The 72,089-nt window shown below is 43.3% G+C and overlaps 2 protein-coding genes across 2 annotated transcripts; both read right to left on the bottom strand.

Annotated features, from left to right (window-relative positions):
• Positions 1-819: 819 nt before the first annotated feature.
• eda (ectodysplasin A) lies at positions 820-32,421 on the bottom strand (the record flags this gene model as incomplete). Its single annotated transcript, XM_084449554.1, has 7 exons — positions 820-1,080; positions 1,741-1,871; positions 2,231-2,322; positions 3,064-3,253; positions 3,804-3,836; positions 12,963-13,039; positions 32,075-32,421. The coding sequence occupies 7 exons, from the start codon at positions 32,419-32,421 to the stop codon at positions 820-822; spliced, it is 1,131 nt and encodes a 376-aa protein (XP_084305680.1).
• A 7,180-nt stretch (positions 32,422-39,601) lies between these two features.
• nalf2 (NALCN channel auxiliary factor 2) lies at positions 39,602-58,170 on the bottom strand (the record flags this gene model as incomplete). Its single annotated transcript, XM_084450004.1, has 3 exons — positions 39,602-39,891; positions 40,263-40,434; positions 57,451-58,170. 3 exons carry the CDS (start codon positions 58,168-58,170, stop codon positions 39,602-39,604), a joined length of 1,182 nt encoding a protein of 393 aa, XP_084306130.1.
• Positions 58,171-72,089: the final 13,919 nt, after the last annotated feature.

Raw genomic sequence — 72,089 nt, 5'->3', positions numbered from 1 at the left:
ACTGACAAGCAACTTCATTTCAAACAGTAAACATTCATATTGACCTTATTCAAGAAATAAAGAGGGTGAGATAGAGAGAGAAAGATCCATATCTAATCAGTGCACACTTAACTGAGAAGTGCTTCAATGTTTTGTGTTCATTTCATCACAGAAAAGCAACATCTTGTGTATTTGTCTCAATAAATCCAAAAGCATTTAAGTATGTGCCCATGTTTTCACAATGATGTACGTACATGAACCAGTCACGTTCATGACCACAAATACAGTTTTGTGGCTAAAACAAGCATTCTACACAACAGCTGATAGCAAGGGCCTCAGTGACATCGGACATGAGACAGACGATTCTTTGAACGGAGACATGACAGACTCCTGTCAACCTTGCTTTCCATATATGCACTATTCTAAGAGTAAAGACTAGCATTCTATTTTCTTTATTAAAACAATCAAGACCAATGACGCCTATCATCTTGGATGCAAAAGCCATACTTACTGTCCACTGTCACCACAGTCATGCTTAAACGGCAGAAAGCATTTTCCTCTCAGAGTTAAAAGGTAGTGGTTAACACCAGGTCTTCCTTCCAAATACTTTGTGGGTTAGGGTAGAGAGAGAGTGGCAGGGCGAGCTGAGTGATCTGTGGGAATTGTCAGCTCAGTAGTGGTTTGTGGGCAGGGACTAGGACTGGCTATGGGGGTTGGCTAGATACTCAATGAAGTATTGTCTTAAAGGCTGGCAGGCGTCCTCATCACTTGGAACAGCATTACGTATGACGGTGACGCCAGCGGGGGTGTGGCTTGGGGGGGATGTGTGGGCCTGTCTGCTCATGAGTGATTGGCAGGAGGAGCCTCTCCCAGGCGGATGCTTCCTAGGAAGGTGGTGTGATTGGTCATGCTAATGGACGTATCCTCGTACACCATCCTGATGGAGATCTTCTGGCGAGCGCGCAGTAGACACACCCCTGCAGTGTAGCAGGTGTTGAACTTGCGCTGGCCCGTCTCAATGCTTCGCGTGCAGCGCAAAAATGGCGTCTTGTCCACCATGACCTCATAGCTAGCAATGTCAGTGAAGTTGAGGTAGTAAACCTGACAGAAAGGTTGCGTTGAGAGGGGAAAAACGAGACGTAGGTTGGATTAGGAGGGGCATAGCAAACACAAACACAAAATATCAAAACCCAGGATGATCTGGCAAAAAGCAACACTGCAATAATAGTTCAATTTGTACCATGCAATTACTTTTGAATGACATGCAATACATTCCCTTCACCCATCCAGACATTTCCCTCTGCAGTTACGAACACTGGAAGAAGTAAAGAACTTTCCCAGATTCATATATTTCGACAACATAAGATACTAATGAAATTAAGGATTGCTGGATATTTGGATAATGTAATGAGAATGTGTACCAAATAATTTAATTTGAATACATATATAGGGATATAAAGGGAAAATCGTATCTCAATTTCAGCATTGAACAAAGGACTCGATCAGTTCTTAGTTTAGCACATCTGGTAGCTACTACAAAACGTAGCCACATCTCTTTGTCCTTCGCCTCACGCTAAGGAATCACGAGATAGGCTCCTCCCCTATGGGCCACTAGGCTGGAAAACCATTGGTTCTCAGGGCTACTTCTTCTTCTCTTTGACCTTGCTGACCTATGAGTAAGCATTAGCCACTGGAACTGCAGGGAGAAAGAATGAGTGACATGCAGGCTATAGAAAGAGTTAGGCCCAAGACCGTACTCACTTCTACCTGACTATAGATGAAGTAGGTGCCATCAACCAGCACCTCCAGCTCTCCAGAGCGGGAGTGCATCTTGAACACCTTGTGGTGAATGGATATCATTTTCCAGTTTCTTAATACGCCTTCTGAAAGATCTCAGCGTGAGAAAAGGGCAGTCACTCAACATCCGTAATTGCCACAAAATTAGACATGGTATAACAATCTGCTGTAGCATTGACAAATTGCAAAGTACAAAGTGATCAATCATGTGTCCATTGTTCTCCCGACACAAGACTTGATAGTTTCATCATTCAATGAGAGTTACCTTTCAATATTTGACAAATGTTAATAAGATGTATTGTAACACAAATGAATGAAGACTTGGAGTTGGAACACAGCAAAACAATACCCCTGAATGTGTTTTATCATGACAACGATTGGAGCTGTAGGTCTGGGACAGGTTTCTGCTGGGCTTGATGGACTGCAGATAGAGTAGGGAGGAGCAGACGCTTACCTTCCTTCACCTGTATTGTTGTTTCCTGGCCTTGAAGATGAACCACAGCAGGCTGGAACACAATAAGAAAGAATGAAGAATTACTCTTGGGACTGTTTGATAGATTTATTCAGAACGTACTGTTTTTCTCTTCATGATACTGTAGATACTCAGAAATGACATTTAAGCCGCTACAAAATGAACTTATTGATTCTTTTTTTTTTATTGACATAGCTTGTTTCGTCAAACTTCACAGCCACTATTTTCTTGAAAAAACTATACATTTGCTTGTCACCTTTAAACACACCATCAGCAGCCGACAGTACAAGGCAATTCATGCACACAACGTCCTCAGACTGGACACATACCTGAATGTCTCTGTGTCTGACTTTGTCCACACCTCCTGTGCAGGTTACACAAGAATTCATATGTCAGTTTGATAATGTTATACAGATCACAAGAGCCTAACAACACAACACCCCCCTTAGTGCTCTGACTTCAAAAGACTGCTATACAGACATTCAAATGGGTTCTAAAAGATATCAGAGACATCAGTTCAAGCGGGAAAACTGCCCGCAAAAGTAAAAAAAAAAAGACTCATCTGATGAAACCCACGCTGGGCGGAATGTTATATGTTTGATGGGTGAATGAAGTACGGGACAGCAGGACACTGTGTGCGGACGTTTCCTTTATTTAATTCTTTAAAAAGACTCAATAATTTGAGTCTTTTTTTGGGCCCAGCACCAGTTCTTCGGGGGATGTGCATATACCTTGTCTTTTCTAGGACTTAGCAGAACCTCATCTTCTCAATGGTGTGTGAAGATTATTGAGTCAAAGTGAATCAAAGTTTTGAGGCACCTGCAGGACCTTGAGGGCCAGGAGGTCCCTGTGGGCCGGGGGGGCCGGCTGGCCCTGGAGGGCCCGGGGGTCCTGAGGGGCCCATGGCGTTACTCCCGGGGATGCCAGGGATCCCAGGGATTCCAGGTGGGCCCTGGGGCCCTGGGGGTCCGGGGGGGCCTGGAGCACCAGGAGGACCTTTCTTCCCTAAAAATGAGGACCAGGAAAACTGCATGAGCCTTTCACACATACGCAAGATAGGCCTACTCAAGCTGGTACTGTATGTCTTAAGTTGTGCAATATCCACACACAGGGTAGATCAGCCTGATCTTTCGAGCTCACATTCGGATTCAATTTATGAAGCATCCTGCACCTATTCACATGTGTTTGCCCTCAGAGATTCCACGTGTGGACCAATCAGTGTGCTCTGATATGCTATGGGTGTAGTCTACAAATGTGTAGCCCTACAGGTATGTTGAAGTACTGCACGGGGTACATGAGACGTTAAAAATATGAATGTATATTATACTATACATGACTGAGAACCTCTACATGTTACAAGGATTCAATGATGTGTTTTTGTCAATTACATGCTCATATAATTTGCTGTTCAGTTGAAGGTTGGTCCCTGAGGTTGAGGTCAGGTTTACCTAACGTCCCTCTATACACACGTTCTAAAACAGAGAACGTCCCTCTATACACACGTTGTAAAACAGAGAACGTCCCTCTATACACACGTTCTAAAACAGAGCTTTACCTTTCTTCTTTTCTTTTCTTCTTCCGGTTGATTCTGAGAAAGAGAAACGATAGTGAGATCATGTGACGACCGTCGTCTGCACACACAACCGTTGGCTAAAAATGTGTCCGGTGAAGCAGTTTGATATCGTTCAGTTGTGTCACAACACAAGAGGATTTACCTGCCATTCACCAAATGCTTGTTTCAAATAAGCACAGTGAAGAGTGATAGAACCACACATACTTAAAAGCCATAAAAGCTGAAGCACACATAGCTGAAAGCCATGAAAGCTGAATGAAATGACTAACATGCCAATCGTTTGAGAGCATGTGTGGTTTCCGATCAGACACTTGCAAGGGTACAGAGATCGCACAGCCGAAACACAAGTTAGAACCCAAGAGTGACCTGCCTCTCAGCAGCCCCACCACAGGATCAGACGTCCATCTCCATCCTTACCACTTCCAGACTCCTCTTCCCCCTACTCTACTGTAATTGCAAACATTAAGATAACCCATGAGTCATACAATAAGGATTCCGAGTAGCAGCATGTGGAGCTAATGATTGAGTTTTGCTCGAGGGTCCCTTCCCAAATGATATGAAACAAAGTATGCTATTGCCCTGTATTAAAATAAACTCGCCAGTGTGCCAAGAATAGTCTGTCCATGAAATTAGAGGGCTAAGTTGGTGATGACATGTCTCTATTTCTTGTAAATGCATCAAGGTAATGGTTCCAGATCAAGATAGAGTTTCTCTTGGAGGGATTAGCACATGATTGTTTTCCCTTAATGAGTGATATCAAATCTGGAATGCGTTAGTGAAAGATGTGAAACTCCTTAGTGATTTTTGAAGAAAAGCCTTTGTCTGTGTATCATGGGCGAGAGGAAGGTGGTCTGGGAGTAATTATCGTTTAAGGACGCAGGAATTTTACCGATTTGAGGAAATGCCTCTATAGGTGGTTTTTGTTGTTTATGGCTGTATGTTGCAGTAGCATTTGCTAAGTAAAACATCACAAAGGGAGACCTTACCATCCATTGAGGGGATTTATGCCATGGAATCACATCACACTAATATGTGGTGAGCAGTATTTCAAACGTAGAAAGAAAAAGTATTATAGATAAATTCTTCTCAAAGATCTGGACAGACTGTTTAGACAAGAGGGTTTTTCTGTACCCCAAGACCCCCTTGTGGGGCAATAAGCTTATTCCTATCCTGTATAAGAACAGACAATTTGAGTCTTGGCCCAACAAAGGTATCACCCTCTTGGAACATTACTATGCAGATGGCACGTTTATGTCTTTCCAGCAATTTAAACAGTACTACCATCTGTCTGCTAAAGATTTTTTTTAATACCTACAGCTGAGAAGGGTCAATCTTCAAGGACAGTGGAATTTGCTCGAGTTATCACCTATTGAAGTTATTTTCCATGATGCTCAGCCAATGACTAGAACTATCTCTAAGGTTTATGAAGCCCTACACCCTTCTTGTCAATCCGGGAACCAGAAAGATCAAGACTTAGATGGGAGAGAGATCTAGGGATAGAGATAGATCCTGAATTATGGAGGGGTTTGTATAGTGATGGTGTCACATGTACATTGAATGCAAGGTATAGATTGATTCAATTTAACTTCTTACATCAGATTTATTTAACCTCCTCCAAATTACATGGGTATAACTCTAGTCTTTCACCACTTTGTTTTAGATGTGGCCTAGTCGAAGGCACTTTTCTTCATTCCACTTGGCAGTGTAGCAAACTACAGAATTTCTGGCAAATGGTCTGTGATACTATATCACAAATTCACAGAGTTGTCTTTCCAATGGACCCTGAGATATGACTTTTGGGTAATCTCTCAAATTCTAAACTTGCTAATAGTTATTCCATTAAACTTACGGAAATCTTACTGACCATTGCCAAGAAATGTGTTGCAGTTAAATGGAAGTCTGATCTCCCTGTTGTCAGAAGTGAATGCCTGCTTGCCCTTGGAAAAGATAACCTATTCATTAAGGAACAAAACACAATATTGGCAGCCTTGTATTGCTTACATGGAAAATCTCCCATGATTGAATAATCACTTGTATGACCTGTACACTCACCACACAAGGAGTTTGAATAATCACTTGTATGACCTGTACTCTCACCACACAAGGAGTTTGAAAAGATGACTGTGATAGCTCTTGATCTTTATTCTTTTTGTCTGTTATATTTGATTTATAAACTTTGTTATTATTATTTTATGTATAATTTAAGTTGATGCACTGCCATTGCTTTTGTATTGTTGTGTGTATTTGTATGTTTCACTTAATGTTTGAAAACTTTGAAAATATATATATTTTATATATATTTTTTAAAGATCTGGACAGACACCCTACTGTGCATTCTAAAAATTGCAGGAATACTTCAGTGTGACCATGGCCACAAAGAGCTGAAACACTATTGATGAGTTCATATTGAGGGACGTTGGGGCATTGACTGCGCCCAGTTCTCTGTGGTCTATTTGGATCCATTTCTTCATATGAAGTAAACAGTGTTAGCCTTTCGCCGAAAACAACATCCTCACCCATAGCTCTTGATACTGCCAGGTACTGCATCAGACTGGCTGAACAGAATGTAAATACCTCAGGGGTGTGGATAACAACAACACTTCAATGTCACTGGGCCCAAATCACAGTCTTGGACGGACATTGGAAACAAAATTGCCTGTAATGAGTGTGTGTTGTTTCTTGTCATTGAATTGCATCAATGGATCCAAGTGCTGCTCCAAAGTGCTGCTCATCGACTACTGGAGGGGGATATGCTCAGCTATCCTGTCCATTGTAACAAGTAACATCTGTGCACCAACTGTCAAACGCCAAAGATGGTTGTCAATCACACTGTGACCTGTGATTCTCTGCTGCTGTTTGTATTGGCTTGTAAGTTGTTTTCTCAACAAATGTCATCATTTTGCCGTTTTAATTACCATTGTTTCTTAAGGTTGTCTGTTTGGCTTCTCACGCAATCTATCTATTTTTCTCAAAACATAGAAGATCAAAAGTAAGATGAACAATTTGCTTAAGACTCATGCTTCAATTTTGTATTTATTCCAGATGACTTTCATTCCCAACGAGTGCAATAGTTTCTTTGATGAGAAAAAGTAAACATGTATTGCATGGCTAACTATGCACCAGTATAATGATCAACGCTGCAGTGAGGATGGGTATGTGAGTGTCAACAAGCAACACACAAGTCAACATACGACACACATGGTTCTTTTTCAGACTTTCCCTCAGCTCATTTTTTACATTGAGCTGTGCTAAAATGGGAAACAATTCAGAGAATAACACCTTTATAGACAAAATGAACTTGTTCTTCGTAAACAAGACAAACGTGTCCATCTATGACACACCACCCTCAAGTCAATCTGTCCAATGTCTTCTCCAAAACAACACAATCTGTCAAGGCAATCTTAGCCCAAAGGGAGCATCACTCACGAGACCACTCACTTATCTGTTCAATCATACTTTTCAATTTGTTTTCTTTGGCAGCAGTAAATATGTTTTACTGGAAGACTATGCACATTTAGTTTCAGAGACTAATACTGCAAGTAAAGCCTGTAGCAAACCCTGAACATACTGAGGGTTTAAGTATATTTTTACATAAGAAGCGATGTGTCTCATAGCACTGATTATTAGTGTTTTATTTGATCCCATTGTGTTCGCATGATAAAGATCCACAGAAATAATTCCCTTTTCCCTTTACTGACAGCCTGATGAGGAATCATCATTTCACTGATCAGTTGTGTACAGTATAAGAATGAGTTAACACTCCTCGGGTTTCTTTGGCTGCGAAACAAGCAATAGTTGGACAGTGAGACAGACCTATTGATGCAAAGTCTCCTTTTCTCTCTGTCCTGGACTTGGCTCAATAAACACTTGTCTCAGATTGTTATGATGAAATTGCACCTTGAACAAATCCAGTCTGACAGGAGATTAGAATGGATATAACAAACACTTAAAGCACAATTTCCTCTTCATGCCAACTATGTCTGCTTTCTCTCATGGCCTTACTGACAGCTCATCCATCAGGACAGTTGTAACAATCTCTTCTACAGTGTATGTTTTATGTTCAGCATGTCAGTTTCATTGAAAATCAGGCCAGTTTAATTCCCAAACTCTGCACCCCCCACCCACAGAAATATTTAAGAATAGGATTACTATATCAATACTGTAAATGGCATACAATCTCTAAAGTCTTTTCAAAGATGCGAGTGAGGAAAAAAGTCAAGCAAACACTAGGCCCATTTCGAACGCAAAGTTCAAGCCATAGTGCTACTGCGCTGAAACTAAAGATAGCCTATGTCCAGATGAGTATGTCTGCCTTGCCGGCCCTTAGCTGCTCTTCAGCAGGTGTCCCTACTTATCCCCGGCCTGAACGCAGGTCCCAGAGGGAGGGACAAGGGCCATAAATACTGATCAATGTGTTATGAAGCGGGGAAAACACAAGAAAACAACAAAGAGAGAGAGAGAGCAGGCCGTCGTGTGTGTGTGTGTATGTATGTGTGTGTGTGTGTGTGTGTGTGTGTATGTGACACAGCTCTAATGGCTGTACACTCACCAGAATTGATTTCTTAAAAGAATCCTCCTGTTCCATCTGTAAACAGATTGTGACTAAAAAGTGGTAAAATGCTTTAATGAATGGAACAAATTAGCATCAAAGAACGCCCAGACATTGAAAACACATTTTCACAACACGTACTACAAAAACACATCTGCTGTGAAACGGCTTGCGAAGGCAAACTGCATATTTATGAAGGCAAAGTGCATCTGACATGAAAGAGGAATTATTATTTTGGCAAAGGCTTCAGTGCCAGCTCCTTTGGTCTGATAACTCAGGCAGCTCTTTTAAGTCCTCTCCCAGGACTCGCTGATTGACTTCCATCATTAACACTTCCAGAGAGGGCTGAACAGCTGAGCTCTGGGGTGGATCCAGCAGCAGTGTGTTAACTGTTAACATTTGAAAGATGCAGATGGCTGGTCTACCATTTGGCAATCGACAGAATAACTTTGCACAGCGGGGGGTAACCGCTTGCGTTTTTCGCCATGTGACATCTCTAGAGCACTTTGCAGTCATCCGCATCTCAGACATGTTACACACACGCTCAGACACATTTCAAACACGCTCAGACACATCTCAAACAAACACTTTGCACAGTTGCATACATCTGCCAACAACTTACAATGATGCTATATGCTGCTATAGAGATACTGTATATCTATACAGTATAATGGAGGAATCAAATGGGTTACATTATGAATTAGACCTCCTGCTCATGTTGTAGTCTCATTTTAACCTGTCAGCTGTCCCTATTAAGACGTTTTTTTTTTCTTTTCTTTTTTTTCTTTACCTCAGGTAAGTACAGTGTGACTGACGATCCTGGGCAGGTCCTTGTGTCAGAAGAACATGAAGAAGATTCACAGATTCATGTGTTATAGATTTCTGAGCTTGTCTGCCAACCCAAAGCAAGGTTGCACTCTCAATCTCATGTATAGAAAAGAATCTTCAGACATATTTCAGTTTCATGTTCCCTCTGTACTAAAATTCATACTACCACATGGCAATATGCCTTTCCCCCAAAAATTCAAATTAAAGACCCAGAGTAAACCTTGGCATGGCACAAAAATCTCACCGACTGCCAAGAAGCCCTCATCCGTTGTCCAAATGGAATTGGATCTGCTGTGTGTAATCTCATACCGCATAGATCTCTCAGAGTGCAGCTCTTTTCACTCTTGTGACTGTGATTTGCGGCAGTGTATTCTAATACAGACTTTGTTCTTACAATGCTTATAAAAAGGAAGGTAAACCTGCCAGGAAGCAGGTGGTGGAAATTGTTAACATGCGTTCCTTAGCCCTGGGATGGTCGCTTGTTGCTTTAAAAGATCAATCTTAATTGAATAAACTTGCCACATATAATTAAATACAAGTCACATAAATGTACCAATGCAATTGTTCTAAGTGTATTCAATTAAATAATCTGCCTTGTGTCCTCATTTGGACAGACTTTTAAACCTGTGCTGCTGCTTCTTAAAAAGTCATGTAAAAGAGATTAAATGGATAATAAGTTTAAATCGAATTGAATTATGAAAACAAATGGATGTTATACAAGACAATGAGTCAGCCAATGGTCAAGTCTAGAAATTAGGTCTAATATCCCTGTGCTCCACACTAGGGGAAAAACAGCATTATCTAATGCAGCGCACTGCGCTCCCAGCCCTGTCAAAATCCTTGTCATGGAACTATGTCTGTGTAAGCCCTGGAGAACTTAACACACACGCTGAGACGAGGAGGAACAACACAGACCCGGGCCAATCGGCCAATCTATCATCTCTCTTCCTAATTTGATTTAAGAAGAGCAGAGTTAGCCAGCGGTTTCACTGTTGGACAAGTCTCACAGTAGGAGGCCTGATTGGTTGCAAACCATTACACAGTGGTATTCAAACGCTGGGAGATGAAAAATTACATTACGTATCTTCATCGTGTTTTTCGCCTGTCCTTAGTCGTTGAAAACTCTACTTGGTAAGTTTTGTCTCCATAATTCACCTTGCTAGATTTGTGAGGTAGTATATGTTCGCCATAATATACAGAGCACACAGAGTAGGCCCTGGGCTGCAGTTGTTGGCAGCTGAGCTATAGGGGTTCTGTGTTGAAGAACCATGATATATATGAGTATGATAGGACATTGGCCAAAATAGCATGAGATTTATTTGACATAATGGCCCTTTGATTTAATAGTCCTGCTGACTTTACCCTTAGATGGGTGCAACTTCGTACACCGTCTGTTTAAAGATCCTCTATAAAACCGCAGAGCGTAAATGTCTATAAATCTATACTTTGCAGGGTAGTGAAGTCTGAGTTCACACGGAATGTACACAGAAAGTTCAGGTACAGTATCTCATTCTGACAGCCCCCCTGTGGAGCAGCTCCACCTCCACCTGGCCTGGATCACACAAGGACACCAGGCCTTCAGGACTCATTTCAATCTATTTCCATTGAAAACACAACCCTATACTAGGCTACATACTGTAAGGAATGAATAAGTACATTCTGTCTTCATTCAGCCTTGATTACAGCTTCCTTTATCCATTGAGAAAGTTTGACTGAAGTGAAGACAGATGGGTTTTGCGGTTTCAGCAAATCTTTTCAGAGCGAGCTCAGTGACACATGTAGGTGATGATAATGAGGAGGAGCTACATGACAGGTGAACATTAAGCCCTTCCTTGCGAGTGCCCCAGGGATCTCTGTCGGAGCACGTCTCAAAGGGATCCCGGATCTGCTGTGACCCCCAGCCTTTGACGAACAGGTGAAAATCACAACCATTTTGTACCTTGCAAAGATGAATGCTGCCTTCAATACAGGGCTTAAGCTCCCCGAGGAGAAAACACACAGGGTTTTGGGTTCCCCTCTCTTCCTCTTGCATTGTCTCTTAAACCAAGGGTGGTAAAGATCAGGTGTCACAGGGAGTTCGTTAACACACGAACATCTCATCTGTGGAAGTGGCCAGAGCCGAGCGGCGCATGTGTGATCCCACACCCAGTCGGTGTCGTTTCCAGTCAGGTCTTCCAGCTTAAACTAAATTGATCCTTGTTAAAACACTTTCCAGGAACATAACAATGTTGGCCTTCACAAGTTCATCACAGTTCATTGACGTGATTATGTCGGGATTCTGCCTGGGAAAACTACCACAGATGTTTACGGACGGCACGTTGTTTATGAGAGTGCGAGGAAATCATACCGCCTTCTGATGTGATGCGTTCACAATGTGGGCTTGGCCCCATTGTCTTGCCTCTATTCCTCAATATGTTCCCAACATAAGTCTCATGGTAGTCTGCAGTTGTTCAAGCTTCATCTATATTTTACACATACTTTTAGGAAATACTCCCACGGTTGCTATCTCTCCCAGGTATTTTTCCATGGCTGTCTGTCGAGCCATTCCTCCGTGCACATCTTGGGAATGTGAGTAACTCAAGGCCAGACAGGCCTTGCAGTAGCAGCCAAAGACCTGGCACCTCTGGTGCGTGCCAACACCTTTCTAGCATTCTCTAGTTTGGCACACTCCACATGCAGTAAACCCTCTTGTGCATTTGGGCTTGCATGTGTCTTTATAACCGGAGGAAAACTTTTCTGGCAGCTGTTTTAAACATACTAAATTAATTCCCTAATGTGCAATATCCTATTCCCTAAATGTACTTGGCGACTGACATATCATCACTAAACATATCTATCTACATATCAAGGGATATTCTCAGTGTGGGCCAAGAGAACAGCAAGATATGATCCCATCTGGAAATCTCAGCACCAGTTGTCCTCAGCTACAGTATCTCCCTAGAAAAAAAATAGACCCGCTCCATATTTACATGTAAATAAATCCTCCATCCGGGAAGCAAATACCTTCAAAACACACGCCAATCACCCCCCCCCCCCTCCTCTAGTGTTTGGAGGTAATCAGAGGAAAGGAAGAATACTGCAGTGGTGGCTGACAGGATCATTCCAGCCTTATTGTGAGTGAAGCTGAGGTATGCACAACCCTTCAACTGATACCTAGGTAGAGGCCCCTGAATGGAATAAGAGGGAGGAGAGCGAGGGAGAGAGACAGAGGGGGGGGAGGGGGAGAGAGAGTGAGAGTGTGAAAGAGAGAGTGAGAGAGAGAGAAAGAGAGAGAGTGAGAGTGCGAAAGAGTGAGAGAGAGAAAGAGAGAGAGAGTGAGAAAGAGAGAGAGAGAGAGAGAGAGAGAGAGAGAGAGAGAGAGAGAGTGTGTGTGTGTTCAGGCTAATGACAGAGCACCCAAACAAATCACTGCATTGTAAATGTACACATGCAATGCATCTCAGGCTCTGAACTAAACACCACATCAAAAAGTCCTGTGTTCACCCCTGTCAAACCAAGAAAGGAGGATGGCCGCAAAAATGTAATTAAGTTCTGGTTTCTTACCAAGTTCATAGAAGTGGGGAAAAATTCCCTCCCAATGTGCACAGACTCAACCTCTGTAAACACAGCACAGCATAGCTAGCTAACATTACAAAACAAACTCCCACCATCTCCTAGTCCTTCTGATTCCTGCTCCTTGAGTTATGCTTTATAATAAATCCATGTAACCTAGCAAAGAAGAGCAACATTTTAAGACATTATCTGAATTGAATGAAAGTTAATACCTGATTCAGGTCGCTTCTGACTCCTTTTGGTGCGGAGAATGACATGTTCACTGTCCTCTGTTGGGTGCGAGTTCTCCCTGTTCCTTGGGGGTAATGTGTGCTGTTGTTCAGTGAGGAGAGGAAGGAAGAGTTGTCATTATTCACAATGCATTTGATCAGTTTGAATAATATCTGCTCTATATAACTCTAGATGACAGTTATGACAGTTTGAAAAAGATAAGTATTCACTTTCACTGAATTTATGGAAATGAGAAGAGATAAAAACAATGTTGATGTTCTTTCAAGGCTACAAAGCAAGCGATATTTCAGACCCCGACTGCTGGGATGAATTAGATTTGTCTCTGTGTTTTGGCCTTTGTTGACTGAATAGCTTGGCTTTGTTCATTTTTAGTATTAACTGAGAAGAGGGAGTGGGGGAGGGGAAGTTAGAGATTAACTTCTCTGTAGAATACCCAGCTCCGGGGAAACAATGTGAAAACATAATTCCATTGATGGAAGGCATCAGGCTTGTGTGAATGGTGCAAGATGGCACAGGTGCAGGAAACCAGAGCAGGCTGCAGGGAGATGGGATGATGGCGGACAATCAGACGTTGGCCTCACGGCGCTTCCCTTGGCAGAGCCGACTGCCAGTTCCCAAGGTTCTCGCTTGAGCTGTGCTATTGATCGCCAATCAGACGCGGCACGTTCTTATGATCGTTATATTAAGAAGCCGTACATGTCGTGGCCCCGATGCCAGAGGATTTCTGGTCTAACCCTTCACCACACAACAGATGTGGTATTCTGTTGTTACTTGGAGGAGTGCAAGTATAGCTTTTTTCACTTTCCAAAGTTCCCAAACGGAAACTGATGAAGGCAAAACTAACTGTACCTGTGAAATTAGGGGAAAATTGGCAAGGAAGGCTTCGCTTACCAAACATGAACAATGAGCATTACCTCACATGACTCCCAGCCAAATGTTTCATTTTATGGCCCATCTGCATTCCTTTTAGGTGATAGTCCACTTCCACCGGCTATGATTATATACTGCTGGGGTGAGTCTGATGCACACTTGTCAGTGTTTATAGTGTACCTACTCCTAAATACAGATACTCTGTCATTTTTTGAGGCTTTACAGATATCCTGGTATTTACTACCTGTCTATGCTCCTATGTTAAAGCAGAAAGGTTGATTCAGCGTTCGTGAATCAACGTCTTTGTGACGCGCATCGCGGACGGTTGGTATTACTACTCGCCTATGCCCCGATGTTAAGCAGGAAGGTCGATTCAGCACGTGCGAATCAACAAGGACATCGTCTACACACCTCAGCCTGAGCTGAAGGAAACCAACAGACCGGCTTCCGTGGATGCTCCCGCTTTGAAAAAGACTGAATTTTGTGCTTAGTGCTGCACCTGGCCGACATTAAAACCGGGCAGTACAATAAAGGGTGAAAGCAGTGCTGGGAGTTTATTTTGTTTATCGGCGGGGGCCTTTGATATCCCAGCCAGCCCGTAAAGGGGGGAGGACGGCCAAGACTTCAGCTAACCTGACAGGCACTCATTACAGTCTGCCCAGCTTTAGACAAGACCCCTGAACCTCAGCTCTTTGGAAAGTTGACTCGCAGCAAAGTACTTTTCCACTGAAAATACTTAGAAGGTCTAGATTGTTGCTTAGCTGTGCTCAGCGCTGTTGAGCACCTTCATGAAAATAACACTGTCATATACATGTATATCACAGAAGTTATTTTAATTCATGTCAAATGTGCGTCTTATTGCTACAACAGAATTGATGGGTGGGAGTTATTACCTCCGCCCCAGCGACAGCGCAGGGCGAGAGGTAATGTTTTCGGTGGCGTGTGTGTGTGTTTGTGTGTGTGTGCGTGTGTGTGTGTGTGTGGGTGCGTGTGTTAGAAGAATTACACAAAATCTACTGGACTTATTTTCATGAAGCCATTAAATTTTGGAGCGGATCCGACGCACGGTTCGTGTCCACGGGCAGCCCAAACACGGCCGGCCATTCACCTCCATTCATTTTTTTAAACCAGGATTACGCACAAACTTCCTGACCGATTTTCATCAAACTCAGTGGAGAGGCGTAGCATGGGCCAACTTACAACCTCTTAAATTGGAGCTGATCCGAATCACGGGTCGGTCCACGGGCCGCCCAAACACAGACGGACTGCCGATTCACTTCCATTCATTTTTTGGACTATGATTACGCAAAAACTACCAAACTGATTTGTATGAAACTCAGTGAAGGGGTGTATCACGGGCTACCTTAGAACCCATTAAATTTTGGAGCAGATCTGAATCACGGGCCGGATCCATGAATGAAAACAAAACTTAGAACAAAGCCAGCTCCTCGTGCAGACACAGGGTTTGGACTGGGGTGTGCGGGGGGAGAGCCCGGAGTGGACTGCATTGCCCCCCCCCCCCCCCCCCCTCGCTGGCTGTGACCCGAGGGGGGCGCCACAGAGGCGGCCAAATACAGCCACCCATTCACCTCCAGTCATTTTTACCTCCACCACAGTCATCATCATGAGAACCCAAACACGGCCCGGACGGCCATTCACCTCCATTCATTTTGTTGGACTAGGATTACAAAAAAACCACCAGACTGCTTTTCATGAAACCAGGTGGAGGGGTGTAGCGTAGAGCCATGAAATGCATTCAGGGACGGAGGTCTGTGCTCTCTGAGCACCATTTCTAGTTCATTATCTTATGTCTGCAATTCAGCCGACGTCAATCCAATATCTGGCTTGCATCCAACGGTAACAGGGGGAGATCTTTAGTCCAAGATAAATGATATACGAAGTGAAGTATGGGATGACAAGCACTGTGATGTCACCTTAAATGATTCATCCCAGCAGATGGCTGATCACTACATGCTGTCAATCACTAGGCCTTATCTCCATGTCCATCAGGCACATATGCACATCTGAAACAAGATATCAGCAGGCATGGGCAGTAGCTGGGGGGAAAATGATGCAGTTGAACAAGATTATTAATGAAAAGTAATTTGAGGTCTTCGAGCAATAACACAAGCAGAGTTCTTAAAGGTATAATGTTTCACACTTACTGGATTAAGAATTAAGATTTCAACATTTGACAAGAACATGTGCTCCGTGGGCAGATATCATCTTTCAGTGGGATGGGTAAAACTAACAGCCTGCTCTTAGATAAACTGTGTTCATACTTCACTGATCTACAGCAGTTTTCAAAAGCTTGCGTAACAAATTAGCTAACAGCCTTAGCACTACTTGTTGCTTCAAGGCATACAAATCATAAACATATCTAAGAGTTATATTACCACAAAACCCAGACAAAACCAGTCATTGTAAATCATGAGGACTTTGTGTCAAGACATTACCAGTCCCTTTCCAAAACTACTGGAGGCCTAGTATAGCACAAAACTATAATGTATATTTCCGGGTAAATCACACAGATTAAAATGAATCAAATAATGAAGAATTCTGCCTCCAGATAACAGTGATTGATAAGACAAGGGGCAGAGGAAGAACATGTTCTGTAGCAAGGGGTGAGGGGAAGAGAAGACTGTTTGTAGAGCAACAGGGAAGATAAGTAAATCAGACAGGAGAGAGAGGGAGAGAAAGAGAGAGAGAAGAGAGAGATGCCCCCGGGAGAAGGGGAACACATCCAGCATCGGTGGAACCCGTTGTGGGGTGGAGTAGGTTATCACCGGGATAGATGCTGACCTGCCAAATGCTAACCCAATGCGCCGGGTCTCTGAAAGGCGGGAGAGACGCGTTGTCTAGACTGTGCAACATGAGTCCGCCGTGAGACGTGGAGCATTTCTATGCAGGCGGCGTTTTCCAGGTGCGTTTTAAATTGCACCTTTTATACCGACGGCGGACATTGCCATCTCATTTATCGGACTGTAATGGAGGAGACCACACGATGGTACAAACCTTTTACCCCGTCTATGGAGGCGCAGTCAGCAGCAGATACTGGAGCTGAGTCTGCAGCCATGCACTCACCTGAACCCTACACAGTCAAGACTCCAGCATGGCCAGCGGACATAAGCCCCAGTGTTTAATAGCCCAGTACGATATCTACAATACAGTATCTACTGAATAGGACAAGTATGTATTTACTGTCGACTGCATTAGAATGAATGACTGTTTTTACTGGCCGGCTAATTCATGCCTGATCAGAAATGAGAGAAATATAGATAGTAAGGTTACAAACAGCCCACATCTGTTGACTGTGCGGCACATTAGCACAGCATGTCCCCTTTGTGCTTCCCCTGGGGGTGGGTCACGCACTTGGCTCTGGGCTGTGATTTAGAGGCTTCTCAGCGAGATACGTGTGGTGCACAGGGGCCAAGCCCCATAGGCCAGCCTGCAGCAGTCAGACACAAGCCAACCCTGAGGGGGCCAGAGGGACAACGAGAGAGAGAGAGAGAGAGAGAGAGAGAGAGAGAGAGAGAGAGAGAGCGAGAGAGAGAGACCGGATTGACTTATTCCAAACCACCCCGAATGGACCACCCAAAGTCTGGACCTTGACGAAGGCCAACACTGCAGTGTGTGTGTATGTATGTATGTGTGCGTGCATGTGTGCGTGTGTGTGTGTGTGTGTGTGTGTGTGTGAATATGAGAGTGAGAAATGGTCTTCTTTCTGTGTCTAAACAGAATGAGCTGTTCTAGAGAGGTCAATGTGATGGATGATGTGACATGCTGGAAATGTAGATCTGGGGGGAATATGACGAAGGACTGATTGCTAAATCATTGAATTCAGTCCTGCAGCGACATGTACAGCATTTTTGGGATATGCTGAGGGGGTAATGCTATCACATTTGGGAATGTGTTTGGGAAAGAGGAGCTACAGTGAGGAAACTATAACCTGGAGCTACTGTTTTATTGATTTGTTTTCAATCTGTCTGAATGCCACACAAATCCAATGCTCAGGAATTATTAAATGAATGTTGGATAGGAGGCCTCATTCAAAACACATGGAAACCAAAGACAGATATATTTTGGCTATAGCTATGTATGTGAAGGGTGATTTGATAAGACTCTTGTATTCTGAGATCCTGGTATTTAGTGAAATGTTTGGACTTGACCAACGCAGGCCCCACCCTTGACAAGCTATAGTGCCATGCAAACAGTGTGAGCACAGCTGTGGAAGTAAGCTCCTCTCACTGAGGTACTGCAATTGCTTTGAAGTTTCACTTGATTAAAAACAAAAAAAAAGTGTTAGTCTTTCAGACCGTGGACCAAATGTGCAGCAGTGATTAAATCACAGAGATGGAAACAGGGTGATTACGCGTAATGTGTGTGGATATGTTTCACAGTAGCTTCCTCTTCTTCCCTATTTATTTTCACTTGTCATGCAAACCCATGTGTGCCTGCATGAGTACTGCTTTTTATTTCATGAAAGATGGAGTCAGTCATTATGTTGTGAAGAGCCCATAAAAAACCCCACAATGGATGTGTGGAACATTTCATGACCTTTCCCATGAATGATTTAAAGAATAAACAAAACTGCTACTGTTTATACAAAGACAAATGTTTTGTATACAAAAAGCAGAGAAGAAAATGACTGGTACATGGAATGGGAATCAAATGTGTCCCACAGCCCACTCTCTTCCATGGAATGGTCCGCACAATTGATTCATGTTAGATGAAACTTGTGAGTGTTGACAGCATACATCCATGTCCAAGTGCCCTTATGTAAACTTTCCGTCATGGAAAGTGCTTGCCGATATCATTACTCACATCATACATAATTTTAGACATTTTAGGTATTATCCACAAGGAGACTGTTGATGGGTGGTGGTGGTGGTGGTGATGATGGTGGTGGTGATGGTGGTGGTGGTGGTGGTGGTGGTGGTGGTGGTGGTGATGGTTGTGGTGGTGGTGATGGTGGTGGTGGTGATGGTGGTGATGGTGGTGATAGTGGTGGTGGTGATGGTTGTGGTGGTGGTGGTGGTGATGGTGGTGATGATGATGATGGTGGTGATGGTGGTAGTGGTAATGGTGGTGGTAGTAATGGTGATGGTGGTAGTGGTAGTAGTGATGGTGGTATTAGTGATGGTAGTAGTAGTGATGGTGGTGGTGATGGTGGTAGTAGTGATGGTGGTAGTAGTGATGGTGGTGGTGGTGGTGGTAGTAGTGATGGTGGTAGTAGTGATGGTGGTGGTGGTGGTGGTGGTGATTGTGGTAGTGGTGGTAGTAGTGATGGTGGTGGTAGTGGTGATGGTGGTAGTAGTGATGGTGGTATTAGTGATGGTAGTAGTAGTGATGGTGGTGGTGATGGTGGTAGTAGTGATGGTGGTAGTAGTGATGGTGGTGGTGGTGGTGGTGATGGTGGTAGTGGTGGTAGTAGTGATGGTGGTGGTAGTGGTGATGGTGGTAGTAGTGGTGGTGGTGGTAGTGATGGTGGTAGTAGTGGTGGTAGTGATGGTGGTGGTGGTGGTGGTGATGGTGGTCGTGGTAGTAGTGATGGTGGTGATGGTGGTAGTAGTGATGGTAATGGTGATGGTAGTAGTAATGATGGTGGTAGTAGTGAGGCCCCTGTTTTGTGCTGTGCAATTGATTCATGCTAGATGAGTGTGAGTGTTGACAGCATACATCCATGTCCAAGTGCCCTTATGTAAACTTTCTGTCATGGAAAGTGCTCGCCGATATCATTACTCACATCATTAGGTATTATCCACAAGGAGACTGTTGGGACATGTATGTTGATGGGTGGTGGTGGTGATGGTGGTGGTGGTGGTGGAGGTAGTGGTGGTGGTGATGTGGTGGTGGTGATGGTGGTTATGGGGGTGGTGATGGTGGTGGTGATGGTGGTGATGGTGGTGGTTATGGTGGTGGTGGTGATGGTGGTGATGATGGTTGTGGTGGTGATGATGGTGGTGGTGGCGGTGATGGTGGTGATGATGATGGTGGTGGTGATGGTGGTGGTAGTAGTGATGGTGGTATTAATGATGGTGGTGATGGTGGTATTAATGATGGTGGTGATGGTGGTAGTGATGGTGGTGGTGGTGATGGTGGTAGTAGTGATGGTGGTAGTAGTGATGGTGATGGTGGTGGTAGTGATGCTGGTAGTGGTGGTAGTGATGGTGGTGGTGATGGTGGTGATGGTGGTAGTGGTACTAGTGATGGTTGTGTTAGTGATGGTGGTGATGGTGGTAGTAGTAATGGTGGTAGTGATGGTGGTAGTGATTGTGGTAGTAGTGGTGGTAGTGATGGTGGTGGTGATGGTGGTAGTAGTGATTGTGGTATTAGTGATGGTGGTGATGGTGGTAGTAGTGATGGTGGTGGTGGTGATGGTTGTAGTAGTGATGGTGGTGGTGGTGATGGTGGTGATGATGGTGGTGGTGATGATGATGGTGGTAGTAGTAGTGATGGTGTTGGTGATGGTGGTGATGGTGGTGGTGATGGGTGGTGATGGTGGTTATGGTGGTGGTGATGGGTGGTGCAGATGGTGGTAATAGTGATGGTGGTGGTGGTGATGGTGGTAGTAGTGATGGTGATGGTGGTGATGGTGGTTGTAGTGATGCTGGTGGTAGTGATGGTGGCAGTAGTGACGGTGGTAGTAGTGATGGTGGTGATGGTAGTAGTAGTAGTGATGGTGGTGATGGTGATGGTGGGAGTAGTGATGGTGGTAGTAGTGATGGTGGTTATTGTGGTGGTGGTGGTGGTAGTAGTGATGGTGGTAGTAGTGATGGTGGTAGTATACTATGGTGATGGTGGTAGTGATGGTGGTAGTAGTGATGGTGGTGGTGATAGTAGTAGTGATGGTGGTGGAAGTAGTGATGTGGTAGTAATGATGCTGGTGGTGGTAGTAGTGATGGTGGTAGTAGTGATGGTGGTGGTGATAGTAGTAGTGATGGTGGTGGAAGTAGTGATGTGGTAGTAGTGATGGTGTTGGTGGTGGTAGTAGTAGTGATGGTGATCGTGGTAGTAGTGATGGTGGAGATGGTAGTAGTAGTGATGGTGGTGATGGTGGAAGTAGTGATGGTGGTAGTAGTGATGGTGGTAGTATACTATGGTGGTGGTGATGGTGGTAGTGATGGTGGTAGTAGTGATGGAAGTAGTGATGATGGTAGTAGTGTATGGTGGTGGTGGTGATGGCGGTGGTGGTGGTAGAAGTGATGGTGGTGCTGGTGATGGTGGTAATAGTGATGGTGGTAGTAGTGATGGTGGTGGTGATGGTGGTAGTAGTGATGGTGGTGGTGATGGTGGTAGTAGTGATGGTGGTGGTGGTAGTAGTGATGGTAGTAGTAGTGATGGTGGTGGTGGTGATGGTGGTAGTAGTAGTGATGGTGGTGGTGGTGATGATGATAGTAGTGATGGTGGTAGTAGTGATGGTGGTAGTAGTGACGGTGGTGGTAGTGATGGTGGTGGTAGTGATGGTGGTGGTGTTGATAGTAGTGATGGTGGTAGTAGTGATGGTGGTGGTGGTGATGGGTGGTGATGGTGGTTATTGTGGTGGTGGTGGTGGTGGTGGTGATGGTGGTAGTAGTGATGGTGATGGTGGTGGTAGTAGTGATGGTGGTGGTGTTAGTAGTGATGGTGATGGTGGTAGTAGTAGTGATGGTGGTGGTGGTGGTGGTGATAGTGGTAGTAGTGATGGTGGTGGTAGTAGTAGTAGTAGTGATGGTGGTAGTAGTGATGGTGGTGGTGGTAGTAGTGATGGTGGTGATGGTGGTAGTAGTAGTGATGGTGGTAGTAATGATGGTGGTGGTGGTGGTGGTGGTGGTGGTGGTGATGATGGTGGTAGTAGTGGTGGTGGTAGTAGTGATGGTGGTGGTGGTGGTGGTGGTGGTGATGGTGGTAGTAGTGATGGTGGTGATGGTGGTGGTGATGGTGGTAGTAGTGATGGTGGCAGTAGTGATGGTGATGGTGGTGGTGGTAGTAGTAGTGATGGTGGCAGTAGTGATGGTGGTGGTGGTGGTGGTAGTAGTGATGGTGGTGGTGGTAGTAGTAGTGATGGTGGTGGAAGTAGTGATGGTGGTAGTAATGATGCTGGTGGTGGTAGTAGTGATGGTGGTAGTAGTGATGGTGGTGGTGGTAGTAGTAGTGATGGTGGTGGAAGTAGTGATGTGGTAGTAGTCATGGTGGTGGTGGTGGTAGTAGTAGTGATGGTGGTGGTAATGATGGTGGTGTTGGTAGAGGTGGTGATGGTGGTGATGGTGGTGGTGGTAGTAATGATGATGTTCATGGTGCACACACACACATGCACGTGCGTGCATGTGTGTGCGTGCGTGTGGAGGGGGACTGGAGTGAACATCAACAAATATTTTGGCACCATCCAAATCAGAAGGAACGCAGAGACGCAGAGAGAATCAGAGATCAGGATTCAGTCAAAGCAAGCGTGCGGGAGACAGAGGAGGCCTGACACAGGAGGACTGAACCTACGCTGTCAGGAGGACGGTGTGGTTCTGGAGGGAGCTGGACTGACCAGAGCTACGTCAATCCCACTTTTTTTCCAGCTGATCCTTCTGAGAATTAACCCCACTGAGGGGAAAGGAAGCAGAGGAGACGTTTGCAGTCAGATACATTTGGAGGCACATTGTAACCATGACAGCAGTAGCTGTGAAGTAAGCCAACCAATGACTGAGTCGACAAGTGTGGCGGAGGAGAGAGCTTCCTTTATATCAGTTCCAGGATCCAATCAGTGCTCGTCATGTGTTTTTTTTTTAGTTTGTCATTACGTCATCTCAGCACCACAGGCGAACAAAGCACATCCCTCTGGAAGTACTGTCAACGGCGCTCATGATCCTCTCCCAGACAAGCCCTGCTGATTCACTCATCAATCCCACTGTGCACACTGCACGCTCCCATATACACCACTACAGCCTCTCTAAGGGAGAGCTTGGAGACTGCTCACCTGACAAGTTGTTGAAAAGTTGAATTCATATTTAAAGGAATTGATGAGATTTAAAGGGCATTCCCCCAGACCACATACACAGCCTATAATAACATTGTGTTATTATGATTCTCTGGACTGGAGTCTGGTCAGGTTCACTCTGAGATATTCTAATAAAAACCATTCAGGAGGTTTTGGATGGGAACTGCCTTTCATCTTTGTCCAGAACATCCATTGACTCCAGTCACTTTTAATAGTATGCAGATTCCTATTCACCCTCTCAGCCAAGTTGAGAAAGTTCAGCTCAAAGTCTCTATGAAGCTGGCGATACACTGTTCTCTGTGTCTGCACTACAAACAGCAAATCCAGGACTCTGGAGATGAACATGCAAGCAGTGATTTAATATGCATCTTTAGATAAGCTGTACAATATTTCACACATTTTATGTTAACCCTATGTAAAGAAAAACGCTCATGGCCACACACCAACTTGAAAGATGTGTAAGGGGCACCCCGGTATCTAATGAAATAGGGATATACAGGCAATACACTGACCTGCTGAAGATGCATTGTGGGTAAATGCATAGCACCTAGGGGTGCTCACAAGCTCAAATGGATCATTTTGTGCATCTTCTGTTCATGTGGAACCCTGTGTCCTGTGCAGATACGTCACATGCTCTCAAGATGTCTGCCAGCCTGCTGAGAGGAAGAACTCTCAGACACCCCAACAACCCACAATTAAAGCCCCTCGTGATAAGAGCACTTCCACTGCCAAGCCCTTCCAGTCCCATAAGCCCACGAGGGCGGAGAGCCGAGGGGGTGGGCGCTGAGCGGCGCAGCGACAAGCTGTCAAGCGCCGGGCTGATGCCAGTTGAGAAGTTCGAGCCCTGGTCTGGGACCAGACGTTAACATGTTCTCACCTCATAATCCCAGTGTTCCCCCAGACAAACGTCCAGCGGAGGAGGGAGATTCATCTGTCCACCGCGCTCCAGATGCTCCGCCGCTCTGCGGCTGCGTCCAGATGGGAGACAGCTGTCGCAGCCGCAGCGTCGCAGAGCACTGACAGTGGGCCTGACACAGCGAACCAGCCGCCATCTATTAGGAGCCGTCTACAGAGCCCGTACCCGTACAGAACCTCAGCCACTCCTAACAGTACTCACAGTTCCATAGTACTCCAGCTAAACCCTGTGAGTGCTAAATGAGACCCACGGCAAGAACGCCAGGTTGTCAGAGTGCAGTGTACATTAACACCCCAAGACTAGAACACTTAGGTCATCTTATAAGAATTCATCCCAAAACAGTATTATTAGGACACAGAGTTCAATCATGAGTTCAACAAAAAAGGTAAACCACCTGAACATAGTCAGCCCGATTTAACACTGCCATCTGACATCTCTACAAGCATTTTCAAGTTTTGCCATCTGCTCAAAACCCTCAATATTATCACAGTATTTTCCTCAAATGTTATGGCAAATAATAAACACATGAATAAATAATTGGTCAAATATGAAACTAGATCATTCCTTGATCACTACCAAGTGACAGATTAACAGTTCTGAATAATAACAACGCACCAATGGCGGAGTATGAATGAGGTTAATTTCTCTTTCAACAGGTCCATGGAACAACGTTGTTCAAGCACTGCTCATGACCTCATGTGGTGCTGATGAAAGACTGTGGCATCAAGCCACTCAACTCCGCATGCCAACTCTGTTCTGGAGTCATGACTTTTGAATTGCGTTTGTGTGTGAAGAGGTCCCAGGCAGCATGCGGCCAAGCAGGTGTTGATGGGCGGTCCGTGTGTGACTGTGCTGGTGCCAGCGGGGGAAAGATAACCCAGAATGAACGCCCTCTGTCCCTTCTCATCACTTCAACTACACGGGCCATGTGGGGGAACTGCGCTCGCTTGTCATTGCAGTAGCAAAAGCCGCAGCTTTTGAAGAACTCATCTGTATGTGTTTGTGACTCTTGTGGATTTGCCCTCTTTACATGAAACAGGATTTGGTTACACACTTAGTAAACACAGCCCATGTTGTGCCATGACAAGTTTTGAGAGTGAGTTGTTTTTTGTCATAGAAAATTAATAGGATTCGATTGAAAGCATGTGGAGAGTGAGCTGCACTGGGCTGAGACTCACCAGCTGTGTGCCTCTTTTAAACCAAAATAATTATCTTTATATGAAATGAGAATGCTGCAACTAAGCAGGAGAGACCCAAGAGGAGTGTAAACTAGTCTTGACAATAGTAGGCCAAAGCAAGAATACTGAATACCATACCTGATGAAAATATTGAAAAACATGACAAGGTTTTATGACCGATTGTTTCAAGGTCCTCATGGCTATTGAGCCACAAAGTGTAAATATTTTGGATCTGGTTCATTTTGACTGGGTAAGAAATACTTCACAGTAATTTGTTTACATGCAGTTCACTGTGGCAATCTTCAAAGTCTAAATCACATTAGTGTTTACCACTGAGAACTGATACATGGATATGTCTTAAGGGGATGGGCTGATAGCAGAAAGTGTTGGGGTTGGGGGGGTTGGGGGAAGGTGAATTCTCACAACTTTGCCACAGTTGAATACATATTTTCCAACCCAGATTGTTCAAAAGCAATCTGATGGAGTGGAGAAATTTAGGGCAGCGTTGGGAATCGGTGTTACTATGGAGAGAACTTGGGTCATGTCAACACGGAACACTCTGCACGAACACTTCAAACAAAGACTGGGTCCTTTCAACAATAGTTGTGAGAAGGAACATTTTCAAGTGCTGGGTTTTCCTCAGTTTGAACACAACAAACACTATCTAGCTTCTTTATACAATAGCCAAGAGATGCCTGTTGAATGACTCATTGGTCTCCTACTCTAAACTATGAAAATGAATATGGCGAAAATGTTATTCTAACTGCTCCCAAGCTGAAACTGTTCCCACAAAAGGCTTGGAACCAGATTTTCGTTATTGACAAAGCAATGGGGAAAACCTAAAATAATTGTTAGATTTGCAATCAACTTTCTTTGTTCTTGAGATGGCTTGATAACACTGTTCAAATTTGGGCTGCAGGACCCAGGCACACATGGGATAAATTGGGGGGGACACTTAGTGCACTGGATAAGTGATAAATCAAATCAAAGATTTAGTAATGTAGCCAGCCAATCCATGTATTACATACAAAATCAAACAGAAATTACTACAGAAAGCCAGGAATAACAAACTGGGATTATGTGTCATCCAGTTTAAAAGCCTATTAATATATCAGGGGAGCACTTATTTGAAACATGCTCGAATATCTCCTATAGTATTTACCTTCAGGCTACAAAGATTCTGTTCAAGACCTTCACATTGAGCAACTCTCCTGTGTGAGTGAGTCTGAGTCCCTGGACTATCATATTTTCATAAGTAATACCAGAATGTTTGGTCCTCCTTCTAAGTTTTAAGTCTGCAAGTTAGAATTCTAAACCAGTTCATAAAGGCGTTAATCACAGTAGCCTACTGTGGGTTTGTGGTTGCCTTGCTGCTCACAATGACATATGAAAAAGGGGGCAGTGCAGAGGGCCATGAAAAAGTCATACTATGATTAACAGACTCTTTTGAAATGAAGAATGAGCTGAAAGAATACAGAATCTACTGTCATACAGAATCTACTATCAGGTGTTTTCTTCCATATATGTTACATCATTGTACCATCTGTATGAAATGTATACTAACAATCACACTGTCCAAGTAGATCATTTGACTGGTTGACATCAATTAGTACATTAGTAATACAACCATAATTCATAAAATCATAATTCATGTCACCTCGTAAAGTCAGCCACACAAATTTGATGTGGCTATATTGTAATAGAAATTAAAATGTGTGGTCTACAAGAACTGATTTCATCATGAATGGCTCAGTAAATTGGTTAATCTCAACATCTAAAACGGACATAATGATTGATTGATCTCTCAGCTCCTCAACTTCCCTTTCTCCAGCAAAACCCAGTGTGCTGATCCATACATGTGGATATTACAATTAAAAAAAGGGAACCCCGTTATCCCTTTAATTAAGTTTTATAGCCCTCTGAAATTGGACTAAATCACAACAAAAGACCCAGTGCCAGCGGGATGCGTTCGCTAGCATATATCATACAAGGCTTTCCGACATGACAAATGAGATTTTTTTTTCTTCATAAACCGAGCTGCACTGAAACTGACATCAAACACTTTGCATATCAACAAAGGGCCTGGGACGTCTCCGACACGCCTTATCTCATCTAGTCCAAGTAATGTCCCACAGCTGCTTTCAGTAAGGCAGTCACGAAGGCCTTTGGACGCTGCTCTGCTCTAAATGAACATCCTGGCTCATCACAAATGGCACCGTTGTAATCCATTGTCTTCTGGGTCGTGATCTATTGTCTTTAGGACACATAAATAGATAAAAGAGGTCAAGGGAGGCAAATGCCAAGTACATTAGACAATTAACTTGTCTTAAAAGGGATCAATTTATGTTGGTTTACTTTTGGGACATAACAATGTTCAACAAAATCCAGTCTCATTGAGACAAGGCTCTCATAACAAAGCATGTTGTGTCTTTCAGTAACTATCATTTCCAAAATAAGGACAGTGGATATATTCATGCCATTAGACCTTTATAGAGAACCTCCAAAGGAGAGCACAACCATTTCGTAAATTAGAGATAACGATTCATATACAGTAATGTCACTGATGAGTTTCCCCAAAGGTTTTATTGCTCCAAGACTTGCCTACAGATAATGAGATAATCTTGGTACTATGAGGATTTCTGGAAACACTCCCTCTTGTTCTGAAAGTTTGCAATCTTACTGCATATGATCATCTGGTTATTTCAAAGAAAAGGCCTGGAATGTCTTCAACGTCTTTACACAGGATCATGCTTTTTGTTGCCCCGACTCTCTTGCTTTGTCAGTCTTTAATACCAGATTTTACAGGGTTCATTAAAGTAGCCCCCTCCCCCTTTCAAAGAACAAGAGAAGAGGAGATTCAGTCTTTTGAAGACACAGGCTCTTAATATATGGTAGTAAGTAATGCAAGTGTGTGTGTGTGTGTGTGTGTGTGTGTGTGTGTGTGTGTGTGTGTGTGTGTGTGTGTGTGTGTGCCCTCAAGGACATAAGCCTACATTACTCAGAGAATAAAGTGAATGGAGGTGATTGTCGCCAAAATGGAGCTATCCGTTTGTAACTACAGTCAACTTTCTGAGATGTAGATTTGTATCAGAGCTTGGAGAGAAATGTGTCAGAAAAGAAGATTGAAGTTCAGTGTCATGTCATGCAGATTCAGCACAGAGATAACCAAGACTTGGAACATCTTCAAACATTAAGGATATGTGTTGATGGGTGTTACTTCTCTCCCAACAAGGTCCCTATCATTACACCTGGAACAGTAGTTCTGAACATAGAAAATCCAAGTGTCGGTCAGTCGGTTCAAATTAACCTCAACTAAGAAAATCACAATCTAAGTCTTAGCAACACGCTCAGTGCTAGGTAGCTAGAAATGACACATCTTGCTTTGAGTGGCTCTAAGCCAAATGCTGAAAGCGTGTTCAATTCCCCATGCTGAGATTTCTATTTGAACATTCAAACCCAGGTTGTGGAGCACCTGTCAGCAATTTGGCAAATATGTTTTTCCACCTGCTACCTCGTTTTCCCCTCTTTGTTCCTCCAAGTGCTCGCCCAACCCTTCCTCCTGGCACAATTTCTGTGTGTTGTGGCTTTAAAACAATTCCAATTTGGGACAACCAGAAAACCACATGAAACATGTTTCGTAAATGTGGCCCCACATCTGTTCTGCAGCAAGGTTGACAACTTGCTTTCACTACTCCACTATTTTTCATAGTCTCTTCCCCATCTAAACTCTAACCACTACAACTATCTGCACTGAGACATGTGTGCTGTATAGGCCAAAGTTTGGTGAAATAAATTCCATTCTGGTGGTGGTGTCTGTGGTGGCAAAACTGTAATTCAATGTGAATGGATTTTTACTGTAAGTACAGAATCAAATAAGCCACTCAGAGAGATCAAACATTTCCCTAGAGGCTTAAGAGGTTCTGTGATGAAATGGTTCCAGGTTACAATGAAGATGCCAGTATGTAGACACCATGCTTGTCAACTGCATCCCTGCTTTTGTTGTCTAAACACTCCTGGCTCTGGCTGTAGACTGTAGTGTGACTGTAGTCTGGCTGTGGCACTTTGTACTGCAATTTAGACAAAAGGTGCTATACAATAAATGAATTAAGTTTGATTTCATTTCATTTGGTAAATCTGACAGACTACCTCTGTTCCTATAATACTCTACTCTCCCCACTGAATTGTGCTATGCAGAAGTTATTCCAGGGTGTTGTTGAAGGCCGGCAACGCAATACAGGCAGTTTCCTTCTTGCTTGTTACCAGTCCAACCCTTTCAGTTTCACAAGAATTCCTACTCCACAAACTACACAGCAAATAAATGTCTGGGCTTAGCTGCACAAACCAAACAGAGAGTGGAGGAATAATAAAACATGGTTGCATGTCCTGAAAATGGCAGTGTGAGAAAAAAGCAGGACTAATTGTGGTAAACCAAACACCACAAGGGATTAGGCCTATAATAAAATTCAATTGTCGGTCCACTGAGGCGAGCTCTCCGCTTCATATCTTGCCGAGAGGGAGGAAATGTACTGTAACACTTTGCCTTACTGACTACAGAACTACTGTAAGTCTTGCAAAGTATTTCCACATACTAAAGCTAGTGTTTCTGTGGTTCAATTGTAATAGGAGTAGCAATACAAACCTACTGATAGGTAAAACTATCATGCTTATGTCCATGCAATGTCTGGTGTGATTGCCTCATTGGTTACACTGCTCAACTGGTTCTCTTACTGTAACTGTCCATAATCTCAAGATTCAATGAATCACAGGAATATTCCATTGGGCATTTCCAAGAGAAAGAAATCTTATGGTACATCCCAGATAGCAAGCGGATCTGGGCCATATACAGGCCAGATCTGGCCCTTGTGGCTTAGTTCCGGCCCATATAGGGCCCAGAATCATTACACATCCGCTTGCTATCTGGGATAGTACTTGAATCAACTGGTATCCATACATGAGGTTTACATACAGAAGAGTTATTTCTGTAGTTGGAAGGGAACTCATGGAACTCTTTGTCTCCTGTGTTCTAAGCATTCCACTTGCCACAAAATGGATTGTGTTCTTCTTTGCTTCACACAAGAAGGAGAAGAACATCTGTGTAGCCACTTGACTACCCCAAGTTAATCTAAATAGAAGCAGGTGCATATGAGGAGAAACATCATCCACAATTAATGGCATACATTCTTTCCTAGCTTTCTTTCAAGCAAAACAAAACTAGAAACAGTCTTGACACCTGTCCCTGTGTTACAAACGTGGCTCGAGGCCCACTTTTCCTTTGAAGGGATTCCACATTGTTCAATTAAAAACCTAAAGTTAAAATAAACACATCATTACCGATCACACGTTCACAGTTTATCGTCAAGGGATGATCTAATTTTGTACTGGGTAGGGGGTGGGCTGCTTGGAGCTAGAGGATAGGCTAGTTGTTGTGGGGGTTGCTTAAAATGACTGGAAAGCCATCCCCTTCACCCTCAAAGACCACATAAAGCTCAATAGTGGCTTACTACCTAACATGTTTGTAGCAGTCAGATTGCTCCTATAACCTCCACAATTTTCACACCCACGACAAGGTAGCAAATAACTTGAACTCATATCATACAGTATGTAGTAGTCATCCAGGTCTTTGAATATGTGAATGTAGCCTACTAGCTAATTTACAGCCTTGTGTAGGCATTCTCCCACAACATATTTTAATGGAGTTGAGTAGCCTAATTGAGTGGCTGTAATTACTTGTGTGCATAATGTTACGATTAAGGTCATATCCTGTAAGAAATCTCATCCTACAACACAGCGTAGTCTGATTTAATGGCAACGTTGAGGGTTGGCACCGGATCTTTGTGTGGAGCAAACTGCGCTAGTCAGAGATTTCACACTGAGTTCTGGAGACAAGCCACAATGCCTGGGGAAGTCAAGGGGGGAAGCAGGGGGTCGTTTACCTGTTTTAGTTCATTCAGAATCTCATTTGGGCTTTTTGAAGTCTTTTGTTCTCAACGTGAACTCCTGATAGCATACCATTCATACAAGAAAACCGAGGGATGACTTGGCTAAACAGCTCAGTGGTTTTAGAGTTCATTGTACCACACAACCTCAAGTGCTATGTGATACCATTGATGCTTAAGGATAAAAGACGATGTGAACCAGAATTTTCTGTTCAATTTATGTTGTGATTGAGAGGCGTCCAATGTCGTCCCAAAGCCACATGTTTCTCGGCAGCACTATTCTTAACATGGCCGGCCAGCTCCTGAGAATAGACAGTTCAAGCTGAGCACATGTTTGGCAAAACCATCTCACGCCCCAGCCTCTCTCTAAAAGAGGAGTGTGAGCATTGTCTGTTGCATGCTTGTCAATCCCCAGGCTGAGTAGGAACAATTGGCTCCCTTATGGGTTGACTCTATTGACAGGCCCATGTGCAGATGTTTTATGCCCCCGTCGATATGCCAGTGCGGTAAAGTGTGCGGCTTGTTAATACTTGGCGGGAAGGGCGGAATTTTAGTGTGCCACACTAATGGCACGCAGCACCCACTAAGTACAGATGTCTGCCCGCCTCAACATGCATCATCAGGTCTCCCTAACCAACCATACACTCCAGTCATCCCTGCCAAAACCACTTTTAAACAGACTATCCCCAGAAGCAGTCGCCCTTTGACACTTGGATCTATAAAATAATATTTTTCGACGCAGATAACATACTTTGGCATCAGTCAGTGTAACAGCTGTGACTGTATTTTCAGTTGCATTTCAACATAAGAATAGTCAGAAAATCTATGACAATCACATATTACCATTCGTGTTCCATCTTCTTTTTGAAAAGAGAGGTTATGGGAGGTTGAATGTAATTGTACACCGCAACATTCTTCAATCGAATTGGCACATGATGTCTAGACAAAGATGTACTCTATGCTACACACCCTACTACTATTAGGAAGGTGAAGTAAGCACAGGCGTTTGAGTGGTCAGAACATATATTTTTTTTTTTTTTAATTGTCTAACCCAGGTCGTCTTGAGCCAGCAGGTTTCAAATTATCACTACACACATTGGAGAAACAATAAGCCGGAAAATAATAGATTGCTGAATATTGGAACTTTTACAGATCCCAGCCTAACCATACCTACACACACACGCACGCAAGCACGCGCGCGCACACACGCACACACACACACACGCACACATTATCATTATAGTATAATTTCAATGAAGGCAAGCCATTACTTACCTGTAGGTCAGTTGGGTAGCTGATATCCAACAGCTGAAAGCCTGACGCGTACTGCTCATTCATATCGGTCACGCCGGGTGTCAGTACCTCGTCTCGGTTTTTCTGGAGAATTTCGCGTTTTACCTCTGATCTCAGGTCCAAGTAACAGAAAAGTGTGATCAAATGCAATGATAGGGATAAAACGAAGAATCCCAGAAAGATCTTACAATTGTTGCACTGTCTCCTGCAAATACAGGTTGACTCTTTCAAATCACTTTCCTCCAAGTTTGCCAACTTTACAGACAGAGATTTGGGTGCCATGTCTAGAAACTGTCCCAATTATGCTATCTCAGCATAATCGGCTTTTGTCTATCCTGTGATCCAAACCTGAACTGTCTGAACAGACGTTAGTACAATGCCTGTTATCTACAGCAGCATCTAATAAAGGGGATGGTATCCACACGGTTACCGTAACATTGAAAGATCCGCCCCGCTGTCTCTCATTGGACTGCGCTCATTACGCTCTCTCCATTGAAACGAAGCAGCGTCGTCCGGCAAACATCGTTCTCACTGACGTTTTTAGACTAAATGAAAGTCGACGAAGAGCAATGGTAATGTGTTTTGACTTCTAAATAGTAATTTACCTGAGACGGCAGGTACCAGAGCAGATATCATAGGCATAGAGTGACATTCTGGCTATTATTTTCCCCCCACAAACTCATTGAACGACATTTAGTAATCACTGTTATTTCCGTAGGCCGATCATTCACGGTGTCCTCTTTCTTGACTGTCTGGTCTTTGATAGCCTGGATCACTGGGTAATATCTGTAGGCTGCTATTTCATAATCTTACAGGGCCTGGGCTACTTCTACTACAATTATACATACCAAGTACCAAGTACCTGCATGTTTTTGTCACAGTAAAGATTTATCTGCCTTGTTTGGGGCACATATACATCTTTAGATCTGCTCAATGATCATGACCCCAAATTGCTACAGTTCAATATCAACAGCTGAAACAATACTATAGCTGCACTTGAGAGCATGTGGAGCGAACATCTTTAAAGTGTTAAAATAAAAGGCATTATAGCGTAATACTAACATATGTAGGGCAATATATTTTCATCATCTCAAGCCTGTCACTTAAAAGGAAAGCCTTGCGCAATTCATGTGTCAAATAACTTTGAATAATAGCTAAACATACACACATGATCAAGTTGTGTATCTGCCATTTTGCCATTCTTTCACCATAACGGGTCATTGCCCTCACGTGAAGAACATCCTGTTAACAGTCCAAATAATTCTGGAATTGTATCCCCTATGTGTGTGTGTGTAACAGAATGGGCGTCCATGTGTTGGTGACATTCCAGTGGTTCACATGGGGAAGTAGGGAAACATCTTGACTGTTATCTCTACACAGACTGGGTGAGATCATGGGAATCAGTGCTGTAGAAAAGAGACTGTCCCCAATGCAATGAAAATTTACAATATTGATGGTGAATAACATATATGGTTACTCCTCTGCATTCATTTGTGTAAATAAACATCATTGTCTCCATAAATACACGTTAAGCCTAATGTAAACATAAATGTATAATAGTCATGATCAGACTGAATACACTGACCTCGCCCTTTCAAGTTAAGTCTCTGAAACGAAGTTCACAGCTGTTCAGCTCTAATTACACTCTACTAAGAACACACACGACTAACGAATCACACACATGCACACACACACGCACGCACATGCACACCCTTTCTCTCTCTCTCTCAACCCCCCCCCTCTCTCTCTCTCTCTCCAAACACATAGATACACGGCTTAACAGGAATCATGAGTGTCTTTTTCAGAGGGGTTGTGGAGGTGAGGCCCAGGGCTGCTTTTATTCCCCACACTTCTCCTCAGTACCGAGCTCTTCCATTGCAGAGCAAACCAGCAAACCATAATCCTCAAAGCATTAAGCTCCTTTGAAACAGCAGGATCCATCAGTTTTTGGCATGGGGAGAGAGAGAGTGTGTGTGCTGCCCGGTTCGCTCCTGTCGAAGCATCTGTCACAAAACGCCAGCCTCAGAGACGTCCATATCATGGAATGTGTTTGGCTATAAATTGGAAAAATATGATTTTAAATAGGAAGCCGTAATAATTTCCTCATGCCCATTAAAAGAGAAATGTATTGCAGTGCATGGCGCCTCCATTAAGCCCAACGTCTAATGTATTCTGAGTTAAAATAATTAGAGCTAACATTATTGTAGACATGCCATATCTAAAGCCCAATTCCCGATTTTACCAGACAGAGCCATAACTGCGCACTTTGTACCCCACACAACATTTCTCTTGATGGCCAGTCATATGCATATGTGCTGTGACCTATGCTACATATCAATATTTCTCTTGTTCTAGATTCACTTTATATAACTCTGGTTTGATACCCAGGCAGTCACATTAGATCATAGCTCGTTCATTCTGCTGGAAGAGTTCAAAAGAGGTTTCTGATTTTTGCTCAGCAGCCTTCCGCTGTATTTGTCTGGGTGGGTCGGCTGTCTGGGTCAATGACCTGTAGGACAGTCTGGGATACCACAGAGAGGGTTCAGAGTGGGATCTGCTGGTTCTGTTTTGTCATTGCCACAGCACAATTGGATTTAAGTGACTCCATGTGGTTTTCCAAGCGTAGATCTGCTGCTGATGTGACCACAGGAGCCTGATCATCAGTGACCCCAAGGCCGAGGATTACCCGCCACTGTCATTAAAGACCAAAGCAGTGATTCTTCTTCTGCAAATTTACAATGGCAGGTGACACAAAGGACTATAATTCCATTCAGAAACCATTTGAATCTAACACCAATTGTGTCCCACTGATATTCACTGGAGCTGTACATGAGCCAGGTACAAATCATACAGTATGTTTAAAGTTTGACCTAAAATGATACCTTGGTAAGAGCAATGGATTTGCGATGGCTGTGGGAGGCCATAACAAATGAACCGAGGCAGAGTACACTTCAGGACAGGCCTTATGTCATGGGTCCTTTGTCTCCATCCCAAAATGCAATGAGGCTGTCCCACAGATGTAGCTAGGCTACACCGATACTATATCTTTGAAAGGCCACGTCTGCTCCTTAAAGCATTAACTTAAGAGCAGTTTCTGATACAGCAGCATTCCAAGAGCAATAAAAATGAGCTTGGTATAAATATGCCTTTTATCACTCTCCAGCGTTGGGAATGGGATCATGATTTCAGAGAGAGTTTATGAGGTCCTATGCTCAGAATGAGATATTAACATCAATACAGCAGAGCACTGGGAAGCTGCCCTTTTTCTAAAGTGAAAATGTGCTGTGATCCATTAATTTTCTCAACATCTGACAGATGTCAACAAAGCAGCTGCAGTAGGGGCCAGGGACACATACTGTACTGTTTGAAGAGAAATGGAACGCTATTACAGAATCAGTGTAACCGTTGGCAGAATTGAAATATACAATTTAATAATGTGGAAGACTGCCTCAACAGACATGGGCACAGATAAAAAATACACAAGGAAATCATTTTCTGCCACAGTACAGTTTATGACATTAGTTGCATTCACCGGGTCTTTAAAGCTGCAGTATGTAAGGTTTTCATAAGATTTTACACATTAAAATATATATTTTAAGTCGAGACAAATACGTGATTGAATTCCTTTGTCTTTCTTCCACAGCAATAATAATTATTATTATTATAATTTCGTGTTAGGTCCACACCAGTTCGTCACACAGAAGTTACACACTGCAGCTTTAATGCTCCAGTGTTGACCATAATACTTATTATAATGCAGTTTTCACAGAGGAGCTCAATCACTTATCCCAGATTTATCATAGCAATATACCAATATTGTAATGTAAATTGTATAGCTTCCCCCTGAAAGTAGACGAGTCAAATCTTCAGTCGGACACCCTCAAGTCGACTGAGATTCTTGAAGTCGAGCAGTCATTTTTTTGGTCCACTGTCAAGATGTGCTGCTGGGCTAAGACAACTCACCTGCCTAGTGATTTATATAGGACAGGCCAATCATTCTTTTTAGACCTAGGCTATTACCGTGGCTATTTGTTGTGCAGTGAAAGGGGACTTAAGACTGATAGCTGTAGCTTAGGGAAGAAGGAAGGGAGCCCCTCTCCCCTCCGCTGTGTGTCTAGCCTAACCTGCGCCAGCAATCACTTGCATTTCTCAAACGGAATATCACAACCCAAAATGTTTTCCCAGATTAATCTTCTTGTATTAACTAAAATATCCGCTGGATTTTTTTTCTTCCATAGACCGATTTAGCTCCAATGTCTGCAAAAATGTTTTAGTGACAGCTCAGTAAGAATCGCCCAACCCTAATGTAGGCTATGGGAAACACTGCATAAAAACATGGGGTCATCCGAAGTAGATGGACAATGTGGGCTAGATGATTCATGTTTAGCAAGAAAAATAAGTGTCTTTTACTGTGCTGCCTGCGAGTTTGAGTTTAAAGTTTGACAGCTGTCCCGACTCCCGCAGTCTTCCCTCAGCCTAGACATATGAGAGAAAAAAGGAATGAATTGTTGAATTTGGTTTGAACAGTCGAATCTGATTCGACTCACAAAATTCAGTCAGGCACGGCCCTAAAATTGTACATACTGCAACTTTAAAAGAAAAGAAAAATGTGTTGTTAAAGTCATCTTCAAATGCAAACAGTAGGAGATCAGTTCTCTTTACTCTTTAGATACATTGATAAGCATCACTTTTCAAACGTATGTTCATAGATCAAATTTGAGTTGCATTGATGTCCAAACATGAAAGGTAAAAAATCTAATTAACAATCTAATTGGTGTCTTTTTTTCAACAGGGGTATTTCCAATCGTGTAAGGAATCTGTGACTTTTGTCACAAATGTGTAGGGTTTTTTCAAAAAATGAGTAGAACGTCATCCGTATATGATTCTCAACAGTTGAAGACTATGCAGTAGTTGATATAGCCTACAGATTATTCTTTTTCACCATTTACTGGACAATGGCTCCCTCTACTGGTGAGATGAAGTAGCACAGGTCATAAAATGTATCTGGGAGAGCAGTTGAGATATTTCCCTTTTGCTGGTGATCATTGTTCACGGTCGCGAGTAACACCTGTAACAAAACGTTAAGGTAAAATAAATGTGTTAATGTTTTTATGTGACGCTCTTTTAAATGTAAGTTGAATTATTTTGGTAAAGTGGGGTTACACATGATGGTAGTCATCCTTCCTGATTTGCTGCTGAATTCAAATAAATTAAGGTTAAATAACGCTTTCAGATAGGAGAGGCTATGGATGAAGGATTGTATTACTTTATTGGGCTTTAACAGGCACTGGTCTGCCCAAAATACAATGAAAACAGAAAACAGATATCATACAGGGTTAACCAGAAACACAGATATGGGGGAATATTTTTTGTTTTAGAACAGAATTAGCACAGTTTCAAAACAATCTCAGGAAAAAAAGTTATTAGAACTAGTGCAAAAAGTTCTAAACATTAAAGCACAGTGTATAAAATGGCATAAGAAGTATTTCCCTCCCAGACCACAGGCTTACTGTAGGAGACATGTAGATGTGTATCCCTGGTCCCCTCTCAGATCAAGGTACATATCTGTTTACATTCTACTGTAGGGTGAGCGAGAGGCATTGGAGAGGGATGGGTACAAGTGGCCCTTTTATAAACAGGAAATCATTGACTGGAGTGTGGAACACATTAGTCACCCAAAGCCCTGGAGGCAACATGGAGGCAGTTATCAACATGGCTGTCTCATTTAGTTATATTCTGACAGTGTATGGTGGAGGCAAGTACACTATTATAACTCTTTTGATTTGGGGGTCAGCCTTTTAAGATGGAATCATTTGTAGCATATTTGACACATCACTGCAATTAGAGGGGAATTGCCAAATTAGAGGACTTGCTTTGTGGCTGATAAACCAAACTATCTGAACAAAAAACTCTTGAATTATGCCCAGAACACAAGAGGAGGTCAGAGGAATTTAAACCTAGCAATCAGAGACACATGAGAACAATTTATGTAATCATACTGTTTAACTCTGTATGTTGCAAATAACAATACCACTTGTTGCCAACAGATGGCCTTCATGAATAAATCAAGGAAGATCTTTTTTTCAAAACTCATATTCAAAGTACCTTCCAAAGAATTCTAATCGCTGATCCATGAACACTCAAACAGAAACTCAGAGAGTGGAAACAAGCCTCGTGCATTTGATATGGCATACACTGTTTTTGATGTGATGCATTCGCATCTTGGAATTCTTTTTTTCTTTTGGCCATTTACCTGTGATTGGCCCCTCGCTCCAATTAACCTTCCCGGGCCTTCGTTACATGTAATAAGTGGTAAATGATCTGTTTTATAAGAGAGAGAGAGATGATTGGTGCAGAGTTATGATGCAGGCAGGGTTGGGGGTGAGTCTTCCGTTGTGTAATCATGTGCCTTCTTGAAGCGATTAAGACAGGGTGGGAGGGGGGTCCGCTCATTCCAATCAGCTTTGCATAAACACATGTTCTTCCACAACATTATGTTCTCAAAAACATAATTTAGCCTCAATTATAATCTGTAATCTAATCTTTGCATGAAAGTGTTCTGCTGGGTACAGGATGACGAACGGAGTGGTGGTGATGCTGATGATGATAATCATGAGGACAATATTACTGTTATTACATTAACCCATTGCTCAGTTACTCGATGCAAAAATAGTGGAATAAACAGGTGACCCAAGGGAAGGCTATTGCCCTGCTGGACTGTAGAGCCAAGATAGTCATAAACAGGGTTAATCTTTGTGAACGGAGGTCTGTTTTCTGTAGCAGTCTAGGCTCAGAAGAGGCAATTATCATCCAATTATGCAACTTTTAAAGATCTGTATCAGTGATATTTTATCTGGTCTAGCGCAAATCAAATTCCTGCCTTGCGTTGGCTGGTTCCATCATTTATTCACTCTAATTCCCATGCACGCACGCGCGCATACACTCACACACACGCACGCACGCACACACACACATTCAGAGAAGCCTGTAATTCATAGCGCCTCTCCATTGTGCCGTAGCTCACCTACTCCTTTACTGTATAAGCTAAGATGACAACCACATGATCCCTTGATGTGGCGGTGATGTGAAAAGGCCATTTGTACCCGATCCCCTTATCTGTATCAACACGCCTGTCCCCACGGGAGCTCCAGCTCTCCTGCAGGCCCAGGCGTGGTGGGACGCCGCCACCCGTTAGTCCCTGGTGGGAGACATCATCTGATCCAGCGCTCCTGGGAGGTGGAGGCAACAGGCCGTAAAGCCTCCTCCTCCCCCCTTGCTTAGAGGAGAGGGCGGGAGGTGACGGCGCCTGTGTGTGCTCCTCATTCCTGCTGCGCCTGTAGACTTGACAGAGAGGGTTCTAGACGCCCTGGGGTCTCCAGCTCTTTCTGTCCTGGAGGCGGGGGCGTTGGGGGGTGTGGGGGGGTGTAATAAGGGCGAAGGGTGGGGGGGCAGTAGAAAGTCCTCACTCCTCGCGGGCAGAGCTCTCCTCCAGGGGCACAATGGCGTCCAGGCCCATGGCGCCGCCGCCCTGCACGGTGGAGAAGGAGACCACAGTGTGCAGCAGGATGAGGACGAGCACGCACAGTCTGAGCCGGCCGCCGCCGCACAGGCGCGCCGCCGCCGACACGGGCGGCGAGCTGCGCGGCGGGAGCTGGGCCAGAGCGCAGGCAGCCCCCGCTGCCGGGTCACAGCCGCCCCATCTGACATCGCAGCACTCTGGCTCGGCATTGGTTAAATGGTTTTCTAGTAGCCCTGTCAGGAGAAGACAGAGAGAGAGAGAGAGAGTTAAAGAGTGTGTGTGTGTGTGTGTGTGTGTGTGTGTGTGTGTGTGTGTGTGTGTGTGTGTGTGTGTGTGTGTGTGAGATTTCAGCTCGAGAATACTCTCATCGTCATGTAAATCAGGTCTGGCTGGGAGAGGGATTTGGGGGTCTCTCTAGAAGAACATTTAGCGGATATTGACCCCGAAACTTGTAATCTTCCCTGCTATTGGAAGAATAAATATTAAATAACAAATGTCTTCGAATAAACAACTAACAGCAATGGTGAAAAATCTGAAGATGAATATACAGAAGCAAAAAAAATTTGATGGCGCTGATGTACACAGTTAATTGCCTGGCTCATACCTGTACAGATGAAACTGGATAATCCTCCGTAGACCAAGTCATCATTGTCTGGTAACACAAAGGGGCACTGGGTCTGGACCTCCAGACAGTATTGCTTACAGGGAATCCTGCGGTGACACTGGCTCTGGGTAGCGTTGAAGTATTCTGAGCATAGCCAGGCTTTGTAGACTGACTGCAACACAGGAAAGAGGAAGAGAGAGAGGGTGTGTGGGGGGGGGGGGGGGGGAGAGAGAGGGTGGGGGGGGGGGGGGGGGGAGAGGGTGGGGGGGGGGGGGGGGGAGAGAGAGAGAGAGAGCATCTCTCAGATTTCAACAGATCAGTGTCAGAGTTGATACAGTGCATCCGGAAAGTCACACCACTGCACTTTTTCCAGATTTTGTTATGTTACAGCCTTATTCCAAAATTGTTTTTTTTTTCTCTCTCTTCAGTCTACACACAATACCCTATAATGACAAAGTCACTCCCTTTGCTATGACGCTCATGGACATGATTTGGAAAGGCACACACCTGTCTATATAAGGTCCCACAGTTGACAGTGCATGTCAGAGCAGAAACCAAGCCATGAAGTCAAAGGAATTGTCTGTAGACCTCCGAGACAGGATTGTATTGAGGCACAGATCTGGGGAAGGGTACCAACAATTCTGCAGCATTGAAGGCCCTGAAGAGCACAGTGGTCTCTATCGTTCATACATGGAAGAAGTTTGGAACCATCAGGACTCTTCCTGGAACTGGCCGCCCGGCCAAACTGAGTAATCAGGGGAGAAGGGCCTTGGTCAGGGAGGTGACCAAGAACCCGATGGTCACTCTGACAGAACTCCAGCGTGGACAACATCCTTCCAGATGGACAACCATCTCTGCAGCACTCCACCAATCAGGCCTTTATGATAGAGTGACCAGATGGAAACCTCATGACAGCCTGCTTGGAGTTTGCCAAAAGGGACCTAAAGGACTCTCAGACCATGAGAAGCAAGATTCTGCTGAAACAAAGATTGAAATCTTTGGCCTGAATGCCAAGCGTCACATCTGGAGGAAACCAGGCATCACTCATCACCTGGGTAATATCATCCCTACTGTGAAGCATGGTGGTGGGGATGTTTTTGAGCGGCAAGAACTGGGAGACTAGTCAGGATTAGGGCTGGGTTTAAAAAATCGATTAATCGATTCTGAATCAAATAACCTCCAGAGCGCTCAGGACCAAAGGTTCACCTTCCAAAAGGACGAACCAAAGCACACGGCTAAGACAACGAAGGAGTGGCTTCGGGACAAGTCTGTGAATGTTCTTGAGTGGCCCATCCAAAGTCCAGACTGAAACCCGATTGAACATCTCTGGAAAGACCTGAAAATAGCTCTGCAGCAACGCTCCCCATCTAACCTGACAGAGCTTGCGAGGATCTGCACAGAAGAATGGGAAAAATACCCCAAATACAGGTGTGCCAAGATTATAGCGTCATACCCTAGAAGACTTGAGGCTGTAATCACTGCCTCAACAGTGCCTCAACAAAGTACTGAGTAAAGGGTCTGAATACTTATGTACATGTGATATTTCAGTTTTTATTTGTATTTTTAATACATTAGCAATTTTTTTTAAATTTTTTAAATCACTTCGTCATTATGGGGTATTGCGTGTCAATTTTTGAGAAAAAAATAATTTAATCCATTTTGCGATAAGGCTGTAACATAACTAAATGTAGAGAAAGTGAAGGGGTGTGAGTACTTTCCGGATGCACTGTACTCTATAGAAATATGGCAAAGAATATTGAAATGATCCTGAATGGTTGCTGGCATTAGTCTGGGGCTACTACACTCATGTATAATCTTTTCAGGTGAGATAACAGAGGAATAGTTTTATAGTGTCATATAGTCAGGGATGCTGACACCCTATATACAGTATGGCAGTACAGTAATGTACACACTTGAATGGTTCACAAGTTCTCCCTCAAGGCTGAGAGAGCACTCTTGGTTAGTAAACACTGTTAATAACGAACATAACAGGGTCAGTGAGCTGAAGAGAGACATATCTGTGGATAGACAGATAACACAGGAAAGAGAGACAGTGGAAGAGAGAGAGAGAGAGAGAGAGAGAGAGAGAGATAGAGAGAGAGAGAGAGAACTACAGCGCAGTATCCTCAAGCTGGTCAGGATGCTCCTCAACGGGCCCTGTGTTTGATGAAGTAAGGCAGATAAATATAGCCGTTAATATGGCGAAGGCATCAGCCTTCAACGGGCCAACAGGAAGCAGAGCAGTGGTGATGTAGAGCACGGTGCTACAGCAGCCCCCACACCTCGGACCCGCTGCCATAGGCTACTGCTGTCACGGCAACAGGAAGAGCCACAGCCTCCTTCCCAGTCATTACATTCATCATAGGCTCTGCCCCCCTCAACCCCCCTCCCCTCTCCTTCCACTACCCTTACCACAGAGTAAGACAGAGCAGGGTGGATGTCGGGGATCTGAGAGTCACTCACGAGCGTCCGTGAACAGCAGATCATTAAGGCTGGAGCAGATAGTGGGAGTATGTGTATTTGTTTGAGTTTATTTATTAGTAAAGAAAAAGGTTAGGACTAGATAAGCTTGTGATTCAGCCCACCCCTTTTCAGAGGAATACTACATATGTGCATAGTTAACTTTATTCATTATTTGTTTTTTTAAGTACTTATGTTCTATATTTTTTCTTTTAAATGTTTGAAAAAAATTTTTTCATTCATTCATTCATTCATTCATTCATTCATTCATTCAACAAGCGAGCAAACATGCTCTAAATTTAAGACAAGCTAAATCACTGTATTGTGTTCCTTTAGAAGTCAACCTTTTGTATTACTTTTGTGCAATTCCACACAGTTCACCTTTGAATACAAATGTCCTGCATACCTTCCTGCTGACAGTGATGTGACAGGGACTTCCTGCCTGCTTTTCCATACACAGGACCCTGCAGTATGATGCTGGCTTGGTTCGGGAAAACTGGACTTCCCGAACGACAAAGACCACCAGCAACATCCTCATGTACAAGGGGGCCTCCAAAGAACGCATCTTACCTAAATAGCTAACGACTGCCAAATGTGTACCAAAAACATCTCGTTTGGCACCATACTGTTGAATGAAAACAGCTAAAGCCTGCTTGTTTGCGCTGTATGCTGTACAATCTATGGTCATACAGAACTGTTAAACTATCAACTCGTAAATAATGAAATGCTTGACATACATGGAAGGATCAAAGTAGAGGGCTATACGGTATGATATGAACACGTATAGAGTACAGTTCCTAATATAGTTGATATAATTCAAGGTTTAACACTGAAAATCCCTCCGGCTCATGTCTTGATATCTGTGATCAAAATGTTTACAGTTTCTTGTCAGTTTCACGGAGCTGGTCTTGTGGGCTCATTGACTGACTGCAGTTGAAGAGAATGAAAATAGTGATGAGAGGGATTGATTTCAGGGCTAATCTATGAGCCTGCAGTATGCACTGTGATTCGTTCAGTCTTAATCTAGGATTAAATTCAAAGGCATCAGTATAGCAGTCTATACTCCATACCCAGATTCACATTCATTTGGTTGAAAAGGGGATCATTTCAAGTTTAACAAAAGAGCTCCCAGTAACAGAGTTAGATGTTCTTATGTGCCTCTGGAAAATGTTATAGGGAATAAAGGAAAATTAAAGGAAAGGAGAATAATATTCTCCATTATGAACTGAACCATGTACCGAATAAGGCGGACACTTGAGGCCATCACTGAGTATGCTGCCCACACTAAACCAGTGATGCTGACACACAATAAGCTTTATGGTACCATCTGTGGACGCAACATATTAAGGATTCTAGGATTCAAGGATGTTTCTTTATCATATGTGCAAGATACCGGTACCATGCACAATGAAAAGGTCAAAAGTCATGTAGTGGCTGTTACATGCTGGAATTGATGCTCTGGTCTCCAGTGGGAAAATCAAAGATTTTATTTTTTCAACCAAGTGCTACAGCCCCAGTACTGTCGTCCCTGGAGTGTGAGATCATCCACTCTGGCTCAGTTCTGAGTATGCAACAGGGAGGGATGAGTTACCCCTGAAACCCACCGTGGTCCTTACCAATATGTATGTACAGTAATGATGTAGAAGGAGCACGGAGGGTCCACTGCTTTAAAAGCCTCTCCGTGGCTTTTCTCATGACATCACGAATCACACGTCTGCGTTTTACGAGCACTTGTTAAAACATCTGTCCTCCTCGGTGTTCCCGGTCAGTCTGTTAAACTGAGCTTCCTCTCCGCACAAGAACCCCCCCCCCCCCCACCAGCATGATCACTGAGCCTCTATGGGATGTCCTATAAAACAGGGGCTTTGATTGGACACTTTGGTGCAGTCAGTCTACATATTTCCGAATTCTCTCACACAAACGCACGCACGCACGCACACACACACACACACACACACACACACACACACACACACACACACACACACACACACACACACACACACACACACACACACACACACACACACACACACCTTCATAAAGCACTCTTATCACCAGTAGATGTCCTCGATGTTACACCAACATGGACTACATCAGTAAAGCTTTTAACATGCTGTAGCTGGTCACCATCTATAGGTTGGGAACATCCAAAATGTGATAAGATGATCTTGCTGTTGTCACACAATGTTTCAATACATTGTACTGCATGACATTGTATGAAATATTCTTCAGCATACTGGACATCTGTCATGTAATATGCTGAGTTAGTCACGCCTAATTGGTCAAAAAGCCCCATACCGATGACCACCTTGTGTTAGATCAGACCATCACAGGATTAGGATACCAACTGACAAGCCAAATTATAGCTTGAAAGTGCTTGGAGAAGCACTCCTGGAGAAGTGGTTTGCTCACCTGGAAACATGACTGCCACTAGAGTGTTAGCCGCTTGCCTGGCCTTGAAAGTGGAGCGGGAAGCTCACCTGTCCTTACTCAGCCCCTGGAGCTGGCAGCATGCCCGGAATACTCCAAGCCCTGTTCCCACACATCGCAGAGCGCCCTGCATGAGACCACAGAGCTCGCTGGCTCAGTCACAAGAGTGGCTCGCAAAAACAATCCCTAGATAAACACTGAAAATGTTGTTCTTTTCACCTTATACTGTACGTACTCCAGCCACAACCCCTGGGTTATCAACAACCACCGACTGTATTTCCACTGATGTCTTCAATTCTTAAGTGCAATAATAGGATCCCGAAGGAGTCATGAGGTGGCACTGTGGCATATGGGTTACAATCAACATCGACACTGTGGCTGGTGTTACTGTACAGTAACAAGGCCCCAAGAATATATAAGGCCCAAATAAAATAGGTCTGCTGTGTCTTTAATGTCAAGCAGGTGTCTAGCTCTCATAACTGGTCTACATTAGATCCAGTCAGTACAACATACAGCCTCTATTATGTCTCTAGGAGCAGATGTGAATTGTTATCCATTTGTGCCATAAAATACCATGATTCCTTTGACTATGAGGCAGATCACAGCAAGCCAAAACATAAACAAGATATTTATTATTCTATACTGTACGCACATGTAGCAGATGTTGTCTGGAACAACGCTCGTGTGATGAGTAGCCCAATTATCTCAGGGAATTCCTTTTTGGTCTGGTAGATATTTGGGTTGCCATGCACAAGGTCGGTGATTCAATCCCAGCTTCAACCACCTGTAGCGCCCAGCGTGATGCCGACCTCTCTGATGGTAGGTCTCTAATGGCAGGTAATGAGAGACCTTCACAGCAGCTTGTCCACTTTGAGAGACTGGGAAAAGCTTTTGTATTTTCATTCAATGGCCAATCTTATAAAAAGTTATATATATGCATTCACGCATAACTTTTTATAAGATTGGCCATTGAACGAAAATACAAAAGCTTTTCCCCGTCTCTCAAAGTGGACAAGCTGCTGTGAAGGTCTCTCATAACCTGCCATTATGCAGAACAAAAACCTGCCATTACACATTGAGGGACGCGTGTAGAACTAGAGCATCATGAAAGGTTTGCACAAGGCAAAGCAAATCTTGACATTTCAAAGCTTAGCTACAGTTCAAGAGTGTAATTTTAAAGTTTATGACTGCCCATTCAATCTACGATTACATTTTCGTGGTTAATAGTGGCCATGCCCTTAGCTGGACAAAAAACACAGAACACTTTCTGAGAAGCAGCTATCTTTATATTTAATCAGTAGATAGCTTGTTGCTAAGGGCAGCTTACTCATCTGGACCAACTACAAATCAATTGTTCCAGGCAGAAACCGGCTTTGGAGTCAGTATCGGCTCCAGTCAATGTGACCCCAAAGTCTTTTGGTAGAAAATACAGCCCATCTCTGAGGAATAATAAGTGATAAGTAAATAATAAGATAATGAATGTCATCAAAGCTTTTCATATGGTACAGCTGTGGAAGACCTGCAAAAAAGAGCACGCCCCAGTGTTCCCAATGACTACAGGCTGGTGGCATTGACATCACACGTCATGAAGGTCTTCCAGAGACTGACTGCAGCGCCTGAGGCCCACTGCAGTTGGCGTACCAGGCCTGAATCAGCATAGACGATGCCGTCATCTACCTGCTCCACAGATCTTACTCACACCTGGAGAGGCCAGGAAACACGGTGAGAGTCATGTTCTTTGATTTTTCCAGTGCACTCAACACCATCCTGCCCCTCTGGCTAGCAAAGCCATGCAGGTAGACTACGACATGGTGGCCTGGATCATGGACTACCTCACCGGCAGGCCACATTATGTCCGACTGCAGGGCTGCCAGTCCGAGGTGGTGATAAACAACACCGGCGCCCCCCCTAAGGAACAGTTCTGTCACCTTTCCTGTTCACCCTCTACACCACCGACTTCAGCCACAACTCTGGAGCGTCATCTGTCTGGCTGTCTGGCTATCTATCTATCTATCTATCTATCTATCTATCTATCTATCTATCTATCTATCTATCTATCTATCTATCTATCTATCTATCTATCTATCTATCTATCTATCTATCTGTCTGTCTGTCTGTCTGTCTGTCTGTCTGTCTGTCTGTCTGTCTGTCTGTCTGTCTGTCTGTCTGTCTGTCTGTCTGTCTGTCTGTCTGTCTGTCTATCGAGGTTTAGTTTTTAAATCTATGTCAAAATGTGCTTTCAAAACCTGATTCCTGTTGATGCCTTTCTAAACATGAAGTCTTGAATATGAATATGCTAACCTGGGGTGAGTTCAATCTCAAAACATTGTGCACCGTTTTGCTATGGTTTCCGGGTTGAACAATATATTTCCTCAAACGGGCAATGGGAAGATTTTCTCTAGTTTGGTGGGTGTGTCAGAGGTGTTATTGGTATATGGTATTCTCATTAAAACATGCATATAGAGCCTGGAGTGTGAGACACTTTCTTTTATAGTTAACAGATCCAGTAATCTGCACCTCATAAAAGTATTATTGGTGTGCGTTACCTTCTCTATCAGAGGTGTTACCCAATCAGCAGACTGATATACAAACCCGCCCTCTCTTCTCAGCTGCTATAGGTGCAACGCTTGCATAAAACATGGAGATGACAAACAAAGTATTAACAGGAGTAACGTTTGATTCCTAGGTGCATCCGACTATACATCCATGCATCAGGCGGATGAAACCTAGCCTAAAACTGGACTGGGATCGGACTCAGGAATGGGAACGTATTGGTATGCAGTGTGTTATGACTGTACATTCATCAATTCATCAATATGCAAATATCCTAAAATGCTGCATACCAATATTTTCCCATTCCTGAGTTCTGATATGCTTGGGATATGACATAAATCCGATATGGATATTCCCGGATACATATGCTTTTCGGGCAGTAGTAGATGAGGCTCAGTTGTCAGGCTCCGTCTGAGGTGTGGGTTTGATCAACCCATCATCCTCATACAACGACACAGGGTATATATTTCATTTACGGATCATGTATACATGTTTAGAAACCATTTGTAATCGTGAAATAATTATCTACAAATGGTTTATAGAGTTGTATCAATTATGGTTAACATAACCCACAATTCAAATCCTCTGTGACGGACGGGGAAAAGCAGACATCAGGACATAGGAGGACGTGAGGACTTGTGTTATAGATGGAGAGGCTCTCAGCAGTGCCTGTAGCTCTACCCTGTATATTCCATGTTGCTTTGTCAGCCGCCAATAGATGACTCAGAATATAAATGAATGCTGAGGGTCATTCGTAGGGTACTACCCTTCCCCCTTGCTTACACTGAGTGGACTGTAGAAAATAGCTTTACATTTTAATTATAGAAAAAAGTGGCAGCCTACTATAACTTTCAATGGTACTTGGAACTGTGGAATCCTGATGTTTTGTGATCTCTGTTAATTTAATCTAAATCTCCCCCGTAGTGAAAATGTCTAATACATTTGAGTCTCTACTATTCAAACACTATAAATGCTGTGTTGGATTATACATGGTTTGGGACTAGTGGTTGTGTCTGTGTTGTACTGCTCTGTAGCAGCTGGTGTCTCTCAAATACTAATCTCAAGATATCTATTAAAAACTAATTTCAAGATTATCTGTGAAACATCTGCCAAAGACGGCTAACTGCGACAGAGGAGGAACCTTCATCTTTGGGCGATCCCAATGGGTATAGAAGTAAGATACAGATTAGATAGTGCTTCATATGCTTACAGGAGGCTAATAAGGCAGCCTTGCCTACCGCTGAATCTTGAGATGTGTGAATGCAAATAGCCAACATTAGCCTATCAAGGGAGATTATCTGAAAAAATGGTACCAATTAAAGTGACCATATTGATTGCAACTTTGGGGATTTCTGTGAACATGATGACTTTACAACACAACAAGATTTCCAATCCTAGCTATGGCTACTCATCTCACAGGGCTTTAACGCATCTACTGTCAGTAAGCAGAGCACATTACTGCTAAACCTTGAGACAAATCCTTTCTAATTGTGATCATTCTATTTGCCATCCAGAGAAAGGTTGCTAGGCACAGGCTCTGGTATCTATGGTAACTGCAGACTCCACTGAACAGGGGTCCCGGGGGAAGGCTTGTGAACTGCCTTTAGACACAGTCAGCTGCCTGGACAGCTAAATAAAGACAGGAAACGGATCACGCAAACAGGGAGTTTCCACCCACACCTCACAGAGTACAATAACAACACTGCAGCCATTTCATGGACATGTGCCTACAGGGGCCAGCAGAGTTGCAGTAATGCAGCGCAGGCTCAAATTGGAGGCCCGGCTAAATATTTTGACCATTGACCGCTGAAATTAATGTGCATAAACACAGGTACACGTATCATTTAAACATAGAATTCCTGAGCCTTTCACATGGTAACTGTATACAGTGTGAGAGAATCCTGTTGAGAGTCCTGCTGTATAGGCTGGAGAAACACATCCTCACTTCTGACAATCAATTTGGGTTTAAACATAAACATGGCACTGAGTGTGTGTGTATTTTTGCTTTGAAAGAGATTTTAGATAACTAAAATAGGCAGAATTATACTATGTTTTTGTGTTTTATTGATGCCTCCAAGGAATTTGATCGTATTAATCATGAAAAACGGTTTATGAAACTGTGTTAAAGAGGGGTTCCTAGATATCTTGTCAGAATCTTGGCATATTGGTATGCTCATCAGACCGTGAGAGTAAAATGGGGCAAGTCAACATCTGCCCCATTCCATGTGAACAATGATGTTTGCCAAGGCGGTATTCTTTCTCCGTTCCTTTTTAATATCTACAGTATATGGATCATCTTTCAAAGAGATTTAGTGCACGTCGCACAGGATGTATGGTGGGTGATAGTCTAATCAATCACCTTATGTATGCAGATGATCTGGTCATATTCAGCCCGTGTACTGCTGGTCTACAACAGTTGTTAAGTCTATGTACTCAATATGGGATAGATTATGATATTACATATAATAATACCAAAAAGAGCAACATTATGATTGTGCGCAGTGAGATGATCGCTGATCAAAGTTTCCAGTTTTCTTTTTATCTGGCTCTGCCCTCAGTGAGTGTAACGAGGTTAAATACCTTGGGCATTTTATTTCTAATGATCTTTCTGATGACAAAGATATTTATAGACAGTGTCGTAAATTGTATGCTCAAGCAAATATGTTGTGTGGTAAATTTAACATGTGCTCTGAACCTGTTAAGATCATCTTGTTTAGAACCGTACTCCTCTTTACACTGCCCATCTTTACACTGCCCATCTTTACACTGTCCATCTTTACACTGCCCACCTTTACACTGCCCATCTTTACACTGCCCATCTTTACTCTGCCCACCTTTACACTGCCCATCTTTACACTGCCCCTCTTTACACTGCCCACCTTTACACTGCCCATCTTTAATCTGCCCATCTTTGGTGTAGATATAGACAGAGTAGCCAAAGACGGCTCACAGTGGCCTATAATGACAGTATGAGGCTGCTGCTTAAAGCTCCTAGAAGCTGTAGCGCTAGTCATGTGTTTGTTAGTCTTGGTGTACCCAACTGCCCTGCTGTTCTACCAAATCTGATGTATAAGTGTATGTGTAGAGTCTCTGAATCAGAAAATTACATTATTTCTGCAATAATCAACCCTAGACGCAGCTCTGTCAGGTTCACTTCTAGAATGTGGAGCCACTGATGTTCATGTTTATACTGAATTTGTATTGAACTGAGCTCATTTCCACTTAGTCTAGGTGTTTTTCATTTTTAGAATTGTTTGTATGTATTTTATTGTATGTATTTTATTGTGCTCTGGACCTCCCTGTGGGCTGTGTCTGAAATAAAGTTTAAATTGAATTGAATAATGAGCACTAAACACCCTTGAATCCTCGAGGAAGCTGAGTTCTGTTGAATAGCCCAACAATATCCTGACAACAAAATGTAATTTGTCAGTGTTCCATACAATGTGTGTAACTGACAATCAATTTCCATTAGAATAGTTTTAAACAGGACACGTGCTGTCCAGTCCCTGCAAATACTACTCCTTGAGAGATCACATTGAGGAGTTGGAGCTATTAATGGCTTATTGACCAGCTAAGTGTCCCCCTGTCAATGCAGTTGTATCTGGATACGTACTGTATCACATGTATATTCCCTTCCCTGACACAGATCACAACCTCTGTATCCCAATCAGTGGCTTAGAAAATGCTGGGCTGCACTGAATCAGCTTCCATAGATTGATAAAATCACAAGATATATGATCGTATTAGTATGACATACAGTATTAGTCTGGTAAATGTCATGAAGAAACGCTGATAAGAACAGTAAAAATAAATATGATAGGTATTACTCGTGGTCTAATGACATATAGCCTAATAATCTGGTAAAAGTTATGATGATTATGTTGATAAGAGCCGTAGATGATATCTGAAAAGATAACATCTGTTCAATCTCTAAGTACTAAGCCCTCACCAATCAGCAGCCAAATCCACTTTTGCCAAAGAGTGGTTTTAATTTGCAGTCTAACTGATTTCATGTAACACAAAATGAATTGCAGAATGAACCTGGAGAGATGATAGTGTCTGTCAAATACAATATCAGTAGCTGTGGAGCTAGAGAGAAGATCCTGCCTGTCTGCTACAGAACCAGAGGGGATGTGGGAAGACATGCTGGCTGGACATGGTTTAGATGTGCCACGCCGTTCTGGTAGGGGTAATACTAGCCTGTCTGGAGTCGGTCAAACCATTAGTATTTATATTAGTCGTTTCAGAGCCTCAAAACCTCTCGGTCATTTCCCCGGTGTTATCTGGGAGACTGAGGAAGACGTGGTGATAATGACTCGCTGCTTAGAAAGTCATGAATGCGTGAAATCAAACCATAAAAGGTGTACAAAGAAAGCTTACACCAAATAGCTCTGTGAAAACCTTGGCCACGACTCTGTATTGTACAGTACCTGGTTGAGCTTTAATCAAATCCCCACGGCGAACACTTCATCCAGCAGGTATGCTTTCTCCGACTCCCTGAATTGGTGTTTTCTGAGAGAGCCAATAATGGATGTGTCGGAGCGAGGATGATGGTTGGCAAAGTGTGTCATCATCCTTAAAATCTTGCACAAAGATGTGTCTGTGTGCACATCTCCCATCTCTCCTGCAGAGAGGAGCTCCTGGCTGTCACACACACACACACACACGCACGCACGCACACACACACACACACACACACACACACACACACACGCACGCACACACACACACACACACACACACACACACACACACACACACACACTTATCTAATAAACATACTTATAAGTTGAGTATAGATTACAGACAATTCTTTCATCAAACAATGGGACTGTATTTACATGGCCGTGGACAGCTCTTGTTATATATATTTTTCCACTTATTAGAAAATAGATGGATATACAGTACATAGTTTTATTAGATGACAACTAATGTAATGTATTGCTTTATATCTTAGCCGGTAGACTAACATACTCCTGGAGCTTGCTCGATCGCCTTGTTGAGAGGGGTCAGGGAAGAATTTTTACAGCTCACTTATCTGGCCCCCGGGTGATTACTGTTTTTTTGCTTCCCTCTGGAATATGTAGAGGTGGGTCGTATGCCCACCCCCCTTGTTCTCTGTAAAGCGCATTGTGTTGCCTCTGGGAATGAAATGCGCTATACAAATAAAGCTTTGATTGATTGATTGAACTGCATTACTGTATAATTATATCTTTGGTTCACTTATTCGGGTATACAATACAAAAAATACATGTTTTAAGTGAGTCAATAACAGTCAACAAAAGTAAGAATACACAGCGGTAAATAAATCAAAATGTGATTTTGTTTTTTAGATAGAGCTAATATTGTAAAACTATTTAAGACACCATCCTATCTAATTATTGAAACTGGTTCATGGCAAGGTTTTTCTTCTGAAAATAAAATGATGGCCCAATTCCTAAGTCATGAGGACCTTTTATGAAGTTAATTATATCTAACATGTACAACATGCACAATGTTTATCTACTTGCTGATGTACAAATCATCAGACTACATCATTTGAACAGTTCAATACCCAATCAACATAATGCAATGACCATGTGCTGGCAGATGTTTGATAGCTTGGAGCATGAGAGCAAAAAGCTGTCTAAATAGACAGTGTACAGTACAAGAACGATACTCTGAATGGAAATAGCCTGAACAAATAGCCTAACACAGGCCTGAAATGAATGATTTACGCAACGCACACTTCCTATTGTTTTGCTCTTGTTTACAGAAGAAACTGTCCACTCCCAGTGGTGCTACTTAATAGCACTTAAATAACACTGGCATCCAGAACTGCAGAGGCCACGCTACACTGCTGATAAATCCCATTCACCTGGCTGATAAGCACACAGGCAGCATGGCATTCCATCAAAACAAGCACATAATCACTTGTAAACAGATGGGCTTGAGAGGCAACACTGCTTATAGGGATGCTGAAAGCAGCACATTAGCAGATCGCAAGTAGAACAAGAGGCCTTTCTGAAAATGAAATCTTATGCAGAAACCATCCCTGGCGAGATAAGTGCAATCAGCAGCCGGAGGTTTTGAGCTGGTGCCAATGGCATGGGTATGTGACAGCCCCTCCCATGAATCCTTCAGAGTGCTCCAACTCGACTTGTTGCTATTCCAGGAGCCTGTGAGTCAGCTGCTCCTTATTCTGACACCAGCCGCTCCATGTTGGCTCCAGGACATGACCGTCCCTGGTCTACAACCTACATCACTGTCCCTCTCCAATACTCCCTGTGACTGGCTCTTCAACAGAATTCCTGGGAACCTCTACTATACATGGCTCCTCTATTGTACAGTATACTGTATGACATCAAAAGGTATTAATATTATTATTCATTCATATTCTATCCCCGATACCCGGGGACAAGACTGATGAAACTGAAATGGCTTTTTCGAAATGATATTCAGGATGTGCAGTTCAGCAGTTCATTATAGGCCTTGGATTTGTGACTGAGGGAATATCAACATTTGTCTTTGTTCAGTTTCTGTAATCTGTTTTCATAAGCTGTTTGGTCTGGTGGCTTGGTGCTGCTGTGTCTCATATTTCTACAAAGAATCTGATGTCACATAATATTAAAGGGGATTAACCACTGATAGTGATCAGACACTGCTCAGTGGTAGGGCTCACTTCAAGGGTGTCTTCTAGTAGCAACTGCAGAAGGAGATCATAAATGTTTTAAATGGCAAGAGCTGGCCCCAGGCGTTTGCAAATCTGTGTTTAATCAAAGCCTGTATGAATTATGAAGAACTACGATGAAGAAATATGTACTTACAGTAGGCTATACTGTGTAGATATACAGTTGATTTTTAAAATGTGGGTATTCCATTTCACTTGTGTGCCAAAGCTTGAAATAACAGTCATATACAAGGGACGCATTCCAAAGCACATTTATTCCTCTCTGCTTTTTTCAACAAAGTGGTGATCTTGAAACACATTCTACTATATTGAGAAAATCAGAGACTTGACACTGCTATACAGTAATCCTTTACACATTTTTTTTTATCTGTGGATTCCACAGCCAAGAGGTTGACACCATCAATAACAATTACACCCAGAAGGATTTGTGCAGTGTGTGTGGCGTCACCTTGGAAGACTGATCTGTGGGGTCACACTGTGAGCAAGAGGAGATATTTATCATTGGAAAGAGCATTAATGCTGTCATGTCAGGGAAAAGCTTCCAGGAATTTTGGTCAAGGGCCTGGACAGGTTGCATCCGAAGTAACACACCCTGATGCCGGGCTCACACTACAGGATTTTTAGGCCGATTTATCCCCGGTGCAGCCTTCCCGACAATCGGAGTAGACATCTGGTCTGGAACGTCGGTCGGCACTGATATTCGGCCGAGATGATCTTGAATGTGAGGGGTTTACAGGTCCAATCTTATAGCCTACCTCCCGATCAGCTCGCAGACCCATCGGGGCGGCCCGATAATATCAAACGTGTTCAATATTTAATTTATCAAACATGTTTGATATTTAAGATTACGTAACCACTTTACAAGCGAGGGGGGGGGGTTAAATATCCTGTATTGTGAGCCCGGCATTACCTCACACAGGCGGACCGATGAGATATGTAGCCTGTGTGGCCCGTCACCTTCTATTCATCTCAACGGTGCACACAGCACCTGGTGCGAGGCCAGTGTTGAGTCATAAACCAGAGGATCTGCAGCAAATAACATGAGACAGGCTGGGATTAACTGATGCCACCATCATTAACCTTGTCACGCATCAACCGTACAGTATCAACCATCTTACTTCCTAAAAGTTATGCTCTACTTTAGTCACTTCTATATTGAACGTAAGCCCTAACCCTAACCCTAGGCCTTTTTACTGGGCTAATCCAGAAGATTAGCATTAATCAACCCACAACAGTTAAGTACTTCCCAATATGCCAGGGTAACAACCAACAACTAACCACTTTCTGTATTTTTTCAGATTCTGGAGGAAAATGTTAAGACTCATGCAATTGCAAAATATACACAGAATGAAAAGGTTGTGAGTGAAAATTGTTGTCCGGGTAGCTTTCGAACTGCAGTGAATGATGTTGAGAGCCGCTTGAGAATTGGCATTAGGCAATCAATCAAGGGATGCTGGAGGCCCCAGACCAATCTGCAGCCCTATCAGAGCGCATGCTCTCCATGGTCCTGTGGACAGCAAATCTGCCACAACACAGGATGTCAGAGGGGAAAACAGGAAGGGGAATTGAGTGAACTCCTGATATGTGTCACCCCAGAACAGCAGTTACCGGCAGGGGATAGGTTAGGACAGGCCTCTGTGACAGGTGTTGATACTAGAAGCTCATGAAATATAGATATGGCAAACCAACTCAAAAGCCCAGAATCAGACCGAGACTGATGTGCTCCACAAAGGTGACCTTGATTTATTTATTTTTTTACTTTCACAGCTTGTAAATCGCTTGCTTTCTTAAAACAGGGTTAAATCTGTTGTTTTTGAAAATCATGCCATACAGAATGAGTGAAACTGGAAGTGTGTCGTGCCTTTTCAACAGCCCACATGAGACACAGTCACAGCCTGACTTCGCCACAGGTATGTACAGTAGCACCTGGGATCCAATTAGTGGCTGGAGGAAAAGGTAGCCGTCACCCTCGGGACCTCATTTACTGTAACACCACAAGCATGTTACATGGTGACATAGTATGTGGGATCAATTATTCCAGCAATGGTGGATCATAATTTAACAAAGTTTCAGAAGATGGTCATTTGTTTCTACAGTACCTCAAAACGTTTTTTCCTCAAAAAGGAAAACGGACATCAGAGTAAAGCCTGGTCCTTGTGATCCCATTAAGAGACTGGGCTGCACCCGCGGCTTCATGGCTCTGTCAATACCAAGCATGGGGAAGACAGAATGGAGTCCCAGGTCCCTGCTCTCTAATGAGTCATCAATACCCCTCACCACCCTGACAACCCTGCGAGGGTCTAGGACATGAAAGGGGCTGCCAGCCCACTCAAGCAAGACAGAAAGGGCACAGGGGCGACATCATCAAAGCACGACACGCACAGCTGGCAAGATGCCAGTGCTGAGAAGTGTGTCATGAAAGACAATTGTGTGTGGAGATGACCATGTTTGACAAACAGCAGAAAACATTGTGTGTCAAAGAGAGAGCTTCTTGTTGGTCTTACATGATTCCATATTCTGCACTCCTGAATGAACAATGCAAACACCAAATTAGATGGTATTGATGATTGATGTAATTGATACAGAGTGTGCATTACCTTTCATTCTTTCTGTCGCATGGTGGATTAAACACATTAGCATCATTTCATTTTGATGACTGGGGAAGAAAATGGAATGGAATAGTAGGATAATCTCTAGATTGGACTGACTTGTTGATATGTGTGAATTTGTGTCCTGCTCTTCTACGGGTCATATGATACACTGTGTAGGCCTGTATACAGCGTGGTAGGACATCTGTAGCCTCGTGAGACCATCCTGATCTCGCGAGTTCACATTCAGTTTCTCAGGATGGTCTCAAGAGGACATTGAGCTTGAGTATGAAAACAAGACTATCCTTCTATCCTGAGTAAGACTTTATTTTAAATATCTAAACTCTTGCTATTCTCACATGCTTAAAAATTGAGCAAAAACATTCAATGTTGGGCCTACAATTAGGCAGTTGCACACACCTGGAGACCAGGTAGGCTATAGGCCTTGGTGAGATTGGCGGGAAGAGTAAGACAATTAACTTACCCTACAGTCCTCTGTACGTGATCGGACGGAATAATCATCTGATAAATACTTGAGAAAGAAGAGGTCAAACTCCTCATATTTTTCCTGAGCGTGTTGGTCCAACCTCATGTACGCCTGGATACAGACGCTGCAGACATCCTCGTCATCACCTCCGCCGCTTAACAAATCCCAAACCATGTTCTGAAGACTGCAATTCAAACTCTCCGGGTTAGACATCCCCAAAAGTAAGTCGGAGATGGTGTAAGAATCACAAAAAGAGAGGCTAAAATTCCTAAAATAATCAAGTATTTTCTGCGAGGACAACGTTGATGGAGTTGAAGATGAAGGCTCATAGCCAGTTTTTTGCCGATAGAGTGTGGTGCAGGCTAACTCCAGGAGTGTGTGGCTTTGAGCGTCAGTGCAATGAGGACTTGGAGCAGCGGATTTGGTCAAATTGCTTAGAAAAATACCACATTTCTCCTCGTTAAGACCCGGGTAGATCCCATCAGTCGCGTTGCTCCAGGTTTTACGGATGCTCCTATTGGACCTCAGTTTAACTCCAGCACAGAGCCAGAGGTGATCAGAGAGAAGGACAGTGAAAAATAATAGGGATGCCAAAGACATTCGCCATTTCTGTACCCTCTCAGAGTCGGCACAGGGTTTGTCGTTTTGTTTGGGTGCACAGAAATTTTTTAACACGGCGTCATCTTCCTTTCGAAACATCCAAGCACCCCTGATCATATTTTAGGGGGGAGACAATGCGATCTCAGATAAGGTATTCACCTCTGCGATATATCCCCCAAACAATGTCACCTATCTCGTTTGCAACATGGTGATAGGAAGCATTTTGTCCAAGTTGCGTAAAGGAATCAATCCACTTCAAACCCCCGGCGTCAAATTTTCACAGTGATCCACTGCAAATAAATAACGCCCGGCATAATACTCCCCACACACCCATAATTTTAACATGTTGCGAAATCCCTCTGACACCCCCACCACCGGCGCAGCATCACACAAGAAACGCATTGCACGTATAAAACTGAAATCTTACTCCATATCTGCCATCCTAATGACAGACGCTAGCCTATTTTTTCTTCCGTTTCTGATGCAAAAAGCGGAATATGCCTCTCATCTTCTCTCTCCACTGTATAGTCTCATTTGGTCTGTCGCCATCTTCGGTGTAGCGCAGAAAACCTTGAGATGTTTTAATTGAAGGGGGGTGGGGCGCCTGCGCTCTCGCTCGCTCCTGTGGTGGCTCCATATCTCATCTCACTTCCCCGTTAGCTCCATTCATTCCCAACTTTCATTCATCCCTGTTCTCAGACATCCACACTGACATAGAGGAGGCCACTGACATAGAGGAAGCATTCGGGGAAAGATGAGACATCGCATCTGGCATGTTGCTTCGGAAAACGTGACAGTAAGTGACAAACCTGTTTTATTATATAGCCTAGACCTATTAAAAAATATGCCATGATAGATGAACAATATAAGCATTATTATTTTATTATGACCATTATCAATATTATTCTCATAATAATAATAATAATTATTATTATTATTGTTGTTGTTATTATTATTATTATTATTTTAATCCAGCATGGTGCAACCACCAACTATTGTGAGGAAACAAAGAGGCCCGAACAGGTCTTAGAAGCATCCTGGCAGCTTTGTATCTGCCACTCCAGTTCAGTTCACTTGGCTCCTTAAGTGTGACCCACTTGTGTTGCAACCCACTGTTTTATACTGTCAGCAAGAGGTTAAATTTAAGCCTGGCCCACTGTGAGTGACTGTGATGTCTGTGGAAGTGTAATTCACCTCCCTCTGAGTGCCTCCTCTACCACAGCAGCTCCTGAAAGGTGGCAGAGTTGGCGCTGTGTCTGTGAGGATCCAAGAAAGCCTTGGTCCCTGTCACCTGCCTGCTAGTGGAACCTGTGGGAAGGTGGGCTAGTCCAAATAAACCAGACAGGTGCAGGGTACAACAGCAGAGCATGACTTAGGAAATTAATACCAGTGCATGAGAATAAAACCAGAAGGCAGCATATTCCATGTGCTGGTATGTATTTCCTATTTCTTGCCTGTGGAACCTGTCCCCATCTTATCTTGTGAGCAGCAGAGCCAGGTAAGAAACTGTTTTTGTATAACCTGTTGAACTGTTTCACTCCTCAAAGCCTTTCATAGAGGGGATTTATGAGAAGAATCCAATAAAATCCTTACATCTTTGTTCATGAAGTAAAAAGAAACACTTCCTGTGCAGGGAACATGAGATTGCTTCTAAATTGTTACTCACTTAGACCCCTGAGAATCCAAACCGTGAAAGAAAATGTCTCTTCCATTAGAGAGATCAATGGAGAAAATAAGATTACTGGCAACCAGTGTCTATAATTGAGTCTGCTTCATGTCCCAAAGGTATCAAGTAGGCTACCTGTTGCAGAACAGATGGTCATTTCTGAGACCGGTCCTGCTTGTTGTACATAATATGTTTGCTGGGAGGATATACAGGTTTCATTCTATCAGTCGATATGTACAGTAAATGACCGTTGCCAAAACACAGTGCAATGAAGTTTGTACTGATTTGCATTCTGTTCCTTCTTGGTTGCGAAATATTCAAGCCGTCATCATCATGTGATCCTATGAACCGCGAAGCTGCCATTTTCTGAGTCTGTAGATTGAATGTAAGTCTAGATTCAAGTCCCAATGCTCCACCCATTGAGAAATTATAACGAAATTGGAATACCAAGGCTGGGCTGGCTGGTACAGGGACATCTGCTGGAAGAAGAGTGTTGGTGTCTTAATGCTGTGAATGCCCGGGTGACCCCTGACCCAGGTTCGGGGTAAAAGGATAGCCCCTCGGCCCCGAGCCTGGGGGGGAGAGGACATACATCAATCCCATACGAAGAAGAAGGACGATGTGAATAAACTTAGTCGCATAAAAAAATATAATACAACAACAGCAAATCTAAACAAAGAAAGATATCTAAACATATTATTTTGACACTTAAACCGTATACTTTTCAGAATGACCCTGACTGGAATAGACATGCTTTAATCCCACCAGGGTATTAAGTCTGCACATACAGTTACTGGAGCTGGGAAAACAACACATGTGAGCACCACATCCAGCTGAGTGATGGGGGCTGAGACTTTGGGGTAATCATGTAATGCATACAAACATGTGGCTCACCTCTCCCGCGTCAGACAGGCCTCAGCAGACAAGGCCGCTAGCAGATGGGAGAACGGCCTTCTCTTTATGACAGGCCTTGGCACTGCGATCAAAGGCTCAATTAGAACCATCTGCCCTGATAACCTGCCAACTTCAGACCCTAGTCTTTTTAACATGGCGTGCAGCTGCAAACATTGCCCGTGGTTTATTAAATTTCTTTAGGGCGTTAACCTGGATTTCATCAAACATCATTATTCTCTCCGCCCCACCTCATTCTGCAGCCACAGTGAGAGAGTCATCAATCATCACAAATCCAGGGGTAGTTTCTTTGGGCCACAGACTGAACAGTTGAAGTCATGCCATAACAGCGCATTCATATCTACTGTATAGTGAAGTGGTCTTTTCACGAAGGGACGCCTCTTCTGCCCCTGTACTTTGACAGTAGTGGTTTTGGAATAAATGGTACGCTCCTGAACTCTAATGAGGCAGAGGATGTTGGGCTGTGAAGATGTATGAGTCTGGCTCTCGAAGGTGCCCTCAGAAAGTCAATGTTTTCAAAGTCTAATTTGCATCCTATTCTGGATTTAAGTTCAGTTGCCTCATTATGTTAAGGCTGTGTTTTCTCCATCCTGTTATCTCTAGTCCTTTGGCTCTGTCTTGTTCCATTAAGTTTGAATGTACTGTATGTAGTATAAAATGTAACACCACCAGTAGCATTTAAGCCTGGTGGTACAGTCAGCCCGCGCTTAGATAGATCTGAACTAAGGATTGTACTGGGAAGGCTTGGCAGCAGATGAAAATACACCATGTTTTACTTAAAAGTAATTGATATGAAGTAAGTAATAGAGAAAATATAGTCATAGAAATTCAGAAAAGATTATTAATCTTTTATTCTAGATTATTTATTGCATGTGGTACATGTACTGTACTAGTAAGGGATAAATCAGTGGCATATCTTGCTGGTGGACTAAGAAAATACCTTTCCTGTGATGTCAGGACTTTCCAGAGATGGATGCTGAATATGATGCTTATGCATCATCTGAAACCTGAGACTCCAGGCACTCATTGTGTACCACTTTCCAGATTTTCAAAGGGAAATCACACACATGTGCGCACACACACGCACACACACACACTAATGCACACACACACATACACACGTGTGCGCGCACACACACAAACACACACTCGCATGCACACACACACACACACATACACACACACACACAAACGGACACACACACACAGTGGTAATAATATTCTGTAATCAGCTTCCAAGGTAACAGGAGAAGCAGGACAATCTTATTCAAATGATGCACAAACTACTAACAATGCTCAAGTGTTTCCTTGATGAACAGGTTCCTCAACTACCAGGCCATGAATACCTGATAAAAGGTATTCTACTATATACTGTATCTTGAAAGTATGTTACTGTATATAGACAAGAGCAGCAAATATACAACCTGAGATATACTTATTCTAACTTTTAGGTCACTGTCTTGTCCTCTGATGAGTCTCCAGGATTCTGCCCCCTTATTCAGTTCAGTTTGGTAAGCCTTAAACAATGATAATGTACTGCAGATAGCATGTAGATGTCAGAGACATCTCTATAAACAAGACAGCAACCATTGAGGGAGGTCACATGCTTATTATTATTATTATAAAATGGCTTTGTAGTTCCCCCTGCTGGTAGTAAACTCCAAATGAAATAAAATAGGCTATGCAACACAAACAGCTTTTTCCTTTTTTTTCTTCTTAAAAAAAAAAAAAAAAGTTCATAGATACATTATATTATTGTATGGTTTACTGTATAGTTATTAATGCTTTACAAGCTTTATAAATAAAAATAAAAAATAAGTTCATAGATACATTATATTATTGTATGGTTTACTGTATAGTTATTAATGCTTTACAAGCTATATAAATCTTCTTTTTTTTTTCAAGTACCAGTTTGTTTATAAACCCTAGAAAGAACACCTTGCAAGAATTGATTTACGTTTAATAGTTGTTCTCTTAGGCGGCTTAAGGGACATAAAACCCCCTTGTTTGGCTACCATCACAATAAACCACAACTAGACAAGTTACCACTAAATAATCAGAGGCCATTACATTAACAGGATGGCTGTGGCTCAGGAGACAGAGCGGGTCCAAAGATTGTAGGGTTGGCGGTTCGAATCCCGACTCCTCCTGTCCACATGTCTTAGTGTTCTTGGGAAAGACACTGAACTTTAAATTGCTCCCAATGAGGAGGCTAGCGCCTTGCATGGCAGCTGCAATCATTGGTGTGTGAATGTGTGTGTGAATGGGTGAATGAGAGGCCATTGTAAAGTGCAGTCCATAACTTGGGTGTCAGGATGTCTGATGTACAGCAGAGGGCGATAGAGACCACACAAGACCCGAAATGTGGTGGCATTCACAGTACTGTAGCATTACTGGTGTTTTAGAAGTTATTTGTAATTCCGAAATTAAAAATCCTTGGAAATGACACTCTACATATTTGGAATCCACTCTTACATGCTCTTCAGCTTAAGCAGTATATAGTTTCACAAATGAGCTTGCTAAATCTAATTAGGTCTTTGTTAGTTGGTTGCATGTTTTTTTTAAATAATTTTATGTCTCTCAGTGATGTATTGCTGTGTGCAATATCCTCCCTAACCTTAACCCACACAATGTCATAGAAAACTCTTCACTTCACCTTGGCTTCCTTCAAACACACTAACAGACTGTGTGTGTGTGGGGGGGGGGGGGGGGGGGGGGGATGTGTGTGCATGTGTGTGGTGTGTGTGTGTGTGTACTGTATGAGTTTGTATGTGCAGATAGATAGATAGATAGATAGATAGATAGATAGATAGATAGACAGATAGATAGATAGATAGATAGATAGATAGATAGATAGAAAGATAGATAGATAGATAACTTTAATGATCCTCGTAGGAGGAAATTTTACATTTCAGCAGTAGAAAATTACAGCAAAAAAGGTTGGAAATGCAGAAATTAATATACATACTGTAGTGGCCATAAGCATAAATACTCTAGAACAAGGAATATATATTTATTAGGGGTGTAACAATATATCGTGCCACAATATATCGCAATACAGAAACATCACAATACGTATCGTCAAGGTGAAAACAATATCGTGATATGTTTATTGTATATCAGTGAACACTGGCTACACAACCCTGGTAACAAACATGTCTTTTGTCTCTAGGCCTATCCATGATATTACAACAGTTAAGCTCTAAATTCACAAAGTGTAGTGGAGTAGAAATGTGGATAAATGCACTATCGATGTGAACAGCAGCACTACTGCAACGCTTCACACCTGCCCTTAGTGTATCGTATCGTATTGTTATCGTCAACCCAATATTGTGTATCGTATCGTGAGATTAGTGTATCGTTACACCCCTAATATTTATACATATAGCATGTGCAAAGTATAGAATATGTACATATGTACATGTTTGTGTGTTTGCACCCAAGTGTATCAGTGTTGGCCAGCGAGGGAGGTAAGTTGTGAAGGAAGTCCTCTTTGATACGAGCACAGCACGCACCCCTGCTGCCCCGGCTCAGAGACCTCAGTCTGTTTGAAGTTGAAACACAAAACAAAAGTACGCGCTGTGCTCTGCTCGTCTCCGCTCTGGGCTCCGTATATCTCAGTGGTATCAGCTGTCTGGCCGGTCAGATCCCGCGGAGATGTGTACATATTTACCTGATAGCTACAGGACCAGCTGGTCCATCATGTGGGGCCAGGCGTCCAGACCAAAGGGGCTCTGTTTGGGCTTGTTTAAGCCTCAGGGACATCGTCGTAAATCACCGTCAGGTTTCTGAATCAGGGAGGGCAGCAGGAGGAGTCCAGAGAAGGGCGTGCTTGAGGCCGGCTCCATATCACCAACAGGCCACAAGACAGGGACATTATGTCATTAGGCATCTAATCAGTCCCAATCACAGAGCCTCATGCTTCAGAGTGGGGACAAGGGGAGTGATTAGATGGGTAATTATCCTCTCCCTACTGCTTCAATTGCAGTGTAAAAGCTTAACTTATAGATGAAACCCAGCAAAGCACTGCCTGGTTGGTTAACCTTTGTGATTGAGTAGATTATACATGCTTTGTTCTTTTAAAAGATGCTGTACTGTAGTTTTCTCTGTAACAGACATTGATGAAGAATAACAGAAAAATTATACACTGCATTCATCGCCTCTGTGACCTTTTTGAATCTTATGTCACAATAGGATATATCTGCTGAATCAGCCAACAGGATCTGATCAGTCATTATACCCATGAGGAGTACCACATCTAAATGTAGTGCGTTTGGGAATACTGGCAGGACAGAATTTGTTTTTATTCATGTAAACCGCTGTATAAAAGCCTCTAGATTTAGATGCCCCCTTTAATAGTTGGCTGTGGCTGAGGGATCACTGAGTCATCTGTGTGGTCAGTTGGTGGTAATGAAACAAGACATTACTGTGGTACCGTCACACCCCGACATCAGTTAGCCACAGTTCTCACTAAGATGTTTGGAAACACCCAAGGGTCTAATCCAGAAACAACATCACTCGCTAAAATCACTCACGCATGCACTATCCCACACTGTAAAGCACTTCCTTTGTTTGTGTTATTGTTATTGTTGGAAAGCGTTAATATTGTTGCAGAGACAGCACTAAAGCTCTAGAGAGCTTCAAAGATAAACCAACCAGCCCTTATTTGGTTGATAGTGTACAGACACAGTCACACACATGCACACACACACACACACACACACACACACACACACACACACACACACACACAACACACACACACACACACTCACGCATGCACATACACACGCACACACACTAAATGGAACTAGCCCATTACAGTGAGTCAGGGACCAGTACTGTCGATAACTTGGCCATGGTGATACTATACCATCTATATGTCCCAGCCCTGGAATGTTTGTCAATAAGCTTTGGGTTACAGCCGAGCACTGAGGTAAGCCCTGGGGGACAAGCGTTGGCTATTTGCCCTCTACTGCCAAAGGCACACAGGGGTTGGAGTGAAATGGAGAAGGCAGAGTAATCCATCTGTGAGGGGGAAAAACGTGTAGCTTATTCTGTGTGTGTGCCGATCAACAGTATTCTTTCTCACAATCAGAATACTACTGTTTCTCCTCAGAAGTGCAATCATCAGTCTTAGAGAGCTGAAGGTCAGGGGTCACCAGCACTGTGAGACGTAATGCTAGTATCAGTCTCAGCCCAGCTCCTGATTAGGGTCTACACTGCCCAGGAGGGTTGTTGTGTTTCCAGTGGTCACTTAGAAGCTGATCCTGATTCAGCGTTTCAGATGGCTGGAGGCTAAGGATGGGGGGGGGGTGGCAGTATTGATGCCGGAGAGGTTGAGGAGTCCAAACCCTCTCAACTCAGAGATAAGATAACTCCCTCCTGTGGAAGGGCTGGATGGCCTGGTATGTTCTGGGAGCTGGTTTAGCGTGATAGACCAAACGCTGAGATCCTCTGGGCTGAGACAGCCCTGGGGTGAATCTGTCAGGCCCCTCTCCTCTCGGACTAAAGCACTCTCTGCATGTCTCTGATGGAGCTGATTTGTGAGGCCCTTGGGAATCAGCCAGGTGATAAGACAGCACCTGTGAAAATGCAGGCGGGACCCACTTACTGTAAGCCTCCCCACTAAAACATCAGAGATGAAATATGTCTCTCAGTTATGCACTGTCTCTGCAAGATTATATATCCATTTGTTAAAGCTAAGATATAGGCCAGTGTATCATAACTATTCTGTAAACAACAACACTAATCTGTCATCTAATAGAGTCGTCCAGTGGACATTGGCAGATATCTTTTCTGTTGGTAAAATTAATAGGATTGCTAAAACATCAATCATATCCGGAGCCAAAGTAAAATCACCAAATTAAATGAGTTATGGCCATTGCTTGGAGGATTGCAGAGCATGGGTTTTCAAGTTTAACAAATGATCACTAACAAGCTCTGATGACCACTGCTGATCCGGCATAATAAAACGATTAAGATCCTGTCTGCTTGTACAGTATCTGCTCTGTTAGCCTCTACAGCTGGCACCATGACAAAGGCTATCTTTAACAAGAATGTAGCCAGTTTCATAAACAGCTCAAATGACTGCTAGACGCCCACTGCTAGTCAGTGGGCAGCAACCATCCTGTGGTTCTTCTTGTTCGATGACTCTTAAGTCTTTATTAACGATGGCTTTCATCATAAATTCCATGCTGGGTGGTGGTGATGGTGTCACATAAACATTTGATAACGACAGTGGTCTTCCTGCCAACCCCAACATTGGCAAGCATTGTTCAGTTGAATTTGCAGTGTTGTACCCCTCCCAGTGCCATGCTATAATTGAGAATTAATGTTGGAATAACAGACACTCTTTTACATTACTCTGGTACAGAACTCTTTCACTAGTTGCTCTACTGGAGAAAGAATATAGCAATTTATGATTCAATAATAGACATAGAATACAGTTGAAAATAATACATAAAACACGAATGACTAAGAACATTATGAAAGGACACCATAGCAATATCATTATATCTAAGACAAAGGAAAAGCCCTTTTTAAGTAGTTCTAAATTTGAGTCGTTGGGTTTTCCATCATGCTACTAATGTAAAGCATTGATATCTTTCATCACATCGTTTTATCTTGATCGATACTACAACATGACATGAACAGAACTAGTCTGGCCTATGGATCTTAATGCCACAACTCAGCACATTTCTCTATGACAGGACTTAGGATAAGAGGGTTGAAGGGTAAAGGTCGTAGTGTGTAATGTCTGCCGGGTAGGTAGGGGTACTTATGGTGAACTACATAACAGTAATTCATTATCCTCTCCCCGAGTGTTATCAGTTCCCACTGTCTGGGATGGACTAGTGACCAGGGTCAGACTGCATAACCCCTGCTCGCTCTGCCATTAACCATTACATCTCTGCACACTCAGATAACCTCCCCTAAATAACAACCCCTTCCTCCTGCTCCCCCCCCCTCTTCCCCTCCCACAGCACCACACAGCTGCGGGGGACACATTCCAAGAGCAGCTCTCAGATAGAGACTGTTTCGCATGTTTGACAGGACATGAAACAGTTTCCGAATGATGGAAAGGGATTTAGCGTTTCATATCAAAGAGACCTCTTAATTGCCTCTACAGTTTGTTAAGACCTTTGAAAACTGAAAATTAAATCTTGTCTGTCAAAGTTAAAGAAAGATTCGTAATGACTTTAGATGACCCCTTGTGAAATTAGGAACATCCTTGTTGTCAAAACTGCCACGGAGCTGAGGGTTATAACGTCATAAGGTCATAACCATTAGATGGCAGTAACAGTCTTTCCTAGCTGAACGGTTCTGGCCTCCTTGTTCATTGACAGGGCAGTTTCCACGTCATATTGGTTTGCGGGTTTTGAAGAGAATGTCAGCATAAACCCATTTTGTTCTGTGCTGGGCTTCATTCGATTCCAAAAGCAAGACCCATTGGACACGTCAACAGAATATGAGCAACTGCATTTCCTGTCTCATATGACTAATGTGCCAGCACAAAATGCACAGTGTCTCACCACTGCTCAGCTAGCTCAGAATAATGACACAGTCCTCCTTTGGAAAACGAAGTCTGTGTTTACCATAGAGTGCAAAGGGCGTAGGAAAATCTCAAAATAAAGAAAAGAAAAAACCTAGTTCTGCTCGATTCGTTTCAAGAATGTCCTTCTGTCTCGATGCTGGTTACAGAAGAACTTCAGACAGCGAAGCCGTGTGGATTTGGTTGAGTAGAAAACTATGCAGTGATAGTTAAGATAAGTGATAGAGGACAGCATCTCCTCCTACAAACCTGACTCCAGTGCACAGCTCTGACACACAATGGCCTCCATGACAGATGGGCTTCACACTGCGCTCATTAAAACCTGTGGCTGTTAGACTGTGGCCCCTACGTGGCCCCCACCTCCACAGTTACATGTGCTAGGGTCCCCTCTCTACGCTGAGGGTCAGGAAGTGTATAGGAAATTCTAATGAGCCACGGATACAAGGCTGGCCAGTGAGACGCCAGGCACACACACATACACCCACACACACATACACACTCAAACACACAGGCGTGTGCCATGCAATAGCCTCTCTCTGGCATCGCTTCCTTCCATTGTGTTTGAGTAGGCTTTCTCAAAAGCACACATTCCTCGTTCGAGCGTTCATCCACATATGGTGCTGATTACTGATGAAAATCACAGTACACCCCGGTGACAAACTTGATTCAGTCATTTAAGGACATGTGGTCAAACGTGTGATTGCTCAGGGACATTTGAGCTTGAAGAAACTAAGAAACATACTTTTTTCCCCCAACAAGATGCGTGCTGTGAATTCAAATGATGTAGAAATAGTGCTCAAAGGTCTGTTTGGTAAACTCAAAACAAAGAGTAACCAAACATATTTAAAGGCAAAATCTACTGCTTTTGAGTAACATCATCTGTCTTCAGTGCTTTTTTGCTGGAGGGCTAGAGCTCCACATTTAGCTGGCTGAGAACCAAGACATGCCTAAAGGAACCTTGTACATTATTCATAAACATTGTTTCCAGTGCAGGTGCTACTCCAAAAACCTGAATTGTTGAGGGGAGGCTAAATGATGAAACCAACCCTCACCTCTGCTACAAATGGGGAGTTCTATAGGCTAATCTTCCATGCGCAAAGGCATGTAAGCTAATGGAGATTTACAACCAACGGTTGTAGGTGCAAATGAGGAAAAAATACCACAGATGGCTAACTACTCTGTAAAGAATACTGTGCCCCTGGAAAACTGCGGCAGCTCAGCGGAATTCCCCGAGGAGTTTTTTGTTTTTTTTCCTTTTCTTTTTTGATATTATCACTGACCTCAGAGCAGCTGAGTTGGACTCCAGGGAGGACTCTCTGTGACAGCACTGGTCCCAGTTCTGTTAGCCTTTAGAAGTGCAGGGCCTTACAAATGGCAGGGTTGTTGGCTTCTCTCCTTGGGATTTGCAGGCAGTCGGCCGTAGGCTACCGGAGGCCTGTCTTTCTAATTATAATAACCCATGCATATCTCATTTGGTTGAACTTTACATTCGTCATTAGGACTCATTATGCTGCAAGCTTACATTTCATTTGGGCCTTGTTAGTGCCTACTACTGGGTATGTTAGACATCGCTGCATCTTGAGTCAGTGTCCCATCAAGGTATATCTACAAGCAGGTTTTCAGGTATGGTGGAAAATAAAGCATGCAAGTTTATCACCAGGAGGCAAACACAAATTAAGATGTCATTCTAGTGCATAAGGTCATTATAAAAATAGAATGAGTCAATAAGAAAACAGCTGGTAATGCTGTTTGGAGGGAATGAGAGGCTTACAGCTCTTGGCAGAACAAGAGCCGCTTTTGATGCTCTGTTTCCTAATGTTTTTACACATTTCCATGACCATAGAGAACACACAGTGGCACACCCTTGGGCTCTTGCGACATGCACTGACAAAGTCAATTTCCAAACCCAAACCATTCCTGTAATGTCCAAGTCGATAAATGTATTTGTCTTACAACATCTTGTCATCAGCAATGTTTGACAGGTCCGATGAATTGTTGAGCTGAAGCCTTTCTAGTGCCGTTGGTCCAGGCTGTTTTCTGAGCACACATCTCAAGATCTTCACGTTCTCTTGTCTCCGTCTGCAGAGATGGAAACGCCTGTGGTCAGCGTGTGGTGTGAGGGAGTTGTGATGGGTGGAGTGCTTGGCCCGCTGTCAGGCTCCGGCCTACACACACTGCTGCAGATGTGGCCTGAGGAGACAGACCTCTCTCTCTCTTCTACCAGACTCTACACGGCCACGGAGGCACCTGCAGCAACATCACAGTCAAGAAATGTCACAGCCAATGGGAGGTGTCCAGCTGAGAACGGTCAAGGGATGTTGCTCTGCCTCTGAACGTCGATGTTAATGCAGTACCGTACTGAACAGTCGAGCTAGTGTGGGAAGACTATTCACTTTCACCTCGGCTTGCGTAGTTGAGCGGATGCTGGAACTCTCCTCTCCCCATTGGCCTTCTTCTAAACTTCACGCTCTTTGTCTGAAGAAGATTGCAGTCCCTTCTGGGCTGTCAAAGTGTGTGTGTGGCCATGGCTCGTTTCAAGAGCCCTCAACAATTACACATCATTTGTTCCTGTTTGCCAGGTTCGATCCGTCCCTATGGCAGTCTTGTGAACCCGACTCCTCATACTCTCATGTAAAATATCCAGACCTCTTAAAATCAGGAGCTTTCTGTCCTGCCAAGACCAAACCCTGAACATGACCAGGCTGCCGCAACCAGCTTTTCTGTGAAACCACTGTACCTTGGAGACGTGTAACATAACCCAACATGTTCAGTATGAGTGCATTTCACTTCAGCGGGGCCTGTTAGTTCATGTAAAAGAGAAGTCCCATGGAATAGGTGTTCTTGTGAAAGCCAGCAGAATATTTCATTTGATCTGAGTCTGATGAGTGATTCATAGCAAGTGCTTCCCTGCTAAATCTTTTAACACATTTTGCTTTTACAGATGTGGATTGTGAAAACACTGACAATTAATTGTGTATTTACATTTCCCTGTGTATATGCCTTATTGATGTTAAAAGGAAAAAACGAGGGCTTGAGTTTTATGAAACATGGTTCAAAACATACAGTAACGCTAGATCATGGGTCTTTTGACTCTGAGTTCTGCATGCACGTTGGCTCCCATTTTGAACCTTGTGACATGCTGTATTGCTGAGGCCATTAAAAGTCAGTGGAGCAAGATCAGTATAGCCACCAGCTGGAATGTAGGCATCACCAAGGCCAATAAACACAGATTGGCTTTCAGAGTTGAGATTCTTGATTTGCTTTCATTGTTAAGGCCAAACTAATAACTTTGCCTAATATAAGCAATGAGAAACCGGAGGATATTTTGAAAATGTCTGCTTCTGCTGTTCAATTTCCCGCATGGCACTTGAGGCGCTTTCTTAATCTTTACACTCTTTGGGAAAGGGGAATCACAGAAACTTTACCCGGAGAACCAGAGAAGAATAAAATGAACATTTAAGCCAGAGAACAGGTCTCATTTTGAATCACAGAAGCAACTTGATTTTGTCAAGAGTGTTTGTTCGATAGCTTGGGGGTAAAGTTGTTTATTTTAACTGAGGCTACAATTCTTGCACAATGAATCTCTCTTCCGGCCTGAGGAGATGTATGTGCATTGCAATGGTCCTTGCAGAGTGTTGGACCGAAAGCCAAAGGCACTCTCTGTGATACAAAGACATCATTATAGGAAGGAGTGGTGCACGGCCACCCAGTACTAAGCACCTCTGTGTTTCACAGACTTTGTGCAGGAAGTTGCTTTTAAATCTACCGAACTCTCAAGTTATTTAAGTTATTCTTCAACCTTCAACAATAATGCAATAAAACAAAATGCTTTAACAAAATAACAAAGACTGTCACTACTTTAGCAAAGTAACAACCATTGCTCAAAAAAAGATATCTTGAATT

This window comes from Borostomias antarcticus (genome assembly GCF_949987555.1).
Source record: "Borostomias antarcticus genome assembly, chromosome: 15".
In the NCBI taxonomy this organism is placed as follows: Eukaryota; Metazoa; Chordata; class Actinopteri; order Stomiiformes; family Stomiidae; genus Borostomias; species Borostomias antarcticus.
This window is presented reverse-complemented; position numbering and strand designations above follow the sequence as displayed.